General features: G+C 55.4%; 1 protein-coding gene across 1 annotated transcript; it reads right to left on the bottom strand.

The window, feature by feature from the left end:
* Positions 1–4,718: 4,718 nt before the first annotated feature.
* On the bottom strand, positions 4,719–48,973 carry EEPD1 (endonuclease/exonuclease/phosphatase family domain containing 1). Its single transcript, XM_074199250.1, has 7 exons — positions 47,928–48,973; positions 28,002–28,053; positions 10,665–10,775; positions 9,923–10,057; positions 9,494–9,635; positions 6,781–6,975; positions 4,719–6,386 (listed from the first exon to the last, which is right to left on the bottom strand). Exons 1-7 carry the CDS (start codon positions 48,755–48,757, stop codon positions 6,184–6,186), a joined length of 1,668 nt encoding a protein of 555 aa, XP_074055351.1. The 5' UTR covers positions 48,758–48,973; the 3' UTR covers positions 4,719–6,183.
* Positions 48,974–69,927: the final 20,954 nt, after the last annotated feature.

A 69,927-nucleotide genomic window follows, 5' to 3' on the forward strand; every position in this document is an offset into this window, starting at 1 on the left:
CCAGGGTCCGGGAGGCGGCCTACATGCCCCCTTGGTCTCTTTTTCCTTTCTCGGGCCCTAACTTCTCACTTTTCCTCTCCACCACCTCTGCCTCTTTCCAGGGCAGCTCAGGACCTGGGCCAATCTGGGGCTCCCAATAAAGGGCCGACCACCTCCTCCTCCTCCCCTCTTTCACTCCAGAATCTCTAACAAGGCCCTGAATCCTTCATTGACTCTTGAATTCCTGCTCCACATATCTGAAAACTCTGGAATTCCTTGAGGGATAGATGAAAAGCAGCTTTGAATGAGCACTACAAATCATTTCTTATTTGAGGTTTTTTATAGTCACTCTTATATTATATTTGAGAAATGAGACCATTATCAGAATTGCCATAATATGTTTTTGCTATTGCTTCATTGTCATTGTATCTTTGGTGCAAAAATGCCACTTCCTTGATTATCTTTCAACTAGATCTGATTTTGCTTTTGCTTTGTCTGAGATCATGACTGCCACCCCTGCCCTCTTCACCTCAGCTGAAGTGCAGAGATCATGGCCAAGCCCCTGAGACTTGAGATCCCATCTCATCGGCTCCAGCCCTTTATTTGAACTCTGTCCCAAGGGGGTCTTGTACACACAATATTGCTGGATTCCGGTTTCAATTCAGGTTGCTCTCTGCTTCCATTTTATGGGTGAGCTCATCCCATTCTCATTCACAGGGTCACTCCATCCCATTTTTCTGCTTATCCTCCCTTCTCATCCTGCCCCTCCCTCCTCAAAAGTCTGTCTTGTGTCTAACCACTGCCTCCACCAAATTGCCCTCCCCTTTATCACCCCCCAATATTTCTTATCCCATTCCCCTTCTATCTCCCAATTGGGTAAGAGTGAGCTGCAAGCATCACCCATCACCCCAACCCCAGCTTTCCTCCCCTATAAAAGCTCTTTCTTGCAAGCCTCTATGTAAGAAAATGTTCCCCATCCTACCTCTCCCTTTCCCTTTCCCCCATGCATCCTTCTTCCTCACCTCTTCACTCTGTTTTGAGATCACCCCACTACCCTCTTTCCCTCAGCCTGTGTAGACCCTTCTGTCCTAATAATGATAAAGTCCTTGGGAATGACACATTTATCTTCTCACTTAAGAACATCAACAGTTTAATTCCATTGAGTCCCTTGGGATTGATCTTTCCTCTATCTTTTAATGCTTCTCTGGCCCCTCTTGTGTTTAAAGTCAAATGAATTCTTGAAGTCCTCATTCACTGAATATTCATTTCTCCTCTGAAAGATTATATTCCATTCTGTTGGAAGGATGATCCTTGATCGAAATCCTAGTTCCTTGGCCTTCCCAAGGATCCTGTTCCAAGCCTTCTGTCCCTTTAATGAACAAGCTGCTAAGTCTTGCGGCATCCCAACTCGGACTCCGCAGTATTTGAATTGTTCCTTTCTGGCTTGGCAATACTTGCCCCTTTGGTTCCAAGATTCCTGCATCTTCATTTGGGGATTTCTTTCAGGAGGTGATTGGCAGATTTTTTTGGATTTGTTTCACCCTCTGCTTCTGGACAGATGGTCCAGTAGTTGTTTCTCTCTCCTGGATCTGTGGTTTTGTATGAGATAGTGCACATGGTCTTCTCGTTTTTCATTCTCTTGACTTTCTGTTCTTGTCTCTTGAACCGGGAGATTGTGGTGCCCATGGACAGCCGTGTTGTCACGGTGATCAGCTGGGGAGCCCAATTTCAGAGAGATCACCTCCAGAGAGATCTGATGAACTGAGTGGAAACTGAAACTGGTTCTATGGAAGTGTTTTCATCAATAATTGATATATTGCTTTCCTTCTCAGTGGGCAGGGGAAGGGTGGAAGGGAGAGAATCTGGAGCTCAAGAATTCTAGAAGAAAAGAATGTAAAAAATAAACATTCCTCCCTCAAAGTCAGTCTATCCCAGCAACCCCATTCCAGGGTCATCTCTCTGAAATCATAAGGGGGAGCGGAGGCTGGGCATTGACCTTCCCAGTGCTTCCCACAGCAGACCCTTCTCCCCTTCTCAACTCACTTCCTGCCTGTCCACCCATTGAGCAGGAGGGTGGGACCCCGAGTGAGAAGACTGGGGTACACGACAGGAGGTGAATGAACACCTCTGTGGTCTCTTGGGTCCTGGGAGCACTGCATCCCTACCCCCATAATATTCCACCTTGACCTCCGGGCCTTTGCTCAGCGTGAGATTTCTCTGGGGTGGAGCCCACTGGTCTTCAGGGTGGGAGTCAAACCTGACTTGTTTTGAAGACTTTGGCCCTGTGTCCTCTGATAAGACAGAGAGCCGGGGCAATGGAGCCTCTGGCCCCTCCAGCTTCCTGCCAGGGCAACCATGGAGACTAGCCCCACCTTATAGACAGAAAAGCTGAGACTAAAAGGTAGGATTTGAATTCAGAACCTCAGACTTCACCACAATCACACTTCCCCTGCACAAATTCTTGTCCTCGCCCCTTAACTTACCTAACATGTATTGAGTATCTCCTGTGTACAGAGCCCTGGTCAAGACAGGGGGAGAGCCAAGGGTCTCCATTGTCATCAGGGGGCTTCCCTGTGGCTGCAGCCCCCAAACCAGCATCTTCCAGGCCTGGCTTGACTTCCATTCTGGGGTGTCCAGCCGACCCGCCCGCCAGGGAGGGCTGCGGGGCCGGGCCACTCAGCCTCGGGCCCAGCAGCTGTCCTCTCCTCTCCCCCTGCTTGCTCACTTCCAACGTGGGACAAAACCCCTCCCCCCTTATCATGGACAGTTAGACCGCAATGAGGAGAGCTTTCCCATGGACTGAGCTCCCCTTCCCCAAGACCCCCGCTGCAGGCAAAATGGCGGGCTCTGGTCAGAGGGACCAAAAGGGGCAGGGGCTTGGGGCCTGCCAATGTGATGGTGATAAAACTACACCTTTCCCTTAATCCCCCTGGCCCAGCCAGAGCCCCATGCTGGACTCCCAAGGGAGGAGCAAAGAGCACTGGCCCTGGAGACAGAAGACCTGGGTTCAAATCCAGGCTTGACCTGGGGTGGACCCCTTTATCTTCCCGAGTGTCTGGTTCCTTTTCTGTAAGCAAGGGAGGGGGCCTAGGTCTGAACATCAGGGGGCAGCCGGTCCTGAGAAACCAAAGCAGAGAAGGGGAGGATGGATGGGGGCCTGTGGCCAGCCCAGGCCACTCATCCACTAGTCCTTCTGCCTGTCTTCTCTGTCTACCTCCATCTCTATCCTCTCCCTGCTGGGGGGGGCAGTGTCCACACATCGGGGTGTAAGGTCTGTGGGGGGTCCAACCGTCCGTGAGCCCCTTGGCAGAGATAGTGGAGGGGGTGGCCATTTCCTTCTCAGCTCATTTACAGATGAGGAAACCGAGGCCAGGATTAGGTGACTGGACCCGGGTCACACAGCTAGGAAGAGCCTGAGGCTGGATTTAGACTCAGGCAGATGAGTCTGGCCGGCCTGGCGCTCTGTGCGCGTGGCGCCCTCGGCTGTCACGCATACACTGACGTCTACTTAAAGCCAGGCCCAAAGCCTAGAATTTTCTCTGACCCATAAATAGTTAACATTGTTCCGGGTCCTGTGCCTAACACGATGCCACCAGGTGGCGCCAGAGTCGAGTCGGGAAGATGTGAGTTCCAGTGCAGCTTGGCCAGGACCAGCCGGGGTGACCCTGGCCAAGTTACCACCTACCTGCCTCAGCCTCCTCAGCTGGGGAGACAGGGATGGAAGCAGCAGCCAGTCCTAACAACCCTGCGTTAGGGGCTTCAAGCTTTTCTTCACATAAGGTGTTTCCTTTGGGGAGCCAGTTCCCCCAGCTAGCCTGAGAGCTCGGACAGTCAGAGACCCACTTGCATCCCCCAGGAGGCCCCAGTCGGCAACCCCTCTTCAAGGTCTCTCCTTGAACCCGCAGCCAAAGCAGCGGGCTCGGCTCCCCAGGAGTCCGGCTAAGTGGGCGCCTCACAGGGAGGGCCAGGAGGTGTGCAGCCCCCCCATATGACATCAGGCTCATCGCCAAGCCCCCCAGCTCCAGCCTTGAAGGGAAGGCAGAGCTGGGCCTCAGCTCCCTTAGGACCCCCGCCCAAGCCCCTTTCTCTCCTGCCCTTGCAGCTCGCCTGGGGAGAACAGGCTCATCTCAGGCTGAGTGGGAAGGGGCGGTGCCCCGCCTCCCAGTCAAGCCGAATCCTAGGGGTATCTCAGGAGGGAGGGTCGCTGAGGGGCTGGGACCCCCTATGGCCGCCAGCCCCCAGGTCACAGGGTCAAGGGCCCAGCTAGGAAGCATTTGAGCTCCAATCATCCCCACTCCATGTCCACCCCCAGTCTAGACTGTGCCTCGGCCCACGGTGGTCATCTCCCCACTGCAGGCCTAGATGGACCCCTCCCTTCGTGGAGGCCCATGTCCCACCCGGCTCACTGTCAGCTTGTGTGCCCCTGGCTCCAACTGGCCTTCAGGGCCCAGTAAAGTCATCTCCTCGAGGGCAGGGATGGCACAGTGCCCAGTAATGACTGTGGGCTTCTTTCAGAGGGTCCAGCCAGTTGGGCACTGCCTGTGAAGGGGTGCGGGTGGGAGACCAGAGGCGCCGGCTGGCCGACGGGCAAAGGGAAGAGCTGGCAGGGAGGCCACCGAGAGACGTCCAGTGGAAGCCTGGCCGCTCTGGGCATCAGTCAGGCGGCTCCAGGACCCTTTGGGCCTGAGCCTGGGGGGAACTGAGGGGAAAGGGCCACAAACAGAGCCACGAGCAACCAGTTCTGCTGAGGTTTATTTCAAGTCAAGTCAATACAATCTCATAAGCGTTTAGTCAGCGCCCACCATCTACAGCACCTGGTGCTGGAGGCAAGGGCACAGAAGCAGAGGGCACAGTGCCTGCCCTCAGGGACCTTCCACTCCGCCCAGGCACAACAGTATAGGAAGGGGGAAGGCGGATTTGGGGAGCAAGGAAGACTGCACCTGAGCGGAGCTGCCAAAGGAGACATGAAGGGGAAGGAGGGCATCCCCGGCACAGGTGCCCACTGTGGGCAGAGCCAGAGACAAAGGATGGAGCGGCCACTCAGATGGTGAGCAGAGAGAAAAAATCAAGTCTGAAAGGAGATGGGAGCTGGCTCTAAATGCAGCCCCACGAGATAGAGGCACCAGGAAGCCCCCTCCAAGGGGAGACGGCAGCATGGCAGAGAGGGGAAATGGGAGGCAGGGAGGTCAGAGGAGAGGCCAGAGGGCCTGGAACTAGGGCGACGGTCATCTGGCCCGAGGGCAGGGAGCAAGGGGAGGAGGCTTGGCGGCTGCCTGGACACCGGGGTGATGAAAGGTGAGGAGTCCAGGCGGACCCCAAGCTTAGAACCTGAGGGCTGGGGAGGATGGGCCCCTAGTCTTGTGCTGCAGCTGGGGCCCGAGAGAGAGGGCAGGACTGGAACTGCCCGCATCCGCACAACCCAGGAGATCCACAGAGATGAGAGCCTGGGCTGAGGGGCCGAGGGGAGGCCGTCAGAAGGAGAGGGAGGGCAGGGGAGGGAGAGGAGGGCGGTGACGCTGCGGGAAGTCCAGGGGGCACCCAGTAAGAAGCTCCGGGCGCCCTGGGGGCTGGGAGGCAGCTTCAGGAGGGTCGGGCTCCGGACCCCCCTCCCCTCTCCTCTCCCCTCTCTGTCTCTCTAAGGCAGAAGAGACGGAGGGAGAAACGAGGCGGGCAGGGAAGGCCGGGCCGAGCTTGAGGGCCAGCCGGGGGTCCAGCAAAGGGTCGGGCCAGGAGAGGAGGGCGGCCTTCTTCCCAGCTGGTGCCGAGGAGGAGCGGAAGAGATGGCCGGGCCTGAGGAGGCGAGGTCGGCGCGGGGCTGGGAGCGGCGGCCGGAGCGGCCGGGCCAGGCAGCGGCCGGTCCAGCTTTGTCCCTCCGCCCAGCTCCCAGGAGCCGCGGTTAGTGGAAGCTCAGAGGGGGCGCCGAGGGTAGAAGCCGCGCCTCCTCGAGCCGGGCGTCGGCAGGCCGGGATGGGAGGCCGAGCCGGCCCCGCCGGCCCCGGGGCTGTCCGGCTTCCCCGCTGGCCCCGGGGCTGTCCGGCTTCCCCGCCGGCCCGAGGAGCCTGTCCCCGGAGGACGGCCTCACGCTGGCCACCACGGAGGTGCCGCACGGAACCGCAGCTTGGGGAGTGGCGAGGAGCTCCTGGGGGGCGCGGAGGGAAGGGCCGTGGGGCTCACCGGGGCTCCACCAGCCCGGCCTCGGCGCCGTCATCGCTCATGTTTACCGTGGGCCTCGCCCTGCTCCGAGGACGCGTCGCTGCCGCCGCGAGGGCCGCCCTCCTTCTCGGTCCAGTCCCTGTCCGTGTAGACTTCGGCCAACACCGGGCAGTGGCCGGACGCCACTCCGCCCCAGGACCAGTTATCTGGGATCCAGGGGTTGGTGAGGCCTTCTCTCAGCACCGCCCAGTGGCCTGTGGGGACGGTGAAAAGCCGGGCGTCAGGGGCGGCCTCTGGGGCTCTGGAGTCACAAGGTCCGGGTGCAAATCCCACCTTCCTGGGGGGGGGGGGCTAGGCCATTTGGCCTCCGCTCCCTCTCTGCGGACGTGGGGGCTGCATCGGATGGCCTCGGGGGTCTGGACCGGGGCCGGGAGTGAGGGTCTGGTTAACCGAGGTCACGCCATGCATTCGGTGAAACGGCCCGATGGGTGCGCGCTGCCCCGGCTGCCTGAGGAGACGGGGCCCAGGGCCTCCGTGCTTCCCGGGGGCTCCCCAGGGGCAGTGGGGACCCTGTCTCCGGACAAGCCCCCCAGAAGAACAGGGGCTTTTTAAAAGTCGGCTCCCAGGGCTGCGCCCGGGGTGCCTTACCTGTGAAGACCTTCCTGAGGCTTTTACTGAGCCAGATGTTGGCCAGTGATCTGGTTCCCTGAGGGTTCTTGGTGCTGATGTCAGTGAAGGTGCCGCCCGGGACCAGGGCCTGGAACTTCTCCTTCCTCAGGACGTCCCAGTCGCAGCTCTCGGGGCCCTGGCCGAAGTCCCCCAGAATAGCCACGTCTTTCTCTCCTAGAAGTCAGAGGAGGGAGGAGGGGAGGCAGGCGCCGCACGGTTTCCTCCAAGCTGTTTCCAGGGCCCCAGCAGCGAGAGGAGTGCCAGGGCAAGGCTCCAAGCCCTTCCCAGTGCCTAGCAGCTCCAGGGGAGCGGGGGTCGGCAGCCCTCCGGGAGCCCAGGGAAACTTTGCACCCAATACTCTCTTTCAGAAGCTGGGGGGGGGGGGGCGGGCAACAGGCCTTTGCCTCCCCGGGCTGGAGCCACTCCCTCCAAGCACCCAAGGCCGGCCAAGAAGCGGGGGCCTCTCTGTAAAATGGGGGACGGGTCAGCAGGCCTCTGGGCATCCCCATCCAGAAGCTGGCAGCATCTGAAGATGCTCCCCAACACCCTCCAGGGAGAGGCCCCCAGCACCCCCGGGCTCTGATGTTCTGGGGGGGGGGGAGTAGAAGCTCAGATCCCCAGCACTTCAGGAAGTGATGCCTGCCGAGGGTCCCGGAGGAAGGAGTAACCCCGCTGGACGGATGAGAAAATCGAGGGTTCGGCGACCTGACCGGGAAGGGCCAGATCTCTCCTGGTCAGCCTGGGTCTCACCCCCACCCCACAGACTGAGCTTCACCGACCAGACCAGCCAGGAGAGTGTGTGTGAGTGCATCTGTGTGTGTCTGTGTCTGTGTGTGTGTGTGTCTGTGTGTGTGTGTCTGTGAGTGTCTGTGTCTGTGAGTGTGTGTGTCTGTGTGTGTCTGTGTGTCTGTGTCTGTGTGTGTGTCTGTGAGTGTCTGTGTCTGTGAGTGTGTGTGTCTGTGTCTGTGAGTGTGAATGCATCTGTGTGCATCTGTGTCTGTGTGTGTGTCTGTGTGTGTCTGTGTGTCTGTGTCTGTGTGTGTCTGTGTCTGTGTCTGTGTGTGTGTCTGTGAGTGTGTGTCTGTGTGTGTCTGTGAGTGTCTGTGTCTGTGAGTGTGTGTGTCTGTGTGTGTCTGTGAGTGTGTGTGTCTGTGAGTGTGAGTGTGTGTGTGTGTCTGTGTCTGTGAGTGTGTGTGTCTGTGTCTGTGAGTGTGTGTGTCTGTGTGTGTGTGTGTGAGTGAGTGTGTGTCTGTGTCTGTGAGTGTGTGTCTGTGTGTGTCTGTGTCTGTGAGTGTGTGTGTCTGTGTGTCTGTGTCTGTGAGTGTGTGTGTCTGTTTGTCTGTGTGTGTGAGTGTGTGTGTCTGTGTCTGTGAGTGTGTGTCTATGTGTGTCTGTGTCTGTGAGTGTGTGTGTGTCTGTGTGTCTGTGTCTGTGAGTGTGTGTGAGTGCATCTGTGTCTGTGTGTGTGTCTGTGTCTGTGTGTGTCTGTGTGTGTGTCTGTGTGTGTCTGTGAGTGTCTGTGTCTGTGAGTGTGTGTGTCTGTGTCTGTGAGTGTGAATGCATCTGTGTGCATCTGTGTCTGTGTGTGTGTCTGTGTGTGTCTGTGTGTCTGTGTCTGTGTGTCTGTGAGTGTCTGTGTCTGTGTGTGTGTCTGTGAGTGTGTGTCTGTGTGTGTCTGTGAGTGTCTGTGTCTGTGAGTGTGTGTGTCTGTGTGTCTGTGTCTGTGAGTGTGTGTGTCTGTGTGTGTGTGTGTGTCTGTGTCTGTGTCTGTGAGTGTGTGTGTCTGTGTCTGTGAGTGTGTGTCTATGTGTGTCTGTGTCTGTGAGTGTGTGTGTCTGTGTGTCTGTGTCTGTGAGTGTGTGTCTCTGTGTGTCTGTGTGTGTCTGTGAGTGTGTGTCTGTGAGTGTGTGTGTGTCTGTGTGTCTGTGTCTGTGAGTGTGTGTGAGTGCATCTGTGTGCATCTGTGTCTGTGTGTGTGTCTGTGAGTGTGTGTGTCTGTGAGTGTGTGTGTCTGTGTGCATCTGTGTCTGTGAGTCTGTGTGTGTCTGTGAGTGTCTGTGTCTGTGAGTGTGTGTGTGTGTGTGTGTGTGTGTCTGTGTCTGTGAGTGTGTGTGTCTGTGTGTGAGTGCCTGTGTCTGTGTGTGTCTGTGTGTGTCTGTGTGCATCCGTGTCTGTGAGTGTATGTGTCTGTGTGTCTGTGTGCGTCTGTGTCTGTGTGAGTGTCTGTGTCTGTGAGTGTGTGTGTGTCCGTGTGTCTGTGTCTGTGAATGTCTGTGTGTCTGTGTCTGTGAGTGTGTGTGTGTGTGTGAAGCAAGGCCCTTCCCACCACCACCCCAGCAGGCCTCCAGGTTGAGCCCTGGCCAGCCCGGGCCAGGAGGGCCAGCTTGGGGGCCACCTGGCACAGCTAGCCCGGGCCACCGGCCTCCTCCCTTCGAGGTCCTGGGTGAAGGGGTTCCCGGCAGGAAGCCAGGACCTTCCATTCTGTCTCCCAGGGCTGGGCAGCCTGGGCCATTGGAGGGAGAGGAGTGGTCCTAGGGTCACTGACCTCACCTCACCCCGCCGGCTGCTGCCCACATCCCCCCGCCTCTCCCCAGCTAGGCCAATTCCTCAGAGCCCGGGGATGCTAGCGGCCCAGCAAGATGGGGCCCGGCTTGCCAGGGCAGTGGTCCACCCGGCCCCCAGCCTGCCCTACCTTTGAGCGTGTCCTGTAGGGTCTGGGTGAAGGCTGAGGCTCTGAGGCTGTGGTCTGGGGGCTTGCTGGGATTCTCCCCGCCCAGGGGCAGGGCTGGGGCTGCCAGACACAGGTTCACCAACACAAGGTCGTTTCCCCCGACCTGGACGTGAGGAAACACAAGAGAAAAGACACCAGAGCGGGCACCGCCGTTAGAGGGACCTGCACCTCCTCACGGGCAGGGGAACAGGCCCAGGCACTGGGTGGGGAGAGCCCGGCTGCTGGCCAGCCAGAGGACAGCAACATGGGGGGGGGGGGCACCTGCTGCCCTAACCTGAGGCCCGGGGACAGGGCAGAAGCAGGATTAGAACCCAGATCCCCAAGCCCAGCATCTGCACTGGACAGACAGGACACACGTGTGCACAGGCATGTAAATGTGCCCAAGGATACCTTAAAGTGCGCGAGATAGGGGTTGGGGTTCGGGTGTTTCCCGTTGCTGTTGGCCTGGGGGCCCTCCTGGAAGCCGGCCTCCTTGAGTTCGATCCCCGCAGCGGCGTCCCAGAGGAATCCCAGGAAGGGGCCCCCCTGTCAGGAGAGAGTGGAGGGTGAGAGGGCGCTGGCCAGGGGGGCAGGGCCGGGCTTGTTCAGGAAGATCTGGGTTCTAATGCTGCCGGCCGAGCAGAGGCATCCACAGTGCCACCCTCGAGGGGGAGCAGTGGGGGCTGAGGAGGCAGGCCAGGTTCGGCCCCCTGAGCAGTGACCCTGCTCCATGGGGTCCCCCAGGGCCCAGGCCCCTCCCCTCCCCCACAAAGGAACAGTGGTGGGACCTCAAGAGGGGGCCAAGGTCCAGGCATCTTACTTCTCTGAGACACAGTTTCCCCCATTACATGGGGACCACGACAGCAGATGCCGGGCCGGGCTCTGCAATTTGTAAAGCCCAGAGTAAGTCTAGAACCATAGCTGTTCTTCTTACTAATTCCTATCATGGCTGGTGCCCGGGCCGGGCTAGCGGGTGCCCCATGTTACAGAGGAGGAAACAGGCAAACTAAGCACAGTGACTTGTCTAGGGTCTCCCAGCTAGGTCAGATCTGAGCCCAGGGCTTCCTGCCTTTCCTCCCAGCCATCTCTGTGCTACCTAAGGTGAGTCCGAGCCTGGTGAGAACCGGGACCCCCCAGGACACAAAAGACGCACCTGAGGCAACTGGCTGGAGGATTTCCCTGAGACCACTCCTCTCCAAGATCCACGCGGGCCCTTCCACTTCCGGATGCTGGGCAGGGTGGGTTGGTTGAGCTCGGTACAGAACTGCCGAGAGAGGCCACGAGTCCGGTCAAGGTCTGATGGCCCCCCGGGGCTGCCCACGAGCCTGGTCCGTCTGAAGCCCCCTCGCCTCAGTGGGCAGCCAGCTGAGGCAAGGGAGCCATTGGCATGAGCAGGGCAGCACCCTCCGGGCCAGGCCACCTCTGTGCAGGTGCCCAGTGGGCAGCAGCTGCCACCTGGGAAGCCAGGCCTCCCTGTGGCCAAGCAAAGCGGGCCTTACTAAGGACCAAGGTACAAAGAGAGGCAAAGGTCAGTGCCTGCCCGCAGGGAGCTCACAGTCCAACAAGGAAGACCCTGATCAGAGGGAAGGCACTAGAAGGCTTCCCGGAGGAGGCGGGCAGTGGCCAGAGTGAAGAGATGGGGGGCCATGCCTGGTTGGAAGGGGAGGGCTGGGCAATGACGTGCCAGACCCAGGAAAGGATGCTGGGCCAGGTTAGGAACGACTTTGAATAACCCACGAGATCTCAACGCTGCTCCTGGAGGGTCCTGGTCAGGGGACCTGCAGGTGGCCTGCCCTTGAGTCTCCTCTCCGAAGACCCGAGAGGGCAGCCCTCCCTGAGATGGACAGAAGCAGGGCCAACAAAGATCCACGGGAGGCCATCGGGGTAGGCATCACTTCCCTCTGGACATTCCCACCCACACCCCTCCACTGGAGGAGCCGGTCTCTGACTTCCCCACTAAGCCCAGCCATAGTCACTCAGCTAGGAAATGTCAGAGACGGCATTTGAACCCAGGTCTTTGGCGTCCTTGCTCCCACCTCTCATCATGCAGGGCTCACCTCTGTGCTGGCTCCCACCACCTCCCCCACAGAGACAGAATCCAGGAAGGTGAGCCCATCAAAGTGGGGCCAGGATGCCTCCAGTAGGACCCGAAGATTTTTGGCATACTGAACAGGGGGCATCACTGGCCCGGCCCTGGGGATGCCCTGAGCCACTCTGGCACCAACACCAAGGAAATCCTAGGTAAGAACCTGGGGGCTCACAGGAGCCTGGGGAGGGATTCAACACACCGGAAGTTGGTGCTATTTCCCCAAAGGACTGAGCTTCCTCTCCAAGGATGATTAAGAGGAGGGGCATTTCTGGAGCCCTGAATCCTGCCCCACAATGACTGTGGGGCACAACTGATAGCCACCCCCCCATTCTCTCCTCCATGGGCCTGAGGGGCCTCATCTCCGGACTTCTCAAAGACTAAGGACGCAGACCAACATAAAGGCTGAGGAATGATGGTCACACAAGCAGCCTCCCTGGCCTGCACAATGTCCAGGTCGGCTCGCCCCCCCCTTAGTTTGGGGGCTCAGGAAGATATGAACCCAGAAACGAGGCTGGCCTTCCAAGCCCAAACCTTCCAGCCAAAGCTCGGGTCTGACTACTCAATTTCTGCCTTTTAAGGAGAAACCAGAGATGCCAGTTTGGCAAGGGATCGGATGGTTTAACGACTAATCCCCGTGAAGCAGGGGGGTGGGGGCAGGCTGGAGGGTCACTGAAGAAATCTGAGCCCTGAGCCTAAGAAGATGAAGCAGGGAAAGGTTGGCACCTGCCGAGCCCGTGCTCCCTCCATGGCATCTTAATGTGGCCGAGCAGCTGCCTCACATCTGCCCTGGACGGTGGGTAGCTGGGCATTAGGATCTCCATTCTACAGGTGGAGAGAAGATGGGTGACTGGGCCGAGGCATCAGGATTTGAACTCGGGCCCCTCCTGACACTACGCCCAGTGTCCAGCGTTACAACCAGCTGCCCTCTTCGTGACGATAGTCAGTGGTCCTGCACTGGCCAAACATCCACTAGTGGCAGTACTATGCTAAGGGCTGCCCCCAGGAAGCTTCCCGTCTCCAGTGACCCATCAGAATGGATCCCCCTCCCTACAACTTGCCCCGCAGCTGCCAGGGGCCCCAACAATGGAGGCGGGGGGCCTCAGGGAGAGAGCTTGGGTCACCCACTTCCTCCAAGCCAAGCAAGGGAGAGGACCACAGGGGAGCTGGGAAGGGTATGGGGAGGGCAGGTACGGCCGTAAGCCTCGTGGGAAGCTCCCTGGCATCTCCCCCAGCACCGGGGATGGGATTAAGTTCCTGAGGCTTTTGTTCAGAGCGAGCATGGGGCATCAGCTTTCCCAAGAAGGCGGGCTCATGGGGAAGAGGAGCACTGGTCCCAACAGGTGGAAGCCAGCCAGGGGAGAGGGGCCTGGCAGTGATGGGCAGTACAGCAAGCATCACCACCCAACTTGCCCCACAATGCAGGGTTGGATGGGGTGACATGGCTTCATATCTCTGACCTCAGCTTCCTCCTCTGTACAATGAGGGAGGAGGGATACTGGCCACCAGATGAGTAACTGGATGGCATCGCCTCCATTCGGGGGCTTCTCCACCCCCCACCTCCTGACCCTCTCTCCAAGGTGACCACAAAGTCAGTGATCTAGTCCTCAAGTTGCTGCGACGGCAAGCACGGCTGACACCCCACCCCGCCCCTGCCCATCCTCTCCTCCATCCCTGCTGGTGACTCAGTTCGCCCAGCTATTCCCTTCCAGACCTTTCCTGAGGGCAGGGGGTCTCTCCCAGATCTGGCCTCGGCCCCCTGCTTTTCTCTCCACATGGAGACCCCATCAGAGGGCTTGGGTCTATCTATCATCTCCAGGCTATTGAGTATCCAGCCCTAATCAGGGCACCAGGACCATGCCTCCACATTCCCTGCCCTGCAGACACCCGAAGTGTCCTGAGCCTTGCCATCCACCCTGCCACAGCACACAAAGGACCTTCAGTCCCTACCTGCCTGCCCCAGAGCCCTCCCCATTAGAGCATGCACCCCAGGTCCTCTGGCCTCTTCCCAGGACAGAGTAAGAGCCTCCCACCTAGACTGGACCAGGCTTACTGCACATCGCCCCCCTTCATACAGTCTAGGTTATAACCCCCGGCCTTCTTGCCAGTCCCCATATTCCATCTCCCATCTCCAGACCTTTGCACTGGCTGTCCCCTATGCCTGGAATGCCTTCTCTTGGCACCTGCCTATTGTAACATTCCTGGCCTCCTTCAGGCCTGTCCTACCCATCTCCCCCTTGGCCCAGGTGCTAGAGCCCTCTCCCTCATTGCTTTCTGTTTCCTACATATATTATTTATATTGGTTTCTCTATCCACAGTAGAACGTTATCTAGGATATGGTTTTTTTATCTGTCAGACTAAAGCTCTCCCATTTGTGGCTATTTTTCAGGAGGCATGCGGCTCTCCTTTGGCCACTTCTGGAGTTTTCTTGGTAAAGACACATAGGAGGAGTTTGTCATTTCCTTCACAGGCATGGAAATGGGAGCATACTGGATTATGTGACTTGCCCAAGGTCATCCAGCTAGTCTGGGGCTGCACTTGAACTCATGTCCTCCTGACTCCAGGCCAGGTGTACTATGTACTGGGCCACCACGCTGCCCCCAAAGCTATTGCACAATAGATGCTTAATAAAGGCTGGTTCCCTCCCCTCCCCCCCACCTTCACAAATAAATGAATGAATGAACAAATGAATGATTCCTCAGCCTTTCTATGGATTCCCCATCATTCCCTCTCTGCCTCCCCTGCATCATTGTGCTCCTGAAACAGCCTTGGAAAGGGGATCAGAAAGGCTAAATATTCCTATCACACAAAGCAGACCCAGTAAATGAGATACTGGCCTTTGGCCTTGAGCCCTCACAGGCCAGCTAATGATTAGCTGCTGCCCCCAAGGAGCCAAGTCCTAACCACTGTGCCATCCAGTCTGCAGCATCCCTTCCTGGCCAAAGTTTCTCAAGGCCACATGTCTCAAACAGCTAAAAGATGAAGGATTAAACGGAGGTAATGGAAAAAACTGCCTCCAACTACCATGAAAATCTGTGTCAAGGTTGGAGACCCTAGAGGCCCGGCTTGGAGAAGCCTCTCCCTTGGCAATGTCAAGGATACCACCATTCCTGAGCCTCCTTGGGAGTGAGATGGCCAAGCTCAGGTACAAGGAGGTATGAAGGAAGGGGAGCTGCCCCCTAAGCCTGGCCCAGAGTAGACCCTATAGGGAGGTGGGAGCTGGAAGGGGTTTCAAAGCCCTCTGATCCAACGCCCTCCTTCCACAGACAAGGTAAGTCAGAGGCCTCGTCACCTTCCCAAGGATGGCCTCCTTCACTCTCCAAAAGACCCTGGGCCTTTGCTCCTCATTCCACTCCCACCTGTGTCCCTGGATGGGGAACACCTGGCCTCCCTATTAGGCCCTTTTTCTAATAAAGCTGATCTGAGATTGATCAAGGAGCAGTATTGAGGACTCAGGTACCATCTTCTCCAGGGTGAGGTGGGGCTGATCGAGAGGCAAGAAGGTGCCCAAGAGAGAAGGAAAGGAAGGCTTGGGGATGTTCTAAATGCAAAAGAAATTAGATTCTGAGTGGAATCCAAGAAGCTGCCCCTGCAGCGAGGTCCCATCTGCCCCCCCTACATGCTTCCTCCCAGGTGGAAGTGTGAGCCCCAGGGGTGTCCTTCGAAGGTGGGGGGTCTAGGAGGGTGGAGATAGAAGAGAAGAAAGGGCCAACTTCCTCCCTGCCACCCCAAGTTAGAACAGCAGGGCTTGCAAGTCAGAGAGAGGCCTCCAGGGCAGGGACTCACAACCCATCTTCTAACATCTGCCTCTTCTAGTCCCTTTTTCTTTCAGGGCAAACCACAGAAATCAGATTGTTCCTTTGGACCTGGGCATCTAGAATGGAAGGGCCTAGAAATTTCTCCCTCCCACCATTTTTCTTGTCCCATAAACCTGAGCAGACAATCCACAAAACAAAATGCTTGACAACTGTCTATACCCATGGGCGGAGGTGAGAGTCCCCTCTGACATGGGTCACACTTCCTTCCCAAGACGCTTGGTAGCTGATTGGGGCAGGGGCAGACAAACTGCTGAGGTCCCTTTACTCCGGCCCTGTCGGTGGCTGGGGAAAAGGAATGACCAGGGTGCCTGTAATGAGGAAAGAATGTCAAGATAAAAAGTGGCACTGCCCCCTGCCCACAGGGTGCCTACAATCTACAGGGACATGAGATATGGTCACCAACACCTCCAGGAAGTGGATGGTGTGTGTAGCAGTTGGGGGAGACTGCAGGAAGGTGGGACCATTCCTAACGAGGAGCAGAAGAAGCAATGATGAAAGTAGGAAGACGAGGGGGAGGTGGCATCTGAGCTGGGTCAGGAGGGAGAAAGGGGAGTCTGAAACACGGAGAGATTTCGGGAACGAATGAAACCTCTTAGAGCAGAGGAAAGGGACCAAAAGACCAAGCTGAGAAAACATCCCAATTTTTTTAAATAAAGGAGCAGAGGAAGGAGGTGAAGTCTTCCATCCCATCCAAGGATCCTGATTCTACTTCTGACCACATTTCAGAGAATCTATTAAAGGGATAGTTCAATACCCTTAGAGAAGGAGGCAGTTAAGCTATGGAAGCCAGCAAGGGGGTTCATCAACAACATTGAGCCAGACTAACCTCGTTGCTTTTTTTTTGACAGAACTATTAGCCTGCCAGTTCAGAGAGCATTCTGGAAGTCAGACACATAGCCCCCGATCTGGGTCCCTTTATCCTAACCACAGACATGAGGAAGATGCCAACTGCTTTGTGAGCCAAGAACCAAAGTCCCTCATTGACCTTCTCCCTTCAGCTACAGCGATGGTTCTTGAGCATGGGGAAGAACCCCAACAGGACCTGGTTCTCACTAATGATGGACATAACACGGTTGACTCCTTAGGATTTTTGGAGGGGGGGGGATCAAAAATCCATTATAAAGAAGGGAGGACAAGTGACTCCATGGGCCAGGTAGAGGCTAGCCTCCCCTAAGCCCTGGGCATCCCTTTCCTGTTTCTTTTGCCTCTAGTTTTTTTTTGTTGTTGTTCTTTTTGCCTGCTGCAAATGAATTATCCAACTAAGCAAGGGTTGCTAGAGTCCATAAAGTTCAGCATCTCCGGACTCCATCCAGGATAAAAAGGAAGACACAATGTTCAGCCTTCCAGAGTCCTACCCAGCTGCCCTGCTCAAGTCCCGTCTGCCCATGTCCCCAGTCACTGGAGCAGAAGCCAAGGAACTGTGAGCGCTGTAAAAGAGATTAAGACACTCTCACCCCACCTCCACGATGTTCTACAGGAAAATGTGAGCTAATTTTAAAAGGCTACAACAATTAAGGAAGGAACAAACAGCTGGGGAGAAGCAGAGACTGTTTTCACTGTTTTCCAGATAGCACAATGGATAAAGCCCTGGATTTAAGAGACAGGAAGACCTGAGTTCAAATGTGACCTCTAAGAGATACTAGCTTGTCCTGAGAAACTCGTTTGACTTCTGCCTGCCTCTGTTTCCTCATATGTAAGGTAAGGTTATTAAGAGTCAAGTGAGATAATGTGTACTGTGCTTTGCAAACCTCAATGTTATAGGAAGTATTCTTATTCTCAAACAATACCAGTTTTTAAATTCTCTCTTGTTGGGGGAGAGGGTGGCTCCTCCATTCTGATACTTGACTCCATAAGAGAGATTAAAGGTTACCCTTGGTGTCTATTGAGAAAAAGTTAAGAGAATTAGATGGCAAGTCTTTGAGGGCTGGAGTGGTCTTTTGCCTTTTTGGCTCCTGTGATGCCTTCCCCTTTTCCCCTGGGTCCGCCTCTGCAAAATGAGGGACCTTGGAGGTCACTTCACACTCTGCAGTGGGGCTCCCTCAGACTATCTTACTCATCACTACCTTGCAATTCAATAGAGCTGGCGGCCAGTGGTGACCCCAGAATCCCAAAGGTAAGGCCACAAAAGGAGGCCCTCCAAACCCCGAGTCTTGGTAGAAAGGTCTCCAACTTTTCAACAATATATTCTTCCCCAAAATGCTAGAACCTACTCCAATCCCCTGAGGGGACCCAGGGTCCTAGAGTGACTTGTCTGCTAGGTGGAGACTGAAATGCCCCATAAATGTAAGCACTATTATCAGTAGTGGGACATAGCTATTATACATAGATAGGTTAGAATTTTCCAAAACATCCTTGCAAAGCCCACCTTAAGGACAAATTGAGAATAATAAGATATTTAGAAAAGAAGGCTTCGAACATCCAGAAAGTGACTTCCTTAGCCCTACCCTTCCCTTAGCTACAATATTCCCTTGGGCAGCCAAGCCTCTCCGGCTGGAAACACATGTATTAAGAATGAATGAATGAACCCTGCACAAGAGGGAGATCCCCGCCTGCTCCACAAAGGCACAGGAAGTTCCCTGCCCAGGCCAGCCTGGTCCCCAAGATGGTTATCACTTTTCTGAACCAGGAGCTGGGACCGGACCTGACAGGAAATTTCTGCTGCCCTTGAGCCCCTGCTGGCCTCAGGAGAGGAAGCCTCAGGCCCTGGATGCCCAGGGTCGAGCTAGCAGACTGGCATTTGTTCAGGTGGGAATAGGAATCTGGAATTCAGAATCCTTCGGAATGCCCAAGCCCCGGATGGCCAGCATCCTGAACTTCAACTCACTGGCAGAGGACCCCCATCTTAGCAGATCCTGCTCAGAGATTCAGAGCTGACAGCGACCTCATTGTTGTCACATACGGGAAACTGAAGTCCAGAGAAAGGACTTGCCAAGCCCCTCTAATTCATCCTGCCTCTCTACAGGGTACCACAGTGCTTCGGTCCTAAAACAGCATCTTATGGCTTTCTGTTTGTGTTGTGGCTTCCCCTTGCTTATTTGCTTATTGGTTTGATTTTCTGCTCTCTTCTTTTTAATCAGATTAGCCAAAATCATTTTACTCGTGTATTCAAAGAACCAGCTTTTAGTTTTATTGATCATTTCTATGGTTTGTTTCCAATTTATCGATTTCTACTTGGATATTTAATATCTCTTCTTTAGTTTTCTTTGTTGGCTAACTTTTAAAAATGCATATTCAATTCATTAATTCTCTTTTTCTCTATTGTGCTAATGTATGATTGCTGGGATATGATCCCCCCCCGGGGGGCCTGCTTTAGCCACCATCCAGCAATTTTGATATGTGGTTTCCTCAGTTATTTTCTTTCACATAATTGTGAATTGTTTCTATTTGTTCTTTGATCTACTCATTATTTAGGAATTCATTCTGACATCTCCTTTTGGATTTCTGACTTTTGTATGTTTTTATTGCATTATGCTTTGAAAAGGATTTATTTACTATTTCTGCCTTTTTTGCATTAGTTTGCAATATTTCTGTACCCTAATACATTGTCAAGTTTTGCAAATGTTCCATCTGGTGCTAAAAAATACATATGTCTCTATGTGCCTATGTGCATTTATGGATATATGTGCATATATATAAATAGATATGCATCCTTTTAAATTCTTTTCATTCCCATTTAGAAACACCAGAAGGAGGCGGCTAGGTGGTGCAGTGGATAGAGCACTGGCCCTGGAGTCAGGAGGACCTGAGTTCAAATCTAGCCTCAGACGCTTAATAATGACCTAGCTGTGTGGCCTTGGGCAAGCCACTTAACCCCATTGCCTTGCAAGAACTAAAAAAAAAAAAGAAAAGAAAAGAAAAAGAAAGCACCAGAAGTCATTTCGCTGTCATTTCTACAGTAATTTGTTCAATTGTTCCCTTTCTGTTTGATTCATCCAAAATGGAGAAAGGGATGGCGAAGTCTCGTATTGCTCTGGTGCTACCAGCTATGCCTGCTTTTAGCTGTTTCTTTTATGGAGGTGGATGCGAAGGCATTTGGGGCATTTAAGTAGATGACTGATATTGGAGCCCTTTTAGCAGAACATCACGTTCTAGTTTATGCCTTTTTAGTTTCTGAATGTTTCTTTCTGCTTTGTCAAACACAACGTCGGATGCCGTTGGCTCGATGCAGAGTCAAGTTTTTCTGTCCTGTTAGTTTTATTTTGTATATCTTTTTCAAATGTGGGTTTTTGTAGGCAACAGATTATAAATTTGATTTTTTATCCCATCTGTCGCCCTTTAAATTTTATTGTTTAATCCATTCACATTTAAAATTGTGAGTTAGGTTCATCTTTTCCTCAATTTGTCTCTAATGGGTTTTTCTTCAGGTAATGATTCCTCTACCCCTTTTCACTATCAACAGCACTTAGCACTCTTCAATTGCCTTAGCTTCAAAATCACTATTCCCACTGACCCTCTTCACCTCCTCCCCTGCAATCTCTCCTGACTCTGATCCAGTCGTTGCCTTTTCCCTTGGAAATGTTTTTTAGTAGTTTCCTTTTCTTTCCTGCTTTGATCGATCATCTCATTCTTTCTCTTTTTTCCTTCCTATTAATCAAGTAGATGCCCCCCTTCTCCTCTTTTACTAGTCTTGCTCCTAGTTTTTGACGGTTTTCTTTTTTGTGCCACCGTTCTGCCATATTTCTATCTACCGCGGATATTTCCACTGTTGATTTTTCTGTTTACATTCAAGGGGGATTTTGAGTTTTCTCCTTTCGAGATCTTTGGTCATTTCAGTGTTTCTCTCCTCCTTATTTTCCCCTATTACTCACTTGGTGACTCCCGTCCCTCTGCCGATGGCTTCCCTAGGACTGGATCTCAAAGATCCTCAGCCTCTTCCCATGCTGGCTAATTCAGATTTCTCCAGCCTAGGTCTCATTTGGGGGGCACAGAATTGGCCCCAACTGGATGCCTCCAGCATCTTGTCCTGCCCCATCCCTTCTATTCCTCACTGCTCTGGCCTGGAAGGTCAGAGTGCTGGCACAGGTGCCACCATAACCAGGGATGATTTCTGTCCTTCAAAGGTTGAGGCTCCAAGCCGGAGAGGAGGGGAATGGGGCTGCATTCCACTTCAGAGCCCTTCTCTCTGCTCCCCCACTCTCCTGCAAAGCTCTCTTGGGGCACAGAACTCCTCAGAGCAGGAAAGGTTCCTAGCCTAGAGCCAGGATCTCCACAGGGAACCTGTTCCATCAGGGATCTGCAGTGGGTTGCAAGCCCATGGATGGGTTGAGTCCCCGGGTTGGCTGGTGGAGGATGGGTGCTGAGTGAGCTCATGCTTTGTTTTTAACCTGTATTTGGGTTCAATGGGTCACACCACTTCTATTTAGGAGAGACTTGGGAGGTCAAGGGGATCTGGGGGAACATCTGGTCTTCCTTCTCATGGGTCATAGCTCTCCTGTCCACCAGAATGGTTCATGGTACACCGTCAATGCTTAATACATCCCCTACCCACTTATTATCTACCCTCCTACCACCACAACTTCTGCATTCCTTTTTGGATGAGCTCAGAATTGTAGAGAAGGGTTATAGGGAAGGCTCACAGTCTCTGGGGGCAGGAGCCTCCAAGAGAGGCATGGGAAGGGGGCACACCAAGCCTTGACTCTTACTGGCCTTTCCCACTGCCCCACCCCATGCGCACCTGGCACAACCATTTGACATTTTTCACTGCATTTGATCCCAGGAACTGACCTTATTTGTTGGTCCTCAGCAAAGACAGACAAAAGACTCGCTCATTACTGACCCAAAGCCTGGGCTCCCATCTCTCCAAAATCTTTGGGACAATAGATGGAAAAGGCAGGATCCCACTGGATTGACTATTTCAGCCTGGCCAAGCAGAATCCTGCCTTGGAGGCTCTCATCCAATATGGTGCCTCCATGGATCTGCCAGAGTCCTTGACAGGTGGCCCAGAGAACCTGGCTGGAGAACTATTTATTCTTGTCTCCACCAAGAGTCATCCAGGAGACCATCTGGTACAAGACTCAAATAAGAGCCAGCAAGCCTTCCAGCCAGCCAGGGGCCTCGGGGCATGGTGGCTGAAGCCTACAGAAGGGGCAAGAACCCTGGGTTTGGAAGCAAAGATCTGGGTTCAAATCCCAGCTCAGAGACTTTGTCCTACTTCAGTGACCCCTCACAGTTGCAGATAAAAACAGCTTTATGAAATAAGATAATATTTGTAGAGTCCTTAGCAAGCTGCCTGACCTAGAGGAGGAACCATCAAAATGCTTGCTCCTTCCCAGCATCCTCATTGATAAATGAATGGTGGACTAAATCAACCCACTCTTATTCTACGATCCCTGTCCAAACACAAAGAAGGAAACAGCCCTGCTCAACCAAAGGAGACCAGGCAAGGGCCACTTACCTCTCTTAGTACATTAGAGATGCTACGTGTGGCCGCAGATCTGGACCCACCCACAACTGAATAGGCCGGGAACCATCCTCAGCGACTTCTCCAGAAACAAAGACCTTCCTTAGCAACACCCCCATGCTTCTGGGGAGCTGGTGCAGGCTCAGAGGGTGAGGTACAAGAAGGGCAGGAAGAGAAGTGATAAAAAGAGCACCCAAGAGAGGATGACCTCGGGTATGGGGGAGCACAACTGAGGGATCGTTGACTCTCAGCCCATGGGCTCCCCAGGGAAAGTCCGGGTTCGCCAATGCACTGCAGATGATCCGTCCCTTCATCAGAACCCTGCTGTCCAGCTGGAGCCTCCTGGAGAACCCAGGGTCACCAGCCTGGCCTGTTCTTAGTAGCAAGGGGACATTGACATGGGGGTCTTCACTCTAAAAGTATCGGTGGAGAGACCGAGAGCCCAGGTCTGCTCCCTTCCCCCAGCCCCTTTTGGGGTGTCTTCTGCCTTTCCTGGACAAGCCATTTTCTATTTGCCCTCAGGTTTTTCTTGTTTTTAAAACATTTTTGGTTGGTGTATAAATAGATTGAGTTTAAAAAAGCCCAAGCACCCGAGCCACCAGGCTTCTTCTTCTTGGCAGCACTCCCCCACACCCCCCAAGAGAAGATGCCGACAGATGCTGGCCATCACTGGCATCGTTTATAAATACCCCGAGTCTATTTTTGACACATCGGATTATCTACAAGTGAGGTGGCCCAGTTCCCCGAGATGAAAGGATTGAATCCATCCTGCCTGGGGGAGGGCAGGGGAAGGGGGGCCCAGAGGAGGACGGGATTCCACTGGAGGACACTCAAGTGCGGGTGATGAACGTCTCTGTCTTGGAGAGAAACCCTTTTAGACAGAAGAGGAAACAGGAAAGGAACTGTTTTCGAACAGATGGGGGGAGAAGACTGAGGCCAGGCCCCCGTGGCCTCTCTGCTGCCCTCCTGGGCACAGCTCCTGTGAGACCACCGGCAGAACCCAGGGGGCACATCAGGGAGAAGAAGCTGATGACCCTGGGGGGATTGGAGAGGGGCTGAGATGTTGGGGGCCCAGGCCCCTATTCCAGGCCAGGACCATGAGCCAGACTCAGAGCTGTGGTCCCCGCTGTCAGCACTGGGGGACGGGGCTGCCATATGCTCTAGTCTGTACTCACTCACCCATGCTGCTCCCCAGGGAAGGGCGGGAGGGAGGAAGGAGGGAGGAGGGAGGAGGGAGGGAGGGAAGGGAGGAGGGAGGGGGGAGGGAGGGGGGAGGGAAGGAAGGAGGGAAGGAAGGAGGGAGGGAGGAGGGAGGGAGGGAAGGGAGGAGGGAGGGGGGAGGGAAGGAGGGAGGGAGGAAGGAGGGAGGGGGGAGGGAAGGAAGGAGGGAGGAAGGAGGGAGGAGGGAGGAGGGAGGAGGGAGGGAGGGAAGGGAGGAGGGAGGGGGAGGGAGGAAGGGAGGAAGGAGGGAAGGAAGGAGGGAGGGGGGAGGGAGGGAAGGGAGGGAGGAAGGAGGGAGGGGAGGGAGGGAAGGGAACAGGGAGGAAGGAGGGAGGAGGGAAGGAAGGAGGGAAGAAGGAAGGAGGAAGGAGGGAGGGAGGAAGGAAGGGAAGAAAGGAGGGAGGGAGGGAGGGAGGGAAGGAGGGAAAGAAGGAAGGAAGGAGGGATGGGGAGGGAAGGAGGAAGGAGGGAAGGAAGGAGGGATGGGATGGATGGGAGGGAGGGAAGAAAACTAAGAGATGGCTGGAGAGATGAAAAGATGAGCAACGGAGCACAAAGCCCCAGGAACCAGCCTGCCAGAGAGAGGGCCGAGCATTTGATGAATATCTCTCATTTGGCACGAAGCCTCCTTTCGTGGCCCCTTTGCCCACTTTCAGGAGCTGCTCCCAGGCCACCTCTTCCAGGAAGTTGCCCAGGTTGCCAGGCTCTGGGGCCTTTCCCTCTGCCCCCCTCGGGCCCCCAGGGAGCCCGTCTTCTCTTCCTCATCGGTCTCATCCCACAGCCCCTGACAGCGGAGACCCTGGAATGCCCAGTGGAGGAGGATGCTTGGGCAGCTAGAGGGGTGACAGGGCATGTTGGCATTCAAATCTTCCTTTTAGGTTATTTCCAGTCAGAACTCCCCACCCCCCAGCTCCTGGAGGAGCTTGGGCTCTAGGAGGACCCTGCGTTGCCCTGCTCTGTTCACTGCCCTGAACAGCTGCCTGGGAGACCCAGGCGCTCTGAGCCCCAGGGCCAGGGGGCTGCGCAGGCGGCTTTGGGAGCCTCCAAGGCAGCGCAGACATGGTCAGGGTGGGGTTGGGGGAGGTGAAAACTGGAGAGAAAGGCTAAGCACAGGTGCCAAGATCCCCCCCAAACTGCACCAAGTGGGTGTGAGCCCTGCAGCTGCCCTGGATCCTGGCCCAGGGTCCCCCCCAAGTCCCAGGGTCCCAGGACATAGTCAGGACTGTTCTTGGGAATGCTCTCCCTGGCCGGGGCTATTTTTATAGCCGGGATGATTCACACTGCTCGGTTTCTGAGGGCGCGCTGGGCCCCACGGCCGCCTTCTCTAGGCAGAGCTCCTGGGGAGGAGGCCAGAGGGAGGCTGAGGCCCTCCTGGGTCATACCCACCCTTCCCTCTTCCCTCTTGGGTCTGAGCTGAGGAAGAAACCCTGAGGCCAAGCAGCAAAAAAGAGAGGTGCCAACCCCTGAAGGGCATCAGGGCTGAGGCTTTGAAGGATGGGCAAGAGACAGTGAGAAGGTTCTAGGCCCAGGGAAGAGCCCAAGCCAGGGTGGAGAGTTGGGCAAGGGCCGAGCCACCAGTGAGGAGAGGGATCTGGGAAGAAGCGGCCCAAGAGCCTGGCAAAGGGATATGGACTTTACCCAGGACACACACAAGAGAGCCAGGAGCCTGCTCTGACAGCCTGCTGGGGGTGGGGTCCTCCCTGCCTCAGGGTCCCCACCCCAGCCCATCCTCCAAAGTGCTTTCCGACCATCTCACCCCAGCGGCTCCAGCAGCCAAGGCCAGATGTTCTGGCTGGTCACACCTAGCCCGGTGAGGCCCCGGTCAGACTCGATTTACCTTCTCCAGCCTTGATAGCCCTCTCTTCCCTCTACTCGGTCAAACTGAACTTCCCCATGTCATCTGCTCCCACTCTCTAATTTCCCACCTCCCTACCTTAGTCCACGTCATTGCCTCTGCCTAGAATGCCCTTCCCCAGCGCCATCAGAATCGGGTCTGCCCATGCCACCATCTTTAGGTGCACTGCTAGATGCCTCTAGTGGCTTCTTTGGAATCCTGCCATACTGGCATACACAGCAAAATCTGGCAGACCTCAGGTACCTAATAGCTGCTTGTTTCACCCTCCACAGGCCATCCTGGGCCCCTGGAGGTGAGGACCACAATGCCCAGCCCCCAGTGGGCCCCATGACACTTTTGCCCCTTGTAGGCCTTGGCCTTAGGCTTTGGATGCCATCCAGCAGGTGCCCTCCCTCACCACCTGCGGCCCAGCTGGCGCTCATTCCCGCTCTCCTGAGCTGGGCCTGGGCCTCTAGAGCCCCTGTCCGTTGTCCTAGGCTGGACTTGGCAAAGTCGGTGCCCTGGGGAAATGGCCTCGGGGCCTTCCATCTGGCCACGGACACCACCGCCGAAGGGTCTTCGTAGACCGGACTGGATCCCCATTTGTCCTGGCTCAGCCATCCCCAGGAAAGCAGCCCCAGCCCGGCTGAGCGGCCCAGGGGAGCAGGACCCTCCACGGCCAGCGCAGGAGACAGTTCGTCCAGAGGCCCAGACCTCTGGAGCCTGGGCAGGCAGGAGGCCAAGACCCAGGTCTGTCACTTGACCTGCCCCCCCCATGGCCAGTCTCAGCCCCTTCCCCCCTTCAGCAGCCTCAGTGACAGCACCCCCCAGATATCTCAGGCCCCTGACCTGTCTCTGGGCCTGCCCTGCTCTGGCCCCAGGCCCGTCAGCCCCAGGCAGGTCCCATCCCTTAGGGGATCTGCCTCCCTGGCACAGCTGTCCCCGGCGATGTCCTCCCAGCCCTGAAACACCACAACCAGAAAGGGCAGAAGGTCCCTCTCAATCCAGCCCCGGCTCTCCCTGGCTCAAGAAGCCTCCATGGCTCCCCAGTACCCCTCGGATGGAAGACGACCTCTGGCACGGAATGCGTCTCATGATTTGGTTCCACACACACTCCAATGCCTTCCTGCCTTCTGGGCCATTCCATCTCCCTGCACCATGGTGTCTGGGTGGTCCCAGGCCCAGGGAAATCCCCCCCCAACTGACAGGGTTTCTTCTAGCTCCAATGTATTCTGAACATTCTTTGTATTGCCTGGGGATCTCGGAACCTTTCAGTCCATCATCACCCTTATTTTACAAATGAGAAAGTAAGGCTGAGGAAGGGGAGGGGACTGTCCCAGGGCCACGGCAGGAAGCATTGGGGGTGGATTTGAACCCGATGCCCACATCAGACTCCTTCCAGTGGCTTATGCTTCTCCAGGTAACTCTGTTCTAACCCAGGGCCCCCCATGTGGAAGACCCAGAATACTCCTTGGAGAATAAAAACCTTCAGGGCAGAAAGAGATGAGGACTTGCCTCTGAACTGGGTCCCCTTCCCTCTGGGCCTTGGTTTCCCCATCTGTAACATAAGGCGGTAGGCCTCTGGCCTCCACCCCCCATTCCTGAATGAGGCTGTGGGCTTCTGAGAACAGACCCAAGGCCCAAGAACGGCCAGGGGAAGGCAGCCCCCAGGGTCCAGCGGGGGGCGGTGGGGCAGAGGAAGGGCCCCCGGGTTCAGATGAAGCCCTTCCCAGAGTTCACTTTCTGGCCAGGGCCTGGCAGGCTTCCTGGGGAGGGGAGGCCAGGGCGAACAATGGCTTGGCCCGGTCCCCCTCCCACAGGGCCCATCCTTGTGGGGCAGAGGGGAAGAGGAGGGGCTGGACACCACCCAGGGCCCCCTCCCGGCCCAGCTCGCGGGGTGAGGGAGGGGCCTCCTGAGGGCCCCAGGCCGACCTGGAGCGCCCGGGAGGGGCCCTGCCGGCCCCTGACAGGAGGGCCCCCCACAGGCTGAGCCCTCCTCCCTTGTTCCCCAATGCCCTCCATCTGTCCTTCTGCCGCAGGGGTGTCCCCTCATTAACAACTGTGGCCCCCAAAGCCATCCAGGCCTTCCGTGGCCCACCTGACAAGCAGGCCTCCAGCCACCCCACCCACCCCCCAGAGGTCACCCGGAAGCAGGGCAGCTCCGAGACTGGGAGGGAAAGGGCCCCTGCGCCTGGAACCCCTGCGCTCCTCCTCCTGCTGACCCCCGCAGCAGCCCTCCAAGCCCTCAAGACAGCGCTGGGTCCACCTTCTCATCAACTGGCTTGAGGCCGGGGACGACAGATGTGAGGAGAGGGGAGGGGCGTCTAGAACCGAGGGGATGTGGGGGGATCTAGAACCGAGGGGGTGTGGGGAAGAGGTCTAGAACTGAGGGGTGTGGGGAGGGGGATCTAGAACCGAGGGGGTGTGGGGAAGGGGTCTAGAACCGAGGGGATGTGGGGAGGGGGATCTAGAACCGAGGAGATGTGGGGAAGGGGTCTAGAACCGAGGGGATGGGAGGAGGGGGAAGGGGGGTATTTGTAGCCCCCCACCCCACCTGCCTCCTGCACCTGCGGGTCTCCAACAACGGTGGGGGTGGACACGAGGTGGGCACGCCTCCCTCCCCCCACTTTCAAAGCAGGAACATGACTAGCCTTTCCAGAGCCCTCAGGTTCCCATGATGCTTTGCCCCCTTCAGACCTCACAGCACCCCTGAAAGGGGCTGCTACCCGTTTGGGGGCAGGTCTGCGCTGTGTTTGTCTAGGGAGCGCCCAAACACCTTCTGCCTGGCAGACCGGCGCCTCCTCTCTGCCCGGGACAAAGATGAGTGACCGGGCCAAGGTCACCCAGCCGGGTGGGTCAGAGGTGAGTCTGCCCCGTCCTTTATACCAAGCCACCTCCAATGAGGAAGGGAGGGGGCAGGTGCCAGGATGGAGGAAGCGGCACCCTGGAGGCCCTTGGGCCTGGACGGCTGGCCCCGGGGGGCAGGGAAGGCCCGTCGGGGGCATGTTCAGAGGGCTGCCCCACCCACGGGCTCCAGGCAGCAGCGCCGATCCGTGGCCCCGGGCCAGGGCCTGCAGCCGGGGGTCTGCCCTGGTGCCCTGCACCCCAAGCCAAGCGTCAGGAGACTCACCTTCTCCAGGGCCTCTCTGTCCATGAGGTCTTGCACAGCCAGGAGCTTGATGCTGTGAGAACAACAGAGTCAAATCAGTTTGGGTCAGGAAGCGCTGGAACTAGGGCCGGGCAAGTTGGGCATTGTCCCCGGGGGGCATTGCCCCAGGCACCCACTCGTGGCTGAGAGAAGAGCTTCCGTGGGATCCCCCCGTGGCCCAGCACCCCTCAGTTGGGGGGGGTGTTCTGCCTGCTCGTTCTGGCCTTGGCTGCCCCAGAGACCCCAAAGTCCTCCTTCGAGCTCTGCTCCCGAGTCCTGGGTAAATGTGGTGACCTGACTTCCCCCAGGCAGAACCAGGACCCCAGGCCTGGGGGGCTCCAGGGGGCAGAGAAGGGAAGGGAAGCTCCATCACCCCCCTAAGGGGGTCATTCATCTCTGAACTCATCAGGTCTCCTGGATCAGCCCAGGGCAGGGTCCAGGTGCACAGAGAACACTGCAGTGGGTTCCCAGGTTTAGACCGCTTCTAACATGGCCCCTTCCGTTTACAGATGAGGAGACTGAGGTCAGGAAAGACCACAGATCATCCCAAGTTCACCTGGTGCGTACATTTGAGTCTGCATTTGAACCTAAGTCTTTTGAGCCTAAGAAGGGCGCCCTTCTGAATGACTCACTGGAAACCAAAGCCAAGGACGCCGCCACGGGTGGGCTAAGGCCCAGGTCTCACTCTTAACAGCCTGGAGCCCACCTTCTGGGCCCGGGCCCACCACCTTCGGGGGCAGCCTCTTTCCCTTTTCACTCACCTCCTCTCCTAAGTACCTCCTCTACCTGGGGATGGCCAGGTAACAGGGGGAGCCCCTGCCCTAAGGAGCTGACATTCTGGGGGAGCAAGGGGAGGGACCAGAGCAGCTTCAATACACAATCTCAACAGCAAAGGGGTCAACACAAAGGCCCTTCCAGACTCCCCAGGCCCGAGGACAAAGGAAGTAAAGGAGCTGCCGGGCTGCCTGCTCAGTGTTGGAATGAGGCCCCTGGTCAGTATGGACATTTGTTTTGAGTACACGCATTTATTACAGGGGGTTGGTTTTCTTTTGGGGGGGACAGCCTAGAAATTGAAAAATAAATTTAACTTAAAAAATATAAGAAACCAGGGGTGGCTAGGTGGCGCAGTGGATAGAGCACTGGCCCTGGAGTCAGTCGTCTCAAACACTTAATGATTACCTAGCTGTGTGGCCTTGGGTACGTCACTTAATCCCTTCACCTTACAAAAGCAAAACGAAGCAAAAAAATATAAGAAACTGGAAACCTAGGTGCCCAGCTCTTCCTCATCCCATGGGGACGATCTCGGGTTGCTCCCGGCTAGATGATTCCCTGGTCCATGGGCCCCCCTGGTATCATTCCCAGCTCCAACACTCAGGGGACCCTGGACCAGAGTCCCCAGACCCCAGGTGAGATGGTGCCGCCTCCAGCATCCGCCCACCGACGAGACTATGGTGCCTCAGGTGAAACCAGGCTCTCTCAAACACAAGGGGTAGATGCCTGACAAAGCACAGCCACGAGCTCTGTGGAGGCCGAGGGCACGGCCGGACGAAGCGGCGGACTTTCCCACTTTTGTTGCTAGCGTGTGCCATCTTGGCCAAGGTTTGGCCATGAGCCAGCCCATCCCTCTTCAAGGTCCTGGGCCGTCAGCCTCAGGTTACCTAAGCCACTCCTCTGACCTACCCCCCTCCCCGGCCCCGGCCCACCACAGGGCCACCCTCTGGACCATCTCTGGCGCTCATTCGGTCACTCTGCGGTGGCCACCCTCTAAACTTCCCTCCTCCCGACCGGAGGACGACGAGCCTTGTTTATCCGGCTGTCCCAGCTCTCCCCTCACTCCCTGAAGTCGGGGAGCACCTTGGGGAGCCTCGGGGAGCACTTTCAACCTGCAGCCATCGGGTCCCTGAGCTCACGGGCAGCAGGAGCCTCACTGAAGAGAGGTGGGCACCCTCCTCCGTGGAGCTCAGGGATGGGGCCCCGAAGACGATGCTGAGGGCCCTGGGGGCCCTGCCAGCCCCATGAAGGGCACCGATCCAGCCTAGGCCTGCCCCCCTTAGCAACGGCCACCTCTGCCCACACGGCGGGCCCCCACATCTTCCATGTGGGACATGCGGACAGTCTGCCTTTTGGTGTGCCCCCCACCTCTAGAGCTATCCCAGAGCCCACCCCAAAGCCCAGCCCCCAGATGAGCAGCAGCAGCCACACTGGGACGAGCCCAGCCCCTCCGAGCCCCCACCCAGGCACAGACCAGAGGTGGAAACCGTGAACCTGCCACCACACCAAGGGGGGAGGGGGCCGAGGAAAGGGGGACCTCTACTCTTACGCCGGCAGTAAATAGCCCAGCGTGTGATGGGCAGAATGAGAACGATTCGAGGCGATCCGAAGGGTCGGGCCCCCGACGGGCCACAGGCAAGGTCCTGGAGGGGGATCAGAAGGATGAGACCGTGGCCAACAGTCCAAAGGGTAGAGTCCTGGGGAGTCTCTGGGGGGTGGGGGATTCAAGCTAAAGAGACAGAAGGGTTTGGAGCCTGCCTTGGTCCTGGCAGCCAAGGCAAGTCAACCAGCATTTATTAAGCACCCACTGTGTGCCAGGCTCAGTGCTCCCTGCAAAAGATGCAAAGGCAAAGGCAGGCCCTGCCCTCCAGGAACCCTCAGTCTGAGGTCAAACAAGATCGATGAGAAAAACGGGCCTCTGGGAGGGAAGGACCCAGCCTCCCTCTGTGGAGCCACAAACTACCGGTGACCCCCATGGAAGGCGGCCCCGCCAGGGAGGAGACGGAGGCTGGGGTCAAAGAACACTCGGGAACCACGGAGAGGGGAGCCTCGAGGGTGGCACTGTCATTAGGCAGCGGTGGCCTGGCCTGCGAGCGGCCAAGGGGGGCCAAGCCCCAGGGCCGGCTCTGGGGGGCCCCTCGCCGCCCTCTTCTGGTGTGGGTGATTTTGGGGGGCCGTGCTGCCTCATTCTGTGAGATCATGAAAGCTCCAGAGCCCACAAAGGTACAGCGGTGGCAGCACCAGGAAAGCATTAACTCAACAAGTATTAAGCGCCTACTGTATGGAAGACTCAGACCAAAGCCAAGTCTTGGGTCCAAGGTGGACGTCTGGTCTGACGTCTGCCCCACATAGCCTCTCGGGGACGATACCCCAGATGCAACCCAGGCTCCTTTGGAGACTTCTCCGTCGGGGGGAGGGTGGCCACTGACCACTCACTGAGGGACCTTGGCCTCCCTCCTCCCCACCATGCTCTAGCCTGGATGGCCAGCACTTTCCATCCACTGAGTTTTCCTGCAGGGATGGGCAGGCCCCTCTCTCTAGAGGACTCTGGGGCCTCACTGTCCCATCCTGGGGCTTGTCGCTGCTCCTGGAGAACCCCTCTTGTGCCCAGAGAGGTCCCTGTTCTTGCCTGGGGGAAGTCTGGAGACCCTGTTTTGCCGTCGTCGGGGAGATCTGCTATCCCTTCGGACTTCGGGGCGCTCCCCATGCTTTTGACAAGTCCTCAACCAGTCAGTCCATCCATGTAGGAATCTCCCCAGTGATTCAGACCACCGTCCACCAGTGATCTAGGGGGACCACCCAGCTTGCTCAGGGCCTTCCTCAGCTTCCCTTGATCTCACAAGCACCCCCAACAGAGCACATGGTCTGCTGATGGGTCACCCCTTAATCAGCCCATCTTCTAAAGCAGTCTCCAATGGGGTAAGAATGGCATCAGCACAGGGCTAGGGGAGCCCCTGAGGAGCCCCCCCTAAGCCACCATTTCTGGGGTCCATCCTTCTCCGTCTTTGATCACTACAGCATAGAGAGATGAGGTCTACACTTGCCCCTGACCCAGCAGGCCAGGCATCCCACCCGACAAAGGAAATGGGCCCAGAAGACCAAGCCGGCTTGGCTCTCCCAGCTATCTCCCCAGACGCTATCCCTAATGGGGCTCCCCTAAGAAGCGGAGGAGGAGTTGCAGGAGAGCATCCCCCCACTTCATCAGCCAAGTCTCCCCAACTCTGGGACCCAAAACACTAATGTCAGAGGGGCTCGACCCAAGAGAAAGGGGGCCGGGGGAAGTTCAGGGGGACCCCCCCCCAGGCACCTGGGGGAGCCTGCAGCAAAGGCACCTTCATCCTGAAGGGGGCTGGGCTCCATCTCTGGGGCTTTGTCTTTCTGCTCCCTCGCTGTCAAAGATAATTTCAATTAACAATGATAATTAACTCCAAGCACGTGGCTGCGAGCGCCCTCTCTGTTTCCACCTGATGATGTGGGCACAGAGGCTCTCCTTTTTTGCACCAGCTGCACCCCCATCCTCATCCCCACCTCCCAGCTGCTGGGGGATGGGAACCTGCCACTTCCCCAAGGAGCCCCAGTCAGAAGAAGGGGTTCAGACCAGGGGGTGGTTCCTGGACTGCGCCACTCCTGGACACCTGCCCCCACTGCTATCTGCTGCTTGACGGGGCATCTCCTCACCCAGGGTTGTGTCCTCCCAGGGGCCCTGCCTCCTTCTGGTCCCAACCCCGGCCTCGGGGGGTGCCAGGCTGGCCAGAGCCTGTGAGGATGGTCGAGAGGCACCCAGGCCTGTGGGGCTCTCCTTCCCTGGGGTGGCCCTGGTAGGAACAGCATGAGGTGGCGGAGGGTGGCTGGATTCTCCCCTGCCCTCCTGGAGGGGGTGAGGTGCCAAGGGAAACGAGACATGTCCATCTGTGCCATGTAGGCACCTGGGTTCTCCCGGGGCTCTCCTCGGACCCAAGGCTGGATTCTCCGGGCCCAGGAGAGCCAATCCGTTTCTACCCTAGTTCCCCAAAGGCCTGCGTTCCCATGATGCTTAGGGTTGTGGGGAAGAAGAGCCTATGCTACATAGGGTATCCCCACTCCTGCTGTCCTCACTGACCTCTACTCCTGGCTTTGCCAGGCGGGCCTCCTGGGGGCCTCCACGGACCTCCTCAGGCACGAGGACTTTGGTCAGCTGCCCCACGGTTGCCCGGGAGGGACGGGCAGGGGCAGCGATGACTCCCAAGGGCCCTCTGCCCTTGAGAAAGGTCGCCCGGTGACCAAGTGCCCCGGCCCAAAGAGAGAAGCCGTCCTGAGAGCACCTGGCCAAGTCACTCCAACTCTTCCTATGGGAAATGCCTGCCTCCTGGCAGAAGAAGCAGATGAGCCCACGAGGATGCCCACCACCCCACTGTCCCAGCTCGTCACGGCCCGGCTATCAACAGAGGCCGTGACTCTGCCTGGACCTGAGGGAGCCACTAGAACCAGTCGAACAAGTTCCCCGGCTCACAGCCCCAGGCCCGGCACCAAGAAATAATCAGCTTTCCAGGCCTTGCTCTCTGTGGTACAGACCCGGCTGCCAGGGGAGATAAGGCCAGAGACGGGGTGCACCGGGAGGTCCTGCCGGCCTGAGCCCTCCCCCCACAGCAGGGACGGAGTGTCCAGGGGGTGTCCAGAAAGTAATCTCATCAGAGCTCAGAGCTCCTCCGGAGGGCCAGCATCTGCCCGGGGGCAGGTCCCCCAAGGAAGGGCACTGAGGCAGACAGTGTTGCCATCTTACCAATGGATTTCCTTCTTGGGGATACTGGGACAGAGCTGGGCAGAGGTCCGGGAGCCCCAGGGGCACCCGCAGAGCCGCTGGACTGCCTTATCTGTGCCAAGGCAGCTTCACTGACCTCCAGGCCCCCCGTGCTGGGAGGACTTCAGGTTGGCTCCAGGGTCCTCCCTTCTCATAGCAGATCACAGCTCTCACCCTAGGCCGAGCTGAATGTCGAATGCTGGGTCAGGATGTGGCTGTGGGACATGGTCACAGGATGCAGCCATGGGACGCAGCATGGGACGTGGTCACAGGACGTGGCGTGGGACGTGGCCGTGGCCTCGGCCTCCTGCTCTGGGCTGCGGCCTCCCAAAAGTCCATCGACGCTGCCAAAGGGGAAGTCCCGCTGCCTCCCCGGTGTGGGCTGGGGATGACCGCTTCCAGCAGAGGGAGGTCATTGACCTCTCTGCTCCCCTCCCCCATCTCAGCAGACGGGTTCCTCTTTCAAGTGTGAATCCCACGATGGAGGAGATGTGGGCCGTGGAGGATGTTCAGGGTCACTCGAGGGCGTCATGACCCCTGAGCAGGGCAGGCTGGACGGGGTGGGGGGAGGGCCTGGGCAGGAGCAGCCTCATCACCCCGTGAAGCCCCCTGAGAGCCAGGCAGGATGGGGCTGGGGGAGGCGGTGGCAGGGAAGAGCAAGGACGCTCCCCTCCCTCTCAGCTCTACCATCCAAAGACAAGGCAGCAGAGCCCCGGGCACCTGCCCAGATCTGCCCCAGGATTCCCAGAGAAGCCCCATTGGGGCCATGTGAGTCCAGGAGCAGGACAGCGGTCAGGCATGTGGCATCGGCGAACACGGAACCTTCTAGAAGGACACCCATTCTATCTGTGGCTGAGACCCAGCAGCCAGGGCCTCCTGAGCCTGAAGTGCGCAGCCCCGACCAAGTTGAAGGCTCCATGGTGGCCGGCCCCTGGACGGCCGAGGCCGCCACAGAGACACTTCATCTCTCTCTACGGGAGGATCCCGCGGCCCGGCGGTGCTTGAACCTCGGTCTCATGTGACAGATGGGAAGGAGATGGCTAATTGGGACAATTCCTCCCCCGCTCATAGCCTCTGGCCAAGGGAGCTTCACCCCTTCCCTGGGGATGCCCAAGAAGAAACCCTCACCCAAACCAGGCCAGCGCCTCCCTGGCCTCAGAGACGTCTCCCTGCCGGCCCCCAGACCCGGGCCTGATGCCATGGTGGAGGGGGAGGTCACGGGGGGGCAGACCCAGGAAGGCTGGCCAGTCTGGGCAGCTAAAGGGAAGAGACGGGCCCTGAACTCAGCCTCTGCCGGCAGCATGGGCTCATCATGTCCTGGGGATTCCAGCCTCGTGTAGAACATTGGCCCTGGCAGCCCAGGGCCCCGGACGCCAGCATCCCCGGCTTTCTCTCCCCATCTTCTGTGGCCTCAGCTGCTCTTCTCAGGAGGCCTTTGAGGCACAGACCCCTGAACAGCCTTCCTGCCTCAGGAGACCCTAACGGGAAACAGAGCCCAGGCTCTGAGGTTTGACTCTACTGTTCCAAGAAAATCCTCCCCCAGGCTGCACTGGGGTCAGGCCAGGGACCATCCCGCAGGCCAGCCAGGGCCCGGATGGCCGGTCGACCCGAGTCGTCCCACAACGCTCCCTTCTCTACCCTGAGACCTCGGACTCGTCTATTGGCCATTCTGGCAGGTCGGGTCCGAGGGACGGAGATCCCCGATGGCCCAGGAGGACGAGGCCTGGGCTGCCCCCAAGGGTCATCCCCCTCCCAGAACACAAGGGAGAGTCCCACCCCAGGCACCTGAAAGTTAAAAAGCTCCATGTCAGGACCCTGGACCCCTAGTTAGGCCTGGATGCCCGCGAGGGCTTGGCCCAACCAGCACTTGGCCGGTCCCTGATGTTTTGAAGAATAAAACAAGTCAAGTCAAAGAGTTATCCTAGAACGTGGGGGGACAGGGCCTCGCTTGGGGGCTCTAGTTGGCTGGAAGGGACCACAGGGAAAGTGGGCGGAGGCTCCCTGGAGGAGAAGCCCAGAGGAGCGCCAGGCCGGCCTCCAAGAGGGGCGCTTGCCAGGCACAGCTTGGACAAAGGTGCGCTGGTGGGAGATGAGAAAGCGGCCAGGTGTCCGGAAAGAGGCGCTGGCGGAGGGGGCGATGGAGCGCAAGGGGAGAGAGGGAGGGGCCGGGCTGGGAAAGCCCATCGGGAGAGCGTGCGGTCTGGGCAGTGCTCCGGGACCTGAGCGGGCGCCCCTCCAGATGATGCCCACTGAACACCCACCTCATTCATTCGTTCGTTCGTTCATTCATTCGCTGACCAACAGCTAGGGCAGGCCTGAAAGGCCACAGCAAGGTGGGGGGCAGAGATGAGGAAATGGAGCTGAGAGCAGTTCCAGGCCTTGCCCAGCATCACACAGTTAGGGTCTGAGCGGGGATTTGAACTCAGGTCCTCCGAGCTATAACAACCTTAAACTCCACACTCCAGATGAGCCTCGGCCTCTTTCCCCTCCCCCACACTGGCATCACCCTCTTCCCCGAGTCAGCCCCCCACAGTACCCAGGGCTCTTGTTTCTGCCTCTGCCCATCTCCCTCTCCTCGGGGCCCAGGCCTGGCCCCCAGCAACAGCTGCTGGGGGGGGGGTGTCGGCCAGCCCTAGGACTCCCCAGTCAGCCCCTCTTCCACCTGTCTGCCCCCTAACCTCACTGCCCACCCCCCAGCTGGCCCCTCCCCCGGCTCCCCCCAGCCAGCCCGCCCCCTCCACTACTCCCCAGTTGCCCCCTCCCCCCATCCCTTTGGAGGCCAGTGGGCCCTCAGGATCAGAACCAGAGTCTTCCTGGGCTGATGAAGGATCCCAGGGGCCGGACTGCAGACTCAGCCGTGGCTGTGAGACTGGCATCTTCAGAAACCCACCCGGCCCTGAGTTTCCTGGACACGCCAGCCGGCCAGAGCCTGGGGTCACTTACTGTTGCCCTGGGCCGAAGACAGATGGGGGAAACTGAGGCCCAAGAAGGCCTGCTCTTCACCCACTCTTCTGGACATCTTTTCTTTCTCCATCAGAAAGTGGCTGGGGGAGGGCCAGGGCGGTGCCAGGAGGAAGCAGCAGTCATGCAGAGCCCGGGGGTCAGGCCAACAGGAAGGGCAGCAGAGGGCACCCCGAGGGGGTCAATGCCCGGGCTGCGTCCTCCACTGAATCAATAGCCTCTGCCTGGCAAGCTCTGCGTCTGGGCAGGAGCATGCCCGACAGAGGCCAGAGCCCATGGGAAGAGGAGCCATGTGGGGGGGGGGGTCCTCCTGGGGCCCCCTGCAGAGATCCAAACCAGTCCTGAAACAGTGAAATCAGGCTAGGGGAGAGAGCACGGCTACAGGGGGAGGAGACGGCGGGTCCCGGAGCCCTCACCGCCGGGAGATGAGGCGATACAAGGAGCGCAGCCCAAAGCCCTGGGTTCACATCCCACCAAGGCTCAGAGCAGTTGTGACCTCATCGCCCCCCACGTTCTGTGAGTGAGGAAGGGGCCTCAGGGCCCCCCAAGGCCCTTCCAGCTTCCTGCTCCTCTGACTCCCAACCTCCCTTCCAGCTTCTGGGGGCAGGTGGGGGTGGGGACTGGAAGACTCACTAAGCTTCTGGCCTCCCAGGCTCATGTTGGGGTAGGGCCCAAGGCCTGGCTGGGCTCCCCACCCCCCGCCCCCCACCAGGAGATGCTGCTCAGGGCCTGTCCTCTGGAAATGGCCACTCTGGACACATCCCAGCCTCGACTGGACATACCCTGAGAGCTGGGGCCCTGAGGCCACCTTCTCATGAGCACCGAGTGGATGGCCAGCCTTCCCAAAGGAAAGGCATCTTGGACCTGGCTCCAACTGGCAAAAATGCACCAGAAAAGACAAGGAATTGGGAGCCGAGAGGATGCCCAACCCTGGGGAGCAGTCTGTGACTGGCACAGAGCCCCCAAGAGAAGATGAAACACCTGGGGAGCCGTGTGAAGCCGGCGCTGAAGAAGGAGACCGGACCAGGAGAACCCAAGGCCCCAAGACTGGCTGGGGAAGGAGCGCAGGGCCTGCCTTAGTTTCTTGGGTTTTGTATCTACAACCAGGCTGATGACTTCACACACCAGCCTGGGGTGGGGTGGGGTTCTGGCCATGCCGAGTCTGAGGTCTGGAGGACCTGGGCCATCTGGGGAGCCAGCGGTCAGGGCCAAGCCCTCCCCTCACTTGTGTGTGGTGCAGGGCAGGGGTGTGGGGTGGACCAGCTCTAGACTTCTGCCCCGCACTTCCCCAGGCCTGGCAGCGCCCCAGCAGGGACCGCTAAGTGTCAGGCCCCCTCCAGAGACCTTTCCTCCAGTGACAAAAGGAGGAAGTGCGGCTCACTTCACCCAGAAGCCAAAACTGGTCTTTCCTGATGAAAGGCCGCCCAGAGGACGTCACCTCCCAAGACCCCCCACAGCCCCGGCAGCCGGGGGGATGGGAGCCCAAGCCAGCCCCACTGCCCACCTCACCGGGTTCCCCCGCGACTTCTCATCTCAGCTTCCAGGGCCCAGGCTGCCGTGCCCACGGCCCCCCAGCCTCACTCCATGAGGCCCTGACCCGAGAAGCCGCCACCACAGGACAAGACGGCAGCCTCATCCCAACCACTGGAACTGGTAGCTATGAGATGCCCATTGTGAAGGACCCCAGATGTGGAGCTGGAAGGGACATTGGCACTGTCCCAACCAATCCCCCCTTTTACAACTGGGCAGACAGACCCCGCTGAGAGATGGGAAGTGACCTGTCCAGGGTCACACAGCCAACACAAATCCCAGGCCATACACTAGGCTGCCAAGCCACCCACAAGACCAAAGGCTGGCCATCCTCATCGGAGACCCTGAGTCTCGGCCTCTTGATCCCAAAGTTCAGGGAATATTTTCCAAGTTCAATAAAGGGAAAAAGCCTCCCATTTTATTCAGGGAAGAAGACAGAGCCATCCCACAGCATGCCAAGGGGCCACATCGCGCCACACACCACACGCACACGCATGCACGTTCATTCACCTAGAACCCTTGAGCCATTTCTCCCCTGGGATTGTGGACCAAGGCAGGCGGGCACCCCTGGGAAAGCCTCCCTCCCTGGCCCCCCCCGCAGGATTAGGCCCTCCTGCCCGCTGCCCCCCCCGGACACTCCCACTCATCAACCTGCACAATCACAGGACCCAGGTCTGCTCCCTCCAAACTCAATGCTCCCTGCCATGTTGCTTCCTGAGCCCCCAAGCCCCAGGGAACAAAGGCATATGGGGCGGCACAATGATGGAAAACGACAGGGGCAACATCAACCTGCAATCATGCATTGGGAAGCTCCAGGGCTCTCAGGGTGGGCACCGAAGTCATCCCTGTGGGAAGCCCCAGTATTTCTGCTGAAGAAATTCCAAGCTCAACTAACTGCCCATTCTCCAAATAAAGAATCTATCTGCTACTGGCTTTTTGACTGGGAAGAAGAATTTGATTCCTCCAAGCTCTGGTCAAACTGACCAAGGGCACAGGTAGCCTCATCCCTCCGTGCTGACCATGTCAGGACAGTTCCAAACATGACCACAGGGCACCGACTCCATGCCTCCCTCACCCTGTGGGTAGTCTAAATAGGGGAAATTTGGGACATCCATTTCTCTTTTCTTTTCCTGGGTTTGAGTCTGTCCAAGGAAGATTGCTGAGCTGGGGGAAGGAGAAAAGACTTGGCCGCTAGCCACTTGGCAGGTGCTGAACTTTTCACCATTCTAGAGGGAAATTGAAAAGGCCTTTTTTCTTAATGGTTTTTGACAGAATTATTTGAATTCCCTTAGCCAGGGCCCTGGGGTGGCCTGGGATTTCAGACAGGCAAAAGGATTCTTCCTTTCTTCTCTGCTTCCCTTCAAAATGATGCTGAGATGGAAGTATTTACTCATTGGAGATTTGAGAATCTATTATTTGTGGAAAGCTCTGATTATCCCCCAACATCACCCTCCCACCTGGTCTTCACCATTAGAGCCCCTTCTTCAGGTTAAAGTGGTCAAGACCTTCCTTAAAATGGGCAACTTGGCAGGGAGGGCAAAGGGGGGAGCAGGACCGCCCCCATCATCCAGTAAGAAATACATAAGGGGCAGCTAGGTGGCACAGTGGATAAAGCACCAGCCCTGGAGTCAGGAGTACCTGGGTTCAAATCTGGCCTCAGACACTTAATAATGACCTAGCCGTGTGGCCTTGGGTGAGTCACTTAACCCCATTGCCTTGCAAAAAAATCTAAAACAAAAACAAAAACAAAAAAGAAATGCATCAGCTCAGATTCATTTGTCAGAGAATTCAGTATCCAGGGGTTCTAGGCCTTGGGACACAGGGGAAGCAAGCTTTGATAAGGGAAGAGAAAGGAAAGGGCCCAAGGTCTGGAGGCTCCCTGCCCAGCCCTTCCCATGCCCACCACCATGGTGGTCTGAAGAGGTCCCTGGATGCTTGTTCAGACCAGCAGACATGGCGGAGCAGGGATGGGTTTGCCAAAGACCAAGGTCAATTCAGCCCACAAGTGCTGGGACAATCCCTCTTCATTTTCCCAGAAACCCAAGAAACCCAAGGCCAGAGCATGGTTGGTTCCATCTTATGCCCCCCAACACATCTTGGCCTTCCATTTCCAGACTGCTATGAGAGAAAGGCCAGACCTTCCCCCCACCCCCCAGATGTCAGTGCCCCGGCATACAGCCCCAGCTGCAGCTAGCTGGGTCAGGCAGCTAAGGGGCTCCGGGGAATGGAGGGTTCAAATCTGACCTCAGATCCACTCATTTTGGAATCCTGGGCAAGTCACTTAATCCTGCTTTCCTCAGTTTCCTCATCTGTAAAATGAACTGGAGAAGGAAATGGCAAATCATCCCAGTGTCTCTGCCAAGAAAGTCCCAAATGGGTGGTGGACAATTGGACACAAATGAAATGACTGAGGAGCAGCCAAAAGGCCCATCAGTTCCCCCAAACTGGATCTGGAGGCAGGTGAAATCAGTGGCTGGCCGGGCACCTCCAGGTCATCCCTACAAGGACACACTGGGTCCCTTCCCTGGGGTCTCTCTCCCAGGCCCCAGGCTGAGCAGATGCAGGCAGGAGCCCCGGGCAGGGCCAAGAGGAGTGGGGGGGAGGGGGCTCCCCCAGCAGGTGAGAGCTGAGAACTGGGCAGGGTCTGCCGGGAGCCAAACCTTCACGGTTTTAACCTGTGTGTGTAACAAGCAGCTGCTCTCACCTCCCTAGACAAACAAGCTGGGGAACAGGTTGGGGGGAGGGGGAGGCCAGGGCACAACTGACCCTAGGGCTCTGAGACCCCAAGGGACCGCTTCCTCACTCCAAGGTCAGCCCCCTCCCCAGCACTAGCCCCCCATTCAGCAGGGTGGGGGGCAGGCAGTGAGGTACCACCTTCAGGGTCCCACCCAGAGAGATCTGGCAGGCCTCCGAAGGCTGGGAAATCCAACACCCCCATCCACAAAGGAGGAAATGGAGAGAGGAGTAATTCGTCCTCCGGTAAGCAGTAATGAAGGCTAGGCCATCCCCTGCCCCCAGGGCACACCTCGCCCTTCTGGGGAGCCGGCCAACTCTCCCAGATGAGGGTCCAGATCTGATCTGGCGAGCAGTCTCCACACTGGGAGCTCCCACTCAGCTGGAATCACAAGCCTGGGCCCCAGACTGTCTCTTTGTAACCTCAGAACAACCCTAGAAATTGGGCGTGATTATTATTTTCATTTCACAGATGAGGAAACAGAGGGTGAGCCTTGGCCAGTCACAGTGTGTCTGAGGGTAGAACTGAGCCCGGGTCTTCCTGACTCTAAAGCCATCACTCTGCTCTATCCCCATCCCACCTTTCCTAGAACGGACGAAAAAGGGGAAAGAGCACCCAGAGGGTTGTCCCTATGTTCCCAGGAAGGGGAGCAGCAGATAGGTATGAAGAACAACCAGGCTTGGTGAGGTGGGAAAGACCTGACTTGGGTGTCAGGGTCCTGAGTTCAAGTCCTGGGTGGATCCCTTCCCTTCTCCTAACCAAGGCTCGTTCTCTGTAAAATGGGTGCATTGGTCCCCCAAGATCCCATGGAGCAGACTGGACAACCCCAAAATGAAACCACCAGACCAAGGAGATCTGGGCATCGCTGGTGCTGAGGCCTCCCAAGGAGGCCACCCAGGTAAGGTCCCTGGGGAGTCATGGAGGGATGGGCCTGGGGTCCTTCCTCATCAGGCTCCATTAGGAAATCAAGATCATTAGACCCTGCGCTCAAGGGCAGGGGCTGCCTTGGCCTGCTTCGCCCTTGTCTGGCTTCCAGTGCGCCCCTCATGAATTCCTGGTGGCCAAGGAAGACTGGCCTGGACCTGGCCCGCTGCCCTGGCGGCCCCATCAGAGCCTACTCTGGCCTCCATCTCCTGGGTCAGGCCCTTGGAAGGCCCAGAGGTCCCAGACTGCCACACAAACCTATGGAAGAACAGTAGGGCCTGGAGGTCCCTCAGAGTAGATTGGCGAGCCTCCTGTCTGAGCCCCCCCAGGTTCTTTCCACCCCAAGGGTCCAGGATCTCCATTCCTGGGGATGACCTCATTTCCTTGGTATCAGTCATCAAGGCTCCTCCTGTGGATCACAAATCACAGGATTTCAGAGGTGACAGCACCTGGATGACCATGTGGCCCAAAAGCCCCTTGGACAAGTGATGGCCAAAAGCTGCTTAGGGAGGGAATCACTTCCCCAGCTCATTCTAGCAGGGGTCCCAGCCCTGGGAACCACCCATCTACAATCTGGAAAAAGGATGGACAGAAGAAGGTCCAATTTGAGTGGAAGGCAAGGGGGGACTGAGTCCTGCCCAAGAGAAGAGGGTACCCTGGCCTCTTCACCAAGTGAGGGGCTTGTTTCTCATTGATTAACCAAGTCTTTGGGGACCTTCACTCAGACTAAGGGGGACTGGGTGGGCCAGGGGCTTCGGGACTGGAGAGAGAAGTGGGCAGCAGAGACAGACCAGCCTATTTAACCTGACCAACAGCAGGCTTAAAAACAAACGAGTGGAACCAGCTCCCGTCCCCCACCCTAGTCCAGTGACTTTTCTTTCCCAAAGCCCCAAGGGAAAGCAGGAGCCACCGCTTGGCCTCCTTCACCAGAGTCCACATCTTTGTCCTGCCCACAATTCCCATCATCAGGTAAGGCAGATAAAGCCCTGAACTCCCTCAGATCACCCCATCCTGGGGGACAGCAGCCAGCCCATATGGCAGAGAGAAACTGAGACTCAGGGCAGGTGAGATTTGTCCAAGCCAACAGAGCAGAGGTTCCAACCCTTCACAAGAAGGGATGCTCCTAAGGACAGGGGGGACTTCATTTTTATCTAGTCTGCACATGGTGGGTGTTTAATAAATGCCTGTCAGACTGAGTGGGGCCTAGGCTGGTTTCCCACTTCCATTCCCTCCCCCACCCTTCTCCCTCTATTCTTCCTTCAGCTTCCCTTGGACCACCAGAACCCCGGCCTCCCTAGAGTCGAAGCAGCTGGGCGGCCCAGCAGATGGACCTGGAGAGACAGGAGGACAGAGTCCAGCCTCAGACACTGACTAGCTGGGCAGCCCTCAGTTCTCATCTACAAAATGGGGGGGGGGGGATGAGAAACCCCTCCAGGGTCAGAAACCACGGAACAATGAACCAATATAGAGGATGGAGTTGAAGCCCCTAGGCACTCCCCTCCACCCCTGCCCAACCCAAGTAGCCCTGACTCAGTATCTGCTCCAGCCACGGTGCCAGTCTCTATTTTCTGGTTAAAATGAACATGAGGACATGCGCTTCCCCAAGAAGATAAGGGCAGGGCAGATGAGGTGGGCATGGACCCAGGGCAGAGCCAGAAGGTGGGAGTAGGGTGGGTGAAATGGAACCTCTTTTGGGTACTGAGGGATGAGCTCCCCACCCCTTCCCCCAAACAGGTTCATACACCTAAAACTAGACTCAGAGGTCAAGTCTGACCATTCATTCATTTTACAGAGGACGACACTGAGGCCCAGGAGTGCTCCACCGAGGCCTTGAAGTAGACTAAGGGGTCCAGCAGTAAGCAGAGAAGCCAGACCCGCCGTCTCCAAGTCCAGGGCTGCAGCCGCCTCTCTCATCATTAAACATTTATTGACCACCAGGGCAAGTTAATCAGGTGGCAGGCCTGGTTCCTGGAAGCCTAGGCCCAGGCGACTCCTGGTCCCCTTCATCTGATGGGAAAGCCCAGGTCCCATTCAGGTTCTTCCAGTGGATCTGCATGGTCAACATCACCCACTCTGGGGCCAGCTCCGAGCCCCACAGATCTGCCTTTCAGAGAGATGCAGCCCCTCACTGGCCCTGGGCCTTCCTCCCCAACCTCTCTCCAGGGGTTCCCTTCTTCCCTTGTTCTTGGATCCAAGGCTGGAAAGGCTGAGAGGGCCGTCCTGGGAGAGAGGCCGGCCACACGTGGCAGAGACACCAGAGACTCGGGGGCTCTTCTCTCTGGGCCCTGGCTGCCTCTTGACAGGGAAAGTCAGGGGCTGGCTGGCTGTTTGGACAAGGATGGAAGGTGGGAACACAACTATTCTTTAAAATAAGCACAAAGGAAAGGTGTTAACCTGGAGGCAGACAGACCTGGCCAAAGTCAGGGGCCTAGAGGAAGGGTGGCCTCCAGGGCTTTGGGGAAGCCCTCCTGGGAAATGGCCAGGGCCGGCAACCCGGTTTCCCAAGGGCCTGGTCTACAGACCTGCTGAGGCTGTGGAACCTGGTCTGTCCAACAATGATGTTTGTCCTTCATTCTCGAAGAAGTCCACGACAACAGGGAGGTGATGCCGTGACAAGAACACGGACTGGATGGAATGAGAGGGGGCTGAGCTAAGTCACCGCCCTCACTCTCTCCTCCAGAGCCATCTGGGTTCAGTGGCCACCTACGAATCAGGACCACTGGAGATGGCCCTGGGTGCGAGGCAATCAGGGTTAAGTGACTGGCTCAAGGTCACACAGCTAATAAGTGTCAAGTGTCTGAGCTGGATTTGAACTCCTGTCCTCCTGACTCCAAGACCTGTGCTGCTGCCATGCCAAGAATACCTGCTTGTGTGGATTCTGGTCTCAGTGAATGTATGGTGTGTGTGTGTCTGTGTGTCACGGGGAGGGAAAGGGAGGAGCCAGCTCTCTAGTTGGGCAAGTCATTTAACTTCTTGGCTTTAATCTCTTCTGTGAGATGGCCCTAAAGCAGCCACAGAAGAGTGGAGGAATTGGGACCCGCAGTGACCAGGTGCCTGAGGTTCTGGGACACACCCATGACCAAGATCCAAAGGTCCCTTCTAGCAAGGCTAAAACGACATCCTGCTGGTGTGGGGTCTGGAAAGTGCCCACCTCGAAAGCCTAGCTTTACGGAAGGGTCTCCTAGGTGCCATTGCCAACAGGAAGTTTTCCCTGATCCCTCTAACCTGCCAGGTGGAGCTGTGGATAGAGAGGGTTGGGCCCGGAACCAGGAAGACACATCGTCATGAGTTCAAATCCCACCTCAGACACTTACTGTGTGACCCTGAGCAATTTATTGACCCTGCTTGCCTCAGTTTCTGTAAAATGAGCCAGAGAAGGAAATGGTGAACTATTCCAGAATCTTTGCCAAGAAAACCCCAATGGGGACATGGAGAGTCAGACACAATGGAACAAGAGCATCTAACCTAGCCCTGGCCTCACCTTTCAGCCTCTCATGGACACATCGTCTATCTCCAGTCTCTGGGTCTTTCCCCAAGCTGTTTCTGAGGCCTGGATTGCCTTTCCTCCTCAGTTGTGCCTCAGAGAAGCTAGGCTTCCTCCGGCTCTGTTCAAAGCCCCTTCTGGGGGGGTAGCTAAGGGGTGCAGTGGATAGAGCACTGGACCTGGAGCCAGGAGGACCCAAGTTCAAATCTAACCTCAGATACTTGATTCTTACAAGCTGTATGACCTTGGGCAAGTCACTTAACTCCATAACCCCTCAAAAACAAACAACTCCAAGCCCTCTCTACCCTCCCTGGCAAGGACCTCTTCCACAGATTCTGCCTATACTTGGGTGAACTGTTGTCTCTCCCTCACCCTTCTGGGCTGGGAATGGTTCCAGACTTTATCAGCACTTCCCACAGAACCAGAGGAAATTACTTTGCCTTCCTTTCTTCCAGGCTGCCCTCCCTGCCCCCACCCAGGGATCCTAAGCTGGACTGGGGGGCACAGGGGTTGTTTCATTTTTGCCTTTGTCCACAACGGTTGCAACATTAATGTTTGACTGGACCAGAGACGATGGTGCGGAGCTCCCCAGTCACACAGATGAGTCACCTGGGACACCCTCCAGCACCAGAATAGTATTTGTTGCCTCCAACTGGATTAAGGAAAAATGAGAAGTTTCCTCTAGAGTGAGTTTTTCTCAGCCTGAGTACAAGGGGAGTGTAAAAGGGTTAGAAGAAGGGTTAATAGGTTCCCCATTCTCTGTCTGGCTCATGGTAAACGGCCTCTAAACAGCCTCTAAATTCAGCAACGTGAGCCAAAGCCCCATTTGCCTACCCTAGTTACACCTCTGCCCCGGGCTATTGCCAGTCTCTTCTAGTGCCCTCAATCCTCAAAGAGCCAGGAGCCTCATCCAGGCCTGAAGTCTTCGCCTGCCATTCATGGGCTAATGATGTTTTTTTTTGAGGGGGGGACCAGAACACCCGGGCCACAGGGAAACAGGAAGAGCCAAGGTCCCAGGCCAGGTGAGCATCAGGAGAATGGGAGCAAGCCTTGCTCTAAGTATTTGGGTTCAAATTGTCTTGGGAAGCAGTTCTGTTAATTCCCAAACTTCCCTGAGGCTAATCGGATCTCCTTCCCATCTAGGCTGGAACTTTCAGGAAAGCTTTTCTCCTCCAGATTTCCCTGGGGTTCCCATACTTGCTTCAGTTAGAGAGTTGAGATGATTCTTGGCAGACAAACAGTTCCCTCCATCTATCCCTCCCTCCCTCCATCTATCCACCCCTCCCTCCCTCCTTGCCTCCCTCCTTCACCTTCTCCACTTCTAACATGGCCCTAAATCTGGATCCGGGGGATTAACCGGCCTTCCCCGACTGAGATCATCCCCATGGGATGGATAAAAGTCCAACGCAACAGAAGAGTAAAGAGGGATTAGCACTCCCCTCCCCCTCTCAGACTTTCCAGCCAAACAAACAAGAACCAAACAGCCAACAACACAAGATGATTAGGGAGAGGCCACAGACCCAGTGGTTAGGGCCCTGGAGGTGGGATGAGGAAGACCCGAGTTCAAATCCTGCCTTAGACACTTAACTAGCTGTGTGGCCCTGGCCACTTCACCTAGACCTGCCTCAGTTTCCTCAGCTAGCCATGAGATCGTGTCAGCTGTAGCACACAGTCATCACTCCTTGAGGGAGTCTTGTGTGGCAGTGGCTGGCCCACAGTGCACCCCTGAGAAATGCTATGGACTCCCAAGGAGGAGGGCCCCGGGCCTCCCAGACTGAAAGCGTCACCACCGGCAGGCGTCAGGGCGCAGGACACCCTGGATGCAGTGCCCACCCCTGGGACCCACCAGCACCTGATTCATCTCTCTCAGGACCAGTATCACAGAACGGCAGCAGGGGGAGCAATCTTTATGAGGAGGTTGTCTTCCACCCCTGGGCTTGTGGGTTAAAAATAAAATGCCCCCAAGAGTGAAGGACCCAGAGAGGTTTGACAACAGCTGGGAGCAGGAAGGGGGGGGGGGGTGTCTGCAGGCTTTCAGCCAGGCCTGGAAAACAGGGAAAGTTCCTGGCCCTGGCACCAGAGCAGGCAGTATCTTCTCCCTCCCTTGAGAGGAGGGTTAGGACCATGTGGGCCCAGATTAAACGGGCACCCCGAGACACTCCCCACACTCCCGGCTACATTCTTGTGGGCGGTGGGAAACTAATTTTCAGTTAAATAAGGGAGAGAATGAGTCAGTCTCCAGATCGGTGGGAATCTGAGTGGGAAGAGACCCCAGCTGCCTCTAGTCCAGAGCCACCCCCCCCCATTACATCTCCACAGGTGGACCTGGCTCCAGCCTGTTTGGAAACCCCTGCGGAGACGGCCCTTCTACCTAGTGCCCGGGCGTCTGGAGCCAAGGGACCACGGCCTCTTGACCTGTCTTCCCCTTCCCTACCAGCCCCTGCTCCGGACCCTGCCCTCTCTGCAGAGCCAAAGAGAGAGAGAGGGGCTGTGCAGACTCCCCTGAGAGAGCCAAGGCGCCCCCCACCCCATCCCACCCCTGGCCAGCATCAGCACATAAAGCCACGGGAAGCCCAAGGTGGAGCCCCCCAGGGGGCAGAATCTATCTCAGTAAAGCTGTCAGGTGCTCCTGGACGGCTTGGGGGAACCGGGCCAGGCCACCCCCGGAGCCAAGGCTACCCCCCACGTGCCAGGGAGCCCCCGGCCTCCTTGCTGCCCGCTTCTCACCTGTTCTCCAGGAGGGTCATGCAGACGACTTCTCGCACCCCGGGGTTGTTGGCCTTCTCCACGGAGCAGGCCTGCAGGTTCCAGGTGGCCAGCCTCAGCACGGGCCAGCCGTCCCGGGTCCCCCCGAAGGCCTCGACGGCCGGCCGGGTGGAGAGGAGCTGGGTCGGGCCCCCCGGGGGGAAGTCCAGGTCCTCGCTCTGCAGGCTCAGGGACGTGGGGCTGGGGTGGGGCTTGGCGCTGAAATTCAAGCCCCCGTTGGTGTGTGCGGAGGGGGGCCGCGAGCGCTCCACGCACACGAGGGGCCGGATCCTGTCCAGCAAGCCGGCGTCCACGCCGTCCAGGCGGCCCAGGTCCTCGAGGCTCCCGAAGGGCCCGCGCTCCCGGCGGCGGCGCGCGATGGCCCAGGCCACCTTCTCGGGCAGCCCCGGCAGGCTCATCAGCTGGGCCGGGCTGGCGGCGTTGACGTTCAGCCGGGGCCGGTCCCGGCGCAGGGAGCTGGGCGAGTGCTGGGCCGAGCTGGCCTTGCTGCTCACGCAGATCTCGCACTTGAGCTGCTCCAGCTTGGCGGCGCCCACCCCGCTCACCAGGGCCAGGTCCTCCACCTTCTTGAAGCCGCCGATGCACTCCCGGTGCTCCACGATGCTGCGCGCCACGAGCCGGCTCACGCCGGGCAGGGTCATCAGCTCCTCCTCCGTGGCCGCGTTGATGTTAAGCCGCTCCTGGTTCACCTGGATGGCGCCGAAGGTGCAGGCCGCGCTGAACTTGCGGCCGGCCGACAGGTCCGAGGGGTCCCTGGGGATGGAGCGGTGGCAGCCCAGGTGGCCCCCCATGGTGGGGGCCGGGCAGAGGAGCCGGCGGGCAGGGCGCGGGACAGGAGCCCTGGGGGCGGGAGGCGGAGCAGGGGCTCAAGGCCCCCGCGGCCCGGGCCGGAGGAAGGAGCCGCCGCTCATGGGCCGACCTGGACGGCCTGCAAAGGCAACAGAGCGCCCCTGGTGAGCGGCCCGGCCCCCCGGGGCGCCCCCGCCTGCCCGGCCCGGGGCCACAAAGCCGAGCGGGGCTCCCGGGGCCAGAAAGCCGAGCGGGCGGCGGGGGAGGGGCGCCCGACCCCCCCCCCCCGGGCCGACGGGAGGGGCGGGGGGCACGGGGGCACCCACAGGCGTGCGGGGGGCACGGGGGCACCAGGCCAACACGCAGGCGGGCTCACACGGACCCGCCGAGACCCGGCCCCCCACCCCACGGCCGCGACCCCCGACCCGGCGCCACCCAGACACTCACAAGCACCCCCGAGCGGGGCGGACTCCGGGGGCACCGCCGCCGCCTCCCCGCTCCTCCCGGGCGCCCCGAGTCCCCGGAGGGAGCCCCAGCAGAGGCGTCCGCGGCCGGAGCCCGCAGCCCGCGGCCCGCCCCGCCCCCGCTGCGTCACGGCCCGCCCCGCCCCGCCCCGCCCCGCCCCCACCAGCTCCGGAGGGCGGGGCCACGGGCACGCTGCGGGGGGGGGGGGGCGCGGGAGAGGCGCGGGGCTGCGGGCTCCCCGGACCCCCAAGCCCAGCCCGCCCTAGTGGGCCGAGCGGGGGGAGGGAGAGGCGGGCCCTTCCTGCTGCCCCCCAACCGCTGCGGCCCCTCCTCCCTCTTCCCCGCCTTTGGTCTCCTCCCCCCGCTCCCCATCCTCTCCCTCCCCTTCTCCCCTTCCTCTTTCCCCTCCTCCCCTCCTCCCCCAGGTTGTCCCGCCTGCACCCCCGGGCTTGCAGAAAGCGTCCCAGGTCGGATCAGCACTCAAGTCTTGCCTCTCCCCGGCCCCCTGCTCGGGACCCCAGGACAGACCCCAGTGGGACATTTCTGACCCTTGCGCTTCCTTCCCTTCTCCGATTCGGCGCCCAGACGCTCGTCTCCCCCCTCCAGGCCTTTGCAGCAGCTGGAGCCTCTACCTGGAATGCCCGGCCTCTGCCGCTGCACTCCGGTCTGCTTGTGACGAGGCCTGCCCTCCCCCGGCCCAGGTGTGACTCAAGCACCTGTGAGCAGCGGGGCTCCTGGACTCCCGGGCCGGCCTGCTCTGGGGTTCACGGCCCCAGGGTCTAGCGTGGCATCGGCCTTGGGGTGGACCTTGCAGCCGGGCAACCTGGTCTCTGTCCTTTGTTCTCAGGGGCCCGGGACCTCAGGGAGGTGATGCCATGTCTTGTGTGTGAACTGGCTTGGGGGAGGAGGGAAGAGGGGGGTTGTGCGAAGTCACCATCTGGGTGCAGCGGTCAGAGACGGAGCAGGCCACCTAGGGGTGACCCTGGATTCAGGGGGAGCTTTTGAGATCTTTCCCCAGACCCCGTCTTGGAGGCAACACCCAGGCAGTGAGTAAGGCTAGGGAAGAAATGAGGCAGAGAGTGGCCTCTTGTGCCTAGTCAACATTCCGATGATGCTTGCCCAATGAATAAAGGAAAGGGGTTGAAGGTATCCTTCGGGTGCCTGGGGAGACGGGGGTGGGGTGGGGCTGCTGGAGGAGTCTGCCCAGGATGGGGAGGGGACTTATGAAGAGCAGACTCTGGCAGGTGGGCACAGGGGGATCTGGCTTCCTGGGTAGGTGAACCCCGGACCACTGCTCCATTACTTTTAAATCATAGAACCACCCCCACCCCCCAAGTCCAGCCTGGGAGGAGAGTGGAAAGGGCACAGCCTAGAACAGACAGTCCGTGGTGTCCATGCTCCTCCTCTGAGCTGATCCCCCACTTCAGAGATACTTCTGGGCCCTGGCTGAGGCTAGGGAGTCCTAGGGAATCATAGGGAGTCGTGCAGTACCGGGCCGCAGTGAGCAGGCAGCAAAGAAACACGGAATGGATAGAGGTGACAGACTCTCCCCCTCTCTGGTAGTAGGGGTAAAGACAAATCATAGCAATAATAATTAACATCTCTTACTAGCCTGGCAAACGGCTTTATACATGTAGACATAGGATTATGCCATACATATGACATACATGTGCTTTCTACAGGTTATCTCAGTTGCTCCTCACTACAGCCCTGTTTGGTAGCTTCTACTCCTATCCCCATTTTACAGATAAGAAAACTGAGGAGGAGAAAGATTCTGTGAGTGACCAAGATCATATACCTACATATATATGGTTATGTGTGCTCCGTGGGTGCTTGTATGGATGTATATCTGGATAGATGGACACTGAATACATGCAAACACACATGTGTTGGTGAAGTGGACACTTCCCCTCCCTGCCCTAGTTACCTTATTTTAACTACATTTTTTTTTTATTAAATGAAAAGCTGCCTTCCACTCCCCACCCCTCACTGCCAGAGGAAAAAGCCAGACCCCTAGTACCAAACAAGCTGGGTCAAGCAGGTTGAATTCTGCACTGGCCACATCCAGAAAAGAGAGAAGTCTCAGTGTGTGCTCTGAGTGCCTCCCCTCCTCTCAGGAGATGGGCCGGACTGGTCATCCTGGCCGTCATCCCAGTCGTCATCCCGACCTTCATCCCATTCATCATCCCGGCCATCACCGGGCCATCATCCTGACCTTCATCCTGTCCATCATCCCAGACGTCATCCTGGCCGTCATCCGTCCTCTGGACTGCGAGGGCCATGTTCTGTGGATCAGAGTTCTCCAGTCTTTCAATGAGTTTGCAACATTGTTGTCACAACGTAGCAACTCTGGTTCTGCTCCCTCTCCTGGCATCAGTTCATGCAGGTCCTTCCCTGGCTCTTTGGAACTATGTCCTCCCTCTATCACTCGTTCACCCATTTCCCCACAGATACCGTGCCCCCCCCCATTTCCAGTTTTTTTACTTTTGAAAAAAGCATGCGATAAATATCTGGGTACAGATGGACACGAGATCTTTGGTCTCTGGCCTATAAACTCAGGAGTGGCATGGCTGGGTCAAAGGACACACACAGTTTAATGACATTTGGGGCAATGCTCTAAATTGCTCTCTAGAACAGCCAGGCCTACTCCAGCCCATCTCCACTGGCCTTGCATCTGTGTGCCTATTAGCAGGGACTTCCAGTGAGGATACCAGACCCCAGGGGCCCATGCTAATGGGCATCCTGGGCCTTGAGATGGGCTTGAGGGAACGTGGGCACTTGGGGCAGGAGTGCCTCACATCTCCCTCTCCATATCATGGGCAGAAAAGGGTGGATATTTGGCACATACATCAAATGATTTGGTCTAGAGAGAGCATTTTTCAGACTTTTAAGGGATAAGTATTATTAGTATTATTATAAGTATGACATATAACAAAGTTAGTTCATCCTAGAGTATAAACTGGCCCCATTCCCTGCTGAGAGAGAGAGGCCAGGGACCAGGCTAGTGCACAAAGGGAAATGAAGGAAAAGCAGAGTCAAAATCTGGAACTTAGGGTTGGAAGAGGGTGACTTTCTAACCCAAAAGTTGGGAGACTGAGAGGGAGCCCTGCTATGGGGAAGGGAACTCTTGCCTGACAATCAGCGGCAGTGGCAAGGCTTTCCTTTCTTCTAGTTTCTGGTAGTTGGTTTCTTGCCTGACTGCCTAACTGCTTCTGAGTGGCTCACTGTCTCGGTCTTCAGAGATCTCCAAGCAAGTTTAGAGGCATCCATCTCCACCCCCCTCAAATCACCTTGTAGTCCTTTCTCTGGCTCCTAATCTCCCAACAGTCTCCTGGCCTCCAATGACTGACCTCCAGCCTGCCAAAGTGACTTTCCTGGATCATTGGCTCCCTGGGGGCAAGTTGACCCAGAGATGCCTTGCTGTTCTCACACATAACATTGCATTTCCTCTCTCCCTGCCTTTGCTCAGGCCATCCCCAGTTCTATAATGCCCTCCCTCCTCATCTCCTCAGCTATATTTTGGAGGTATAGCTAAGGCATAGCCAGTAACCAAAGATCCCAGAATCCTTTTGACTATATTCCCAGGGCCTAGGATGGTTCCTGAGATAGAGAAGGTAATAAGTTGGAGTGAAATCAAATTGAAATCCCTCCCTGCTTTCCTTCAATCCCTGGCTCAGGTGGCACCACCTCCAGGCGTCTATACCTACCCACCTTTCTCAGAAATTTGGAGGCCTCACCTTGGAGCTGGCAGTACAAATCCTTGAATACAAGTCTATAAGACTGCAATCTCCTGGGGCAGCTAGGTGGCACAATGGACAGAGCACCAGCCCTAGAGTCAGGAGGACCTGAGTTCAAATCTGACCTTAGACACTTGATACTTCCTAGCTGTGTGACTTTGGCCAAGTTACTAAACTTCATTGCCCCACCAAAAGAAAACAAAAGATTGCAAACACTTTGAGGGCAACCATAAGACCTTCCTTGGTGTCCCCAGCAGTAAAATGCGCAGCACCTAGTGTGGCAACAGGTGCCTGAGGTGTGATAGACCCTCCAAAAAACCTTGGGGAGCTTACAGTCAAAGCCATAAAAGCTGAGAAGAGGAGGGAGACCCAGAGAAATTACCAGACTTGGGGGAAGAGGGATGGGGGAGAATGGAGTTGGTATTTGCTATCTCTACAAGTCAAAGGATTTGGGAAGAAGAAAGTATCCTTGGGCAATGGCTTCAGGGTAAAGCCCAGTGTGATGGCCACTGCCTCTACCATCACACAACCTGGCAGCCCCCAAGTCCATTGGTGCCTCTGCCCTCTTCAAATCCAAGTGCAAACAGGGGAGGGAAGAGGAAGAGGCAAGGAGGAATGTGGGAAGGTGGAGGAAGGGCAAGACTCCCCCCTCATGCTGCTCTTCTCTCCATGTTCCTCCTCTCACCAAGTCCAGCCAACCCACCCTCCTTGACTGACCCAAAAGTTCAGCTAGCTCAGAACACTGAGAACAGGAGTTCTTCTGCCCACTCATCCTGCCTTACTTGGAGCTCACGGGTTCTCGGAGGGACTAGCTGCCAAGCTGATCGTGCCCATGATCTGCCAGAGGCATTTCCGGAGGACCTGAGCTGGTCATTCCAAGGCAGAACCTTGCAGCCTGGCCACACCCAAGCAGGAATTCCCCATTCCTCAACTTTGACTCTACAGCCCTACATGGTGTCTCATCAGGCAAGTGATGGAGAAAGACAGACAGCTCTGCACCAGATTCCACCTTATCCTTCCACCCATTCTGGGCTGCTGCCAGTGCTGCCTCCCCACCACGGAGGCAGGTAATAATAGCCAGTGCTGCCTCCCCACCACGGAGGCAGGTAATAATAGCCCAGGGAGCCAAGCCTCCCACTGACCTGAGAGGAGATGAAGAGGAGACTGGAGGCTGGAGCTGGAGGCCTCAGATGATATTTCATGGGGTTTGAACAGTGACATTGTTTCCTGAACCTCACCTTAGGACCTGCTGCCCTCCCAGTGGAGCCTCCCCCTCCTTGGGTCTGCTCTGCCCTCAGTTTCTCTCACTTGTTTCCTGCAGTGTGTGCTGGTTGGTGGGGGACCCCGTGCCCCAGGGTTTATGACTGAAGGACAAGTGTTTGCCCTTGAGTTAGGGCTCCAACTGGGGAATGTGGCCTCTCCATCCACTCCTTTCAGGTCAGCAGAGAAGTCATATCATAGAGGAGGGTCTTCACTCCACTGACAGATAGCAGAACATCTTCCCAAGGGCTTCACTGTCCGACACACAGGTGGGGAGGCAGGGAAGGGCAGGGCCAGGAAAGCAGCCTGCTCATGTTCTGAGCTTAGCCTGGAGCCCAAGGCAGCATCCAGGTTGTCTGGGAAGCTTCCTATGCTCTCTTTTCATGATGACCTGCCTCCATTTCCCCTCCTGTTATCTCACTGGTAGGGTCTGTCGGTGCTGCTGCTGCTGGTCCTTCTGAGCCACACTGTACTGGTGATGATGACAGGCAGAATGGAAAGGACAGGAGAAATTTCAAATTAGGGACAGAAAACCCAGGCTCCTGGACCAAGGGCTGGCAGTCTCACTTTACAGAAGAGGACCCTGAGGTCAGGGAGGAGATGGGATTTGCCCAAGGGAACACAATAAATGTAGCCAAGTCTTCGGCAGAACCCGGCTCTTTCCTTTGGGAAAAAAGTTTTTATAACCTTGATAGCTGTTCAAGAGACATGATTTCTCTCTAAAAAGGACAGAAAACATACATCATGCTTGTGCTGTTTGGGGGTTTCTGGGAGACAGCCAACTGCACACGGCCCTGCAGCTGCTCCTGCTCCTCTGGGTCCCCTCTGAATATCAGTTGTTTTTAAATGATTCATTGAGTCTCATCTTTCTTTCCTTATTTTGCTTTATTATCGCTCCCTCTACCACCGCTCCCCCACAAAGCTGTCCCCCCTCCCAATACAAACCTCCCTTGTAACAAGTCTAGTTAGGCGGAACAAATTTGCATTGTATTGGCAATGACTGAAAAGGGCCTTGAGTTCTGCCCTTGTACAGGATGGATGGTTGTCCTTCATTCTTGAAGAAGACCATGACATCAGGGAGGTGATGCCATGACAAGCACATGAATTGGATGGGAGGGAGGGGGGACCGGGCAAGTCACCAGCCTTGGGGTCCAGATAGGAATCAGGGCCCCTGGAGATGACCCTGGATAGGAGGCAATCAGGGTAAGTGATTTGCCCAAGGTCACACAGGTAGTAAATGGTTAAGTATTTGAGCTTGAATTTGGATTCCCATTCTCCTGACTCCAAGGCCAGTGCTCTATCCACTGGGTCACCAAGCTGCCTACCAAGAGGCAAAAGGTATGTCTCATCCTAACAATGATGACAATATTTATGTACTACTCTCAATTGTTGTACAAAATGCTTTACAAATTAATCCCATTTTATTCCTCTAACTATCCTGGGAGGGAGACACTATTGTTATTCCCATTTTACAGTTGAGGAAACAGAGGCAGAATGCAGTTAAGTGTCTTGTCCAGGGACACACAGAGAATATCCGAATTTGAACTTAGGTCTTCTTAACACCAGGCTAACACCTAACACTGTCCACTGTGCCACCTAGAGTCACCTTTTTTCCTCTAGGTCAGGAGCTTGTCTTACTATGTGGTGTGAACTGTTGATCTAAACCCATTTTCCACCAGATTGCTTTCCAATTTTTCCATCACTCTTTGGCTTATGGTGAATCTTCACGCCAGTAGGTCGAGTCCTCGCTGACCGCTGGGCTCCTCATTGCTTCTGGGCTGGGTGTACTCAATCTGGTCTTCTCATCAAGTTTAATTTACCAGTCCACAGTCAACTTCTCCTGGCAGCTTTGTGGCAGAGTCGGCAGCCTGTCAGCCGACTCCTTCCCACTTGTGGTCATTGTCTGGCCCGGAGCCTCGTAGCCTTTGTCCCTCTATATGACCTGCTCCATCCCTGAGCCTGGCTCTGAGGCAGGGAGCCCTTTGGTGCTTGGATGGCCTGGCCTTGCACTAGGACTAGCTCTGAGGGATATGCCCCTCCCCTGGGTCTTCAGGGACTTCTTGGCCAAGTGGGCTCCATGGAACTGGGAATCTCAGGCTGATCTATGGATTTCTTCGAACCAAGTGGTCACAGATATTGCCCTAGGGCTCCAGGGTGAGCTTTGTGGAGCTGTCTCTAGAAGGTCCAATGCCTCCCCATCCCCCACAGAACAAAACTCCCTCCCAGGGTAAGCTCCTCCCCCTCTAATCCCCTTTCCCAAGCCTTAACTGACAGGTGAAAGCTCCAGGAGGGCAGGGGTTGTCTGACACTTAATGAATGTGTATTAAGGAAACAGTCTCAGGGAGGGCAAGTTTGGAACTTTGCCCAGGATCAGTCATAACCACCTCTGGCAATTTGAAACTTCTTTACTACAACAAGCCTGGGAGTCAGGGGTGCTGTCTCCCCACTTTGCAGATGAGTAAACTGAGGCAGAAGGCGGTGAAGTGACTTGCCCAGGGTCACATGCTAGGAATTTGAACTCAGGACTTCTTGACTTGTGGCCCACAGCTCCATCCCCTGTACCACCAATCACCCCAAGAATTCCAGTCATAGCATGGTCACTAGTGATAATGGCAGCTCTGTTCTTTCTTTCTGGAGAAACAGATTTCTCCAACAATCCTTTTTTGTCACCTCGTTCTGTGATCATTTGGGGACGATGAGGGCTTGGGAGGGGAGGGTCCTCCCTGCCAGGTCAACCTCAGTACCCACAGCCTTGTCCTTCCTCCTAGAAAACTGGACTTGGCAGAGGCAGCCCCTGATACCATCAAGATAGTCACCCAAGTGGGTGGGGCGAGGGGATGGGGAGGAAATCCTGCTCAACTGCCTTGGCCTGGCTCTTCCAGGAAAAGACAACTTCCAGTATTCGTGGAAACAGTAACTTGAGTTTGCTGGCCCATCCTCAGCTCGAAAATAGCACAGATGACTTCCCTAGGGGTGTCACACTCTTATGTCTGGAGCCTTGACCCCAGAGGGGTGGCTGTAGAAATTGCTGCAAAGCAGGGGACAGGACCAGACCAGGAGAGGCTTGGGGCCTGTCCTGACTCAGGAGGCCACAGGTTTGGGGGGAGCTAACTTTCTGGTGCAGTTCTCTCTCTCTCTCCCCAAAGTTCACACTTCTCTGCAAGTCACTTCCCGTCTCTTTGAGGCCCTGCAGGGTCAGGGGAGTCTGTGGCCTGATGGCCAAACTCCTCCTGACTGAGCCCTGTTCATACTCTAAGGTCAACTTTGTCCTTCTCAGGCACTCCCTGGGGTCCCTTATAGAACATAATACCCCGGACTGGACAGGTGCTCCTTGAGTACCTGTGAGATGCAGTCTCTGCTTGTGAATGCCCTACCAGGACTCCCAAGGGCTCAGAGCAAGGGGTGCTGCCCACCTCCTGCAAGACAGACGTGGGCCTCAGAATGAGACCCACCAATCGGGACTTGGCCACTGGGGCAATCCAGATCTGATACAAAGCCTTATTCAGCCACCTCCTCCAAGGACCCTCCAAAGTGTAGCTTTGAAATTCTGGCTCCTCAATAGGGACTTAACCCTCTGTCTGGATGGGCCCCTTTAATGCTTCCATCTCCCCCATGTCTACCCTAGGACCAGTGCAAAGTCCCCAAGTTCATGGCAAGCTAAGAGCTTCAGAAGCCCCTTCCCCAGTCTTCAGAGTGGAGTGAAAAGGACAGGGAGAGCTGGAAAGAAATCAGGGGATCGGAAGAGCTCCCCATTCTAAGGGTTCGGGGCAGTGCTCCTCTCTGGGAAATATTTAAGCTCCTATTGTGTCAAAGGACATTCAGGTAACTTAAGAAAGACCCTCCTTGTTGGAAGGTTGTCAGGAGATCTCCATCAGGGCCTAGCTCTGGAGGTCTGAGACAGCAGGACTCCATCCTTCTAGATCTTCAGTGGGGGACTAGAAGGAGTTCTATCACCCTCATTTCTTCTGGCGGCCCCCTCCCCTGGGCCCACAGACATGTGGAGGAAGACAGGCAAGATGTTGGCCCCTCCTCCCACCTCTTGCCTCCATGCCCTCCCCCCCACACACTCCTCCCCACTTTCTCTTGGTGCTAGGGACTCACTTGGTGACAGGAGGGAGCCTACCTTATACAACTTGGGCAGACGCCTCAAAGAGTCTGGCACATCTCAGACAAAGGCATCGGATACACACTAGGCCATGGATAACATAGGAGCCCTACAGACGGGGGCTGACTGAGACCAGGCTTCAGGGAACACTTCCTCTCACTTGGGGGCCTCCACAGAACCCATCAGGAGTTCTCAGAGTCCAAACGTGGCCCGGCATCCTAGCTCTCCCATCACCTTCAACAAGTTAGCAGTCCATCTTGAGTCACTCCCCATACAACCTCAGGGCAGGGGGCACTTTCAGACTAAGGTGGTAAGTCAGAGGATGTGGGTTCAAATGCTATCACCAGTTGCTATATGACTTTGGGCAGGGGGGACCTATTGTTATGGGGAGCTCAGTGACCTTGGATTTGTCAAACTTAAGATCAAGTCATTCCTCTGCCATTTCTTTGGGAGGCCTTGGGACATTCACACCATTTCTCTAGGCCTCTTGGGTTCAGCTTGACATCTATGATCCTGGGAGTCCCTTTTGCCCACCTGAAAGGAAATGTGCACTTCTGAGAAGCTTCCTTTGGAGAATGGCCGAAAGGCCTCCATCATTCACCCTAAGTCAGAACCTGAGGACAACAAAGCCTCTGCCATTCTCCCAGAGCCAGGCAGGAAGATGTCTCTGGGACCCTGGCATGGCCAGCATCCCTTTGACATCCTAGCCCTCCCTGCCCTCTCAGTCCCATCAGCCCTCCATGGCCCCTTCCATCGTCAAGGATTTGTGTAGGCATTTCAGGGCTAATTGCAGAAACATCAATTTAGGTTTGACATTGGGAGAAACATTTCAGGCATCTGGGTCCTCCCTCTGACATCCCCAACCTCCTGCAGCAACACTCAGCTCCAGTGTTGCCTTCTGCACAAGGCCATTCTTGCTGAAGACCACCCCCAGCTGCTGGCTTGCCCGCCACCATAGAGTGTAAGCCCCCTGAGGGTAAAAGCCATTCACTCTTGTCCTTATGTTCCCCACTGCCTGGCCCAGAACAGGGACGTCATACATGTTTGCACTGGAACAATGGATTGATGCCCTCTTGTCTCAAATACAGGTCAAAACATCTCTCCTTTCCCTTTGGAGAGTTGCTGGCCTGTCGTTGCCCACCTTGTGTCTGCTCTGAGGGTCACTGGCACTTTTTTCCTGTACTTGAAGGCAGGTGTAAGTTGGGGAACCCCCATGGAGGATGAGCTCCTCCTTCTCAGGGGATCCTTGAGTTTGGGTCTAGGCTGGGGAATTCCCTTGTGCTCTCTTTCCCCTTTCTGGATAGAGGAACAGGCCTGATCTGGGTAGAAGAGAGTTGCCCGCAAGTGATCTCTGACTCTCCCTGCCCAGAATTGGCACAGGTTGGCCACAGCCTGTGAGCCCAGGACATCAACCCCACGGAGCCAAATTTTGAGTATCTTCCCAGAAAGAGAATCAGAGAGTTGCTGCAGGTGAGGCAACTCCATGGCAGAGGGAAATAGGGCCGGGAGCTGTAGCAGGGAGGAAATGGTTGACCTTGACATCTGCCCCTTCTCACTTGGTAGGCTCACCACCCTCAGAGTCCATCCGTATTGGAAACAAGGACTGAACAGTGCAGGAACATCTTTGTTTTCTGAGATCATTGAGGTGCTTCCCCCCAAGATTCCATGAACCCCACAATTCTACAGCCCACCTCCCCTCCAGAAGGGATGTCAGGGTTGGGAAATAGTCCCTGCTTCTCTTGGATGAAGCCTCCACACCAGGCCTTTCCTGGTCCAGATATGCCTAGGATTTACTTTGTACACAAGTACAAAGGTCCCTCCCTTCCCTGGGCCCCTTCAAGCTGCTCCCCTGACCCTGCAGCTGATTCCTCTTAGAATCTTATGTAATGTTCTTGATTGTTCTGGACTTGGGAAAGGAATGGAGAAAATGTGAATACTGTAAATTAAACTTAAAGGGGGTCCTGCTGTTTGTTGGAAGCGAGCTGCCCTTCCCCAGTGGGAAGGCTACCATCTTGGTCATGAATTGGATTTGATGCTGTGCCAAGGAGCCCTAAGATTCTATGATCCTCCCTCTTCTCAGGAACACAGCTCTGCTTTTCCCCAGCATTCCCACCCCACTGAGGACATGGCTTCTTCCTTCTCTAAACCTTATCCAGGTTCTCATGGCATCTCAGAAGGAAGCATGCCAAGGACTTTCCAGGAGCCCAGAATTTCAGAGTCAGAGTATCTTGTGCAAGGCCAGGTCTGAACAAGAATCCCCCAAAAGTATCCCTAGCAAGTCATAGTCCAGTTTCTACTGAAAGACCCCCAGGGATGGGGAGCTCCCTCCCAGCCAAGGCAGCCCACTCTACCTTGGAACAGCTCAAAGCATCAGGTCTTTTTGGAGTTTCCCCTCCTTGCTTCTGGTTTGCCCAAACGACCCAGCTCTCAGGGCCCTGCTGGAGACTTCTCTCCTCCAGGCTATACATCCTCTACAAGTCCTTCAGGCCCTTCCCCCAACCTGGTGCCCTCCTCTGGACATTCTCATTGTTCTTAAACTATGACCCAGAACAGAACCCAAGGGGACCTCATTTCCCAGGATATTTCAACAAAGGAGGGAAGGTCCTCAGGGGCCACACTGCCCAAATTGGCAGTGAGAAAGAAACATCCAGCCCCTACTGGAGGACCTGCAAGGAGAAAGAGCAAACCCAATGAGGCCCTTCCAATAAGGGACAGCTTTGATGACGAGAGAACTTTGCTGACATCAAAACAGAATTTGCCTCTTGCCATTTTCAACTAGATGTTCCTAGTTCTCTCGGCCCATTTTGGTACTACCTTTCTGTTACAACCATATATTCCCAGCGGTTCCCCTTGTGGTCCCCTTTGAGATGGGTGGGACTAGCTGTCCTGGAGACGTGGCATTGCTGGAGTCCTAGAACTGGAGGGAAAGTGGACCCCATCTCATCCAGCTCTCTTTCTTGGGGTGTATGAAATTCTAGCCTGTCTAGTCTAGTCTGACTGAACCATCCACATAGGACAAACTAAGTGGAGAACACCCATTGTCCAGATAATGCTTTATGGTATAAGTTACAATATGACACTCTATGCAGATTACTCTTCAATATTTACATAGTTAGGCAAACTTACACAAATACATAGATAGATAGATAGATGATAGATAAATGTTTCAAATTTCCTTTACTATCCCCACAAACCAAGGCCCATCTTTCCTGGTGCTCTAACTCACAGAATATCACAGATTCTGAAGGAGGAACACTGAGGCTTCTTCCTGTGAAGCAGGCTGTGGCATTAAAACATAAGGAATTAAGAACCAGGATTTGTCAGTGAAGAAATGTCCAAGTGTCTAAGCATAGGGACTCCTCTTGCAGTAAGACCGGGGGATAAGCAGAGTATAGTAGCCTTGATGTCCTCCTGGGGCCCTTGTAGCTTCAAGACAAAGGGAGAAAGGACTCCAGCATCCTGGGTGGACTTTCTGTGGCCCTCTTATGGGAGGACATGGCCAAGAGTCTCAGAAGATAAGCAGGCATGGGTGGATGGCAATCTGCATTCTTAGAAGGGATATCCACATCGGGGAGCTCCCAGCTCCCTCTGAGGATTTTCAGTGAGACATAGGAGAGCCACTGAAGATTTGTGGAGCAGGAGAAATGTTGAGATTGATGACTTCCCAGTGATGCAGAGAGTGATTGAGAGGGATGAGCCTCATGGCAAGAAACCTGCTGAAGAGACAAATGTCATCACACAGTCACAAGCAGAGGACTGCCAGCGGGAGTGGAAAGATGAAAGGAGAACCACCAAGGAGCACTGGGGAGGACGAGGAAGCCTGAGGAGACCCACTGATGGGAAGGGATGTTCTCCCTGACCTCCTGGGGAAGGCTGGTATCCTCACAGAGACTTGGCCTGAGATCCAGATGGGAGCTGATGACTTCTAGGAGCAGGGAGGGATCCAAGGACACTTGTCCTGTGATGAAGAGCCCACCAAGTCAGTACATGTCACTAACTGGTGGTCACTTGCAGGTAAAACTGGGCTAAAATGAATGTACGGTCCAATTCTGCAGAGACTCCTCAAGCCTCTATGTGCCCAAAGACCTTGAAGGTACAAATGGACAATATGCCCCCTATGAAAATGACCTGGGAAAGAGGGGCAGGGTGGGGCAGCTCTAGATTCAGAAGCTCTGGGTTCAAAGCCCACCTTGGAGGTCTTTGGGCAAATCACTGGACATCTCCTAGCTATTGTTCCTATGAGACTGGCCCCTGGTTGCTCTCTAATTCGAGAAGGGAGAATGGAAAGTTTCACAGTTATTTGCCTCAGCAAGGCCAGGATGTTGATGGATCCATGACTTGACTAGGAGTCTCAGGCTATTTCCTTTTTAGTCTCAGGTTCCTGTGGGGCAGGATCCCAAACATGGATTGTTCTCTCAATAGGTCACTGACTCTAGTTTCAGAGTCTTGGCCCTTTGGGGACCCCAGGCAGGAAGAGAGAAAAAGCCTGGGGTGGTTTCCCCTTCTACAGTCTACATTCTTGAGTCCATTGATTGATTTGGGACTTGGTTTTCACAGAGGAAATGGCAGTAACCAGGGATGGAACTTGGGGGAAGGTACAGGTGGGCTCAGGAAATGAAGGGAAGCCCTCTGAGGGGCTGGCCCAGCCCAACTCCCATCACGCATCCTTCACCAACTAAGTCAGCTCCATGATGACTTAAGGGCAAGACCAGGGATTCATAGGTAGGACTGGAGTCTGGTTCACTTGATGGTGAATCTCATCCCAAAGGTCTTGGACAGGCAGGTAACAGGGACTGTCTGGCAAGATTCAGTTAAGTAGGAACTGGAAATTTCCAGCATAGAAGGTTCTAGAGCTAGAGAGTTCTAGAAAAGGGGCAGAGTTGGGATGCTGAGAAGAGGGAGCTGCTGTGTCTAGAGCAGAGACTGTCCACCATGCTTCTGGATCTCAGAGAAGTTCCCAAGGCTTTTCCATACAAACTCACTCAGCCTTTTTTTCGGCTAAGCCCGGAGGCTATGGGGCCAGGGGTCCCAATGATGGACCCAGGAGGGCAGGCAGGGACTCAACAAGGCTGCAGCAGACTGGGAAGGAAGTGATCTAGAGAGTAAAGGTCCATGAACCCACAGTGAATTGAGGCTTCCATCCTCTTCTGGACTCTGAAGACTCCCATTATGAGTAAGTAACTGAACGTCTTTCCTTATCAGGGAAATAGAAAATATTCTCGTTACTCACTTCTTAAGACATGAGTATTCACCAGCAGTTCTTAGGAATGAAGTGTGCTCTTGGGTATGGGGAGGAGTGGTAGAGGCAACAGCCCTTGGGGCCACTGAGCAGGGGGGGAGGGAAGGACAGATACCTGGGCAGGTGAGTGCCCCTTTTCTACCCATCACAGAGCCAGTCTTCAAGGGTCAGGGCCACCCTGGAGAAAAGCCCCATTGAAGGCTGCCACAGCCTGGATCTCCAGGTTCACCACCTTGAAGGCTCAGCTGCCCCAAACCCTATCTTGCTCTTTCTACTGGGCCATGCGAACCCCCTCTTCTCCAAAAACACATCCTCCAACTTTTCAACCCAATTATACTCTCTACTCATCTAACTCCCAAATCTGTCTGGCATCAATCAATTGGCATTTGTCCCATGGACAGATTCAACAAGTTTTACCCTAAACCATGCCTCCTCTAAAATTCCCTATTTCTTTTGACATCTTTTAATTCAATCAATCAATCAATCAGTAAGAACCTTTGAATGCATGCCACATTCCAAGCATTGGGTTAGCACACACTGGAGATACGATACCAAAACTGAACACAGTCTCTGCACTCCAGGAGCTTACTATCTACTAGGGGACACAATGTGAACCCACAGAGATCAATATCCAAACTAAACACAACTCCTATAGCCAGTCATTTGTGATCCATTCTGGTCTGTACTCTTTGGGGCTACTCCCATAACTTGTGCTACCCTTCATGGGTTGGGTCCCCAAAAGGGAGTTACTATCTCTAGTTCTGGGGCAACCCTATGGAACTGCACTTTGGACATGATAGCTCTTAGGTCCCACTGGTGTGCCCACCATTATTGTTGTTTGACCTTCCTTCTCAAAGAGTCAGGGAGATGATCCTATGATTTCCTAGTGAATTAGATTTAAATGAGATGGAGTTGTGCAAAGTCACCAACCTCACTTTTTCTTCCAGGGTTATTTGGTTCCAGAAGTCAGATAAGGATCAGAATGACTGGAGAAGGCCTGCATGCAGGGGGTGACCTTAGCCTTTTAAGCTTTCCCATGTCGCAGTTGGTCTGAGGCAGCATCATTCAGTCTTCAAGACTAGGTAAGAAAGAAATGAGGCAAAAAATGGCCTCTTTTACCTAATCTAGACATACACACATATAGATGTCTATATAGACATATAGGATATATATAGGATATATACAAATATACAAATACACACTCATGTGTGTCTATATGTTATGGAGAGAGATATCAATCTATGGAAGGACAGTTTGTGCCAAGCATTTGAGGTTTTCTTGGCAGAGATATTGGAATGGTTTGCCATTTCCTAGTCATTTTACAGAGGAGGAAACTGAGGTGAATAGGGTGAAATAACTTACCCAAGGAAAAGTGTCTGAGGCTGGATTTAAAGAAATGAGTCTGTACCACCTAACTACCCAGATACATACAGTAATACATAATGCAAAATATGTTTCTTTTAACAAATTTCTGATCACTTTTCCTTTCACTAGCTGAATGTGATGGCCTATATGATTCATTCCAACTTTACATCTGGGATCTTATTAAATCATTGTCCTCTATTGTTGTTGCTATAACTTCTTAATGGTTCATTTTAGATAATGTTAACTTCATATATACTAAAATTAGTTTTGGGAAAAAACTCAAAGTTTCAATGGTCAGAAAAATATGAAGGTCATGTATATGTTTACAGATTGGGGAATGGCTAAACAAATTGTGAAATATGAATGAAATGGAATATTCATCTACCATATTATGAACATGATGAATGGTAAGTAAGGCTTATGAACTGATGCAAAGTGAAGTAAGCAGAACCAGGAAAACAGTAAACATGACTGAGAAAATGTGAATGGAAGGACAGTGAATTGAAATTGAGTAAGGGGGTGCTGTGCAAAGTCACCAGCAAAATTATCAAACCAACATGCTGCAAAAATATAATTAAGTTTGGCTCCAAAAAAGAGATATTAGTAGACATCTAACTCACTTCTTTGCCTTGATGGCAGACCATTCAATTCCATTGTGCTTACTCTATCTGGGCACTGTGCTGGAAATAAAAATACAAGTAGAAAACAACTCTCTGTCCTCAAGGAGGTTTACACTCTTTTGGAAGAAGATAGCAAATACAAGGAAGTTGAAAGAAAGAGAAGGCAGAGGTGGAGATTTATAGAGAAAATCCAGAGCAGCCCAGGGAAGAATCGCTTTCCATGAATAGGTCGACAGAAGACACAGTTCTCTCTTAGCAAAAACAGGCAGAAGGGTGTTAGAAAATAAGCTGTCGGCCCACCATCCATCTGGGGTCACCTTCCTTACAGGATGGCTAGAGGATAGCCACAGCTCAAACTTAGAAGACAATTGTGGAGGAGGGAGACCCATATCCAGGAAATGCCCTCAGTCAAAGGACTTCCTAACCCTACAATTGTAGAACTTTTTGTCCCTTCTTTGTGAGGTCTTCACTAATTTCCCATTAGGTGAGAGGCAGGTGGTTCTTTTGGCCAGGGTATGGCATTTCTATTGGACTAAGCTGGGTTCCCAGGCTCTGTTCTGTTTCAAGGTCTGCCTCTCTTCTCTGCTGGTAGAAGTCCTCCTTGAAGCTGCTTCCTCCTTGGGACTGTCTCCAGGGCTCCCGTCAGTTTGGAGGCTGTGTGTGTGTGTCTCTGCTTCCCTCTGGATGCGGTGCTTTCCTCTTGTCTAGGAGCTGGTTGGTGGTAAGGAGAGAAAAAACCCTTGCAGGAGGGGGAGGTCTTCTACATATTGGCAGCTCCCATTTCTCTCTTTCTCAAAGGACTAAAATTAGGTGAGGGCTGAGCTATTCGGAACCTCCTGTGGAGAATGGCTCATTTGTTGACTCATCTGCCTACATTATCCCCGCTTGATTAGTTCCTGCCTCATAAAGGAGTCATTGAACCTTACATTTCATTAAGACATTGAAGGCCATCCCAGTGACAGCATTAGGTGGTGACAGCCCGTCCTTTCCCCTCCTTATACAAAGTCTCTTGGGCTGTCACCACATCTCTAACTCAGGTGTGTGGGACCTCTAACCTCCCTGATACAATGCAGCTTCCTAGTCAGGTCTCCCTGACTCCCATCCCTCCTCTCTCCAATGCCCCCTTGACAAGAATATCCAGGTGGACGTTCTTCAGACAAGTTCTAGCCAGGTTATCCTCCTTCTCCCACATCCTGAATGGCTCCCTATTGTGGGGCAACTGTGGGATACACAACTGGTTCTGGTCCTTCAGGTTCCAGATGGGATCATGTGTCAGTGGCTCATCTGATGGATTCAACTGTGGCCTAGAAAGGATGCATAGCAAAGACACAGCTTCCTGCCTCTGTATTGGCTGTACGATGCAGCTGCCTTCATTGCTGCCTCTCCACAGGCTGGCAGCGCATGGTACCTGAGTCACCACAAAGTGACCTGAAGAGCCAGGCCTTACTCCGCTGAGCCAATGAAGTCTGGGGGGGGTCTCAATACCTTTTAAGAGAGAGCTAGCCTCACCTACAGGACAACATTACTCCTACCACACTCTCAAAGGCCTGCTGGGTAAAATCCAAACTCCTCAACCTGGCACTCAAGGTCCTTTACCAGCCAGCTCCCAGTTTTATTCTGATATTCAGATCACACTTCTTCATGTACTTAATGCATGAAGTCAAACTGGCCCATTAGTTGTTCCTTGTACACAGCATTGCATCTCCCATTGTCACGCTTTTACCCAGATTATTCCCCAGGCCAGGAGTGCCCTCCCCCTTCATCTGCCACTCCTGGAATCCTTGGCTTCCTTCCAAACAGACTCGCCCCCTATCCAATCCAATCCAATAGAGCTTTATTAAATGCCTCCAACATGTCAGATACTGTACTAAGTAATGCAATTGATAAAAAGAATGATAACCCTCCCCTCACCAAGCTTCAAATCCAAAGGGGAAGATGACAGACAAAAGCAGGCAGGAGAGGGAGGATATGGGGCACCAGGGGCACCCAACCCAGAGCACTGATTTCTGTTCTCCATAAAGGAAGGCACTGGGAGGAGCTGGTGCTCACTCCCCAGCCCCGGAGCGGAAGAGGAGGGAGGACAATCAAAATCTTAGTGTGTGGTGATGAGATAGAAGTGATGAGCTTATAGCCAACCTCTCTCTCCCTTGCCCAAAATCCTGTTTTATATGTTTCGCATTTATTTGTATGTGTTGTTCTGCCCTACCCCTTAGCAGAATGCGGGCTCCCCTAGAGTCTAACACAACACTTGGCTTAGGGTGAATGAATGAAGACATGAAGGAATGAATGATTCACTCACATGATTCATGGGCTATCTCCCTTGGGCACTTCAGTGTCCATTTCACCGTCATATTAACAACATAATTGTTGTTATTTGTCTTCTCTTTTCAAAGAAGACCAGGAAACCAGAGAGATGATACCGTGACAAACGTGAATTAGATTTGAGTGGGGGGGGCTGTGCTGATACTAGCCTCACTTTCTCCTCCAGAGCCATCGGGATTCAGTGGCCAGAAAGGAAACAGGATGCCAGGGGATGGTCCTGGATGCAAGGTAATCAGGGTTAAGTGACTTGCCTAAGGTCACACAGCTAGTAAGAGTCAAGTGTCTGAAGCTACATTGAACTCAGGTCCTCCTAACTCCGGGGCTGATGCTTATCCCTTAATAACATAATAATTAAGTATACATATTGACAACATAATATTTCCTTCTCTTCAACCCAACAGCCTTCTCCATCTTGACTTTTCATCTTTTGGATTTTATCATCCCGTAGAACAATGTCCCATACAAGTTTCAGACCTTGTCCAATGGCACCTTCTTCTTCTTCTCTCCTCTCACCAAGGCTGAGCCTGCTTCCCTCCTTCCCATGACCTCAATGCCCCTGTTTTCCTTCTGCCTCAACCTATCTCTCCTTCTCTGGCTCTATATACCTCCATACACTGCCTGGACTATTTGAGTGATCCAACAGCCCCCCCCCACCCTAAATTCCTTAAGACTTATCTTTAGCTAATCCTCATCATGGAACAGATTCCACCACCTTCTTTTTCTGCTATGACTCCTGGACTCCCAAGAAAGATACAAAATGGGACTGATTTTTTAAAAATTTTATTCTAGGAGCCAAGATGGCAGCAAAAGAACAAACTTTCTTAGGAGCTCTCTCCAAAATATTTCAAAAATCTTAAAATTATGACTCTAAGTAAATTTTTGAGAGACAGAACCCACAGAAAGATACAGTGAGGCAATTCTCCAGCCCAAGGTAACCTGGAAAATAGTGGGAAGGCTCTGTTCCATGGGGTTGGAGGGATGGCATTTACACTGGAGCAGAGGAGCTTCTGCCTTCCACCTAGGTCCCTGGGAGCCCCAGCTCCTGGCAGCAGAAGCAGTTCTCTGACCTGCACCCCAGGGAGCACCAAGCACAACCTGGAAGATCAGCAGGGAGACCTCTGCCAGAGCGAGTGCAAAGCCCAGGCCAGCCTGGCCCACCTCAGAGTGGCTGCGGCCCTCAGCGCAGCCCAGATCCCAGGAAACGAAAGCAGGTCCATGGAGCTGCCCAGCAGGAGCCGCCAGGCTGCTGCTCCCCGAGCACTCAGCCCATGGAAGGTAAGGTAGTGGAGAAAGACTGCCGAGGTTTGCCCTCTGTCCCTCTGGGGCTTCGACCACATTCAGATCCTGATCACAGTCTGGGGCCCCAGAGGGGTGAGCTTGTGGCCATTCTACAGTCCAGGAGAGCATTCAGAGCCTCACATACTGAGGTCCTTGCAGGGGTGTCCCAAAAATATTCAAAAGCTCAGGAAGAGGGTGGCCAGGTGGTGCAGTGCATAGAGCACTGGCCTTGGAGTCAGGAGTACCTGAGTTCAAATCCGGCCTCAGACACTTAATAATGACCTAGCTGTGTGGCCTTGGGCAAGCCACTTAACCCCATTTGCCTTGCAAAAAAAGCTCAGGAAGCACCCCAAAACCAGGCATTGGTTGGGGAAATGAGTAAACAGAAAAAAAAAAAGAACCTGACCATAGACAATCACTTTGGTTCCATGGAGAACCAAAATACAGGCTGAAGATGAGAAAGTCCAAGCTTCTGCATCTAAAGACTCTAAGAAATATAGAATTTGGGCTCAGGCTATGACAGAGCTCAGAAAAAAAGATTTTGAAAATCAAGTAAGGGTGGTAGAAGAAAAATTGGAAAAAGAAATGAAAGAGATACAGGAAAAACCTGAAAACAAAGTCAGCAGCATAGTCAAGGAGATCCAAAAAATACTGAAGAAAATAACATGTTAAAAACCAGAATAGGTCAAATGGATAAAACAGTTCAAAAACTTATTGAAAAGAATGCTTTAAAAAGCAAAACTGGTCAGATGGAAAAGGAGATAAGAAAGCTCTCCGAGGA

The sequence above is a fragment of the Macrotis lagotis genome, chromosome 8, assembly GCF_037893015.1.
Source record: "Macrotis lagotis isolate mMagLag1 chromosome 8, bilby.v1.9.chrom.fasta, whole genome shotgun sequence".
Lineage (NCBI taxonomy): Eukaryota > Metazoa > Chordata > Mammalia > Peramelemorphia > Peramelidae > Macrotis > Macrotis lagotis.

What these genes read in the sequence shown, in the direction of transcription:
- EEPD1 (XM_074199250.1), bottom strand. Translation starts at nt 48,757, where the DNA reads ATGGGGGGCCACCTGGGCTGCCACCGCTCCATCCCCAGGGACCCCTCG. An exon ending in CCTATCTCGCGCACTTTAAG is followed by an intron (nt 9,636 to 9,922) that starts GTATCCTTGGGC and finishes CCTCACGTCCAG; the next exon opens with GTCGGGGGAAACGACCTTGT. An exon ending in CCTACAGGACACGCTCAAAG is followed by an intron (nt 6,976 to 9,493) that starts GTAGGGCAGGCT and finishes TCTGACTTCTAG; the next exon opens with GAGAGAAAGACGTGGCTATT.